Raw genomic sequence first — 72,089 nt, forward strand, 5'->3', positions numbered from 1 at the left:
GAGACAACCAAACACTCTCATTTGCTCATATTGAGGTGGCGTCCCAAACAGTACCTCATACGGAGTCTTTCTGCCAAGTACTGAAGAAGGTGTCCTGTTTATTAAGTATCCAGCGGTTAAGACACACTCTCCCCAAAAACAAATGGGCAAAGCTACTTGAAATCTCAATGCTCTCGCAACATTCAAGATATGCCTGTGTTTTCTCTCCACCCGACCATTTTGTTGAGGTGTCCCAACACATGAAGTTTGATGTAGAATGCATGAGTCTCAAAGTATGATCTCAAGCTTTTAAATTCTGTTCCATTATCACTTCGAACAGTCCTAACTTGCTTGCCAAATTGATGTTCTACCATGGCACAAAATTTCTCAATAATATGTGTTGCTTCACTTTTTTTCAAGTAACAAGTAAATCCACGCAACACGAGAATAATCATCAACAATGGTTAGAAAGTAAACAACACTACAAGAGGTTGGTACTTTATAAGCACCCCATGTATCACAATGGATTAGAGAAAAACAATCACCAGCTTTGTGTTTACTTTCAGGAAAATTTTCCCAAGTTTGTTTTGCTCTGTAACAAATATCACATGGTTTATTTCCTTCAGTTCTACTATTTAATTTATCTACTTTAGGAAGAAAAGATAATATCTGTTTAGACGGATGCCCTAATTTGCAATGCCATAACTCCCATTCATTCATACCACTTGTTCTATTTGCCTGAACCAGTGCTACTCCTCTAAAATGATAGACCCCATCACATTGCTCACCCGCTCCAATCAGAATCCTTGAGGTTTAGTCCTGTATCACACACAGCTTGTCAGTAAAAGTGACAGTACAATTTATCTCCTGCAATAATTTTGCTACAGAAATAAGGGTGCAGTTCATCCTTGGTACGAAAAGCACATGATGTAAATAAATATTTCCACCCAAATGTAAAGTCCCTTCCTTCACTGCAGTGGTTTGCTTCCCATTGGGAAGTCCCACCGGACACAATGTAATATTCCGAACATTAATCAATAAGTTAATTTCTCCAGTCATATGGTGCGACGCCCTGGAATCAATTATCCAATCAGTAGAATTTTTCTTACCAGAAAATCTTTCTACTCCACCAGATTTATGAGAATCCAGAATATTAAGAAGTGTTGTCCATTGATCTCCACTCAGCCAAGGAAATCCGCTACGATCATGATCATTCGTGGTTCCAACCTTTTGTCCTCCAGTCTCACTCGCTGCTGCTTGGGCAGCGTTTGCTCTTGCATTGTTCCCTCGTCCACGTCCGCCGGTACCCATGCTCGAACCACCTCGCTCACGACCTACTCCTTTCCTGATTGAGCGTGGTCTATCACCCCACAATTCCAGATGTCCGATGACCTGAAAGCAGTCATTTTCTTCATGTCCAGATTTTTCACAGTGTGTACAACTCAAGTTTTTATCCTTCGTACGTGCAGCAGCTGCTTTCGCACCAGCACCCATATGTACCGCAAATCCCACGGCATCACTTCGTTCTTCTTTGCTCTTGGCTATATTTTGATGCCTTTCCTCTTGAATGACAATTGCATAGACACGGTTCAAACTCGTCAACGGTTCCATGCTCAAAATATTCGAATGCATGGTGCCATACTTTGTATCGTCAAGTTCCATCAAGAACTGATGTACCCTCTCTTCTTCACGCTTCTTTTCAAGTACGGTCGCATTATTGCATTTGCAACCGCCACAACGACATGCGGGTACTGGATCATAATCTACCAGTTCGTCCCACATGAACTTCAGCTTCCCGTAGTAAGCCATCACTGCTTGTCCTTGTTGTTTACAAGTAGCCAAGTCAGCCTTCAATTGATGGACCCGAGGTCCATTCCCGATAGAAAATCTCTGTCGGAGATCCTCCCACAAGTCTTTCATGCTCTCCGTATATGATATAGTAGATCGCAAGGTTGGTTCGATAGTATTAAAAATCCATGCAACCAGCATTGAATTCACCATCCACCAATCTTCGATGTCAGTCGAGTTATCTGTTAGTTTACCCAACTTTCCGTCAACGAACCCGAGCTTTCTCTTTGCTCTGAGGGCGTTCCTCATAGATCTTGCCCATTCCTCATAATTCTCACCTTTCAATTAGACAAGTGAGATGATCATTCCAGGGTTGTTAGACGGATACAAGTAGTATGGCGAGAAGATGGCCATGTCCTTCCCTGCACCTTTTCTGTTGTCTTCATCTCCGCCGAACATGGTGAAAAATCTGTCGATACGCCTTCTGGTTCGTTGATCGACGGGCTATAGTTGCTCTGATACCAAGAGAAAATTTATGAAAAATTCTATGTCTCCAGATACATCGTATACATATACAACTCCTATGTCCGAATTTAAGAGATTCAGTTGTAGTGGGAAACTACTAATTAGAGCTGGCCAAAGAAATCTAGAGAACTCCTAATTACAACTAGCGAAAGAAACTAAATACATTCCTAAATACAACATTCCTAAAAATGCGCCTCCCAATAAAAAGAAACCAAAGATTGAGACCCTTAATCTCTCTCTAGCTTTGCCACATATCTCACTATCCCACAACACTTTGAACACAACTCGAAAAGCTGACCCTCCTGTTCATTTGAAGTCAGTGAGGAGCACTCAATCATTGGTGCCGTCATGCTTCGATGATTATACGGCGGCATCACGTTTGTACTCTTACTCCCTCCCCTTCTCTCACAACCCCAGCTGCTCACTTACGCGAAACTCGAGCGAGAATTATGAGTACTCGATGGGAAGCCACCGAAGAGAGACTGATTAGTTTTGGAATTGTGGGGAAGGGAATGATGGTTTAGTTCACAGTCACTTTAGGCCAGTTGGCAATAGAGTTGGTCTGTTGAACCATGGTGGGTGGTTTCAGCCACCCATTGATGCAGGGTGGCTGCCCGATCAATAAGGACTCTTGAAACAGTCTTTATAGAATTACAAGCTCCGATAACCATTCGTTCTTCCCGTCTGAACTACCTGCGGGGCCAAGAAAGGATACTTTATCAGCCAACTCGAGAGGAAGAGCTTCTGAGCAACAAATAGGTTTGGAGAACTCAGACGGAGGGAGAGCACGTAAATTGACAAGCCCTGAGAGGATTCTACAACAAATTGTTTCTGAGTCTATTCCTATAATGGCTCAAATACTTTACGAGCTACGTTCCTCATCTTCAAACGGTGGAGTTAAGGGATTCGAAAAGTAAAATGAGGTCAAAGGGAGATTTTTGGGTCAATTTTCAAATGGGGGTATAATGAGAATTTAAACTAAAATGAGAATTTAGAAAAAATTGATGCATCAGTTTAACGTTTTCTGTAACGGAAGGAGATTTTTATCAAATTCTTTAAAAGTATAAGGGAGATTTTTGTTAAAATCAAATTAAAGAAGAAGTTTTTATGCTTGTCAGAAACTTCAGGGAGATTTTTGTATTTTACCCTAAAAAATTTAAACAAGGGAATCAGAATCTTTTTCAAAATTAACTTAGGAAGCTATAACGGAAGAGGTATTTGTTGCAAGGTGAAAGTTTAATGGAACTTGTTTGAGGGGTAATTATCAGTAACCCAGATACAGGGGGTCTTTATAATTTATCCAAAAAAAAGCAAATTGGTCCCGGCTGGGAAGCTTGAGAGTCACTCCTCATACCCACCTCACATCACCTTGCAGTCGGACACATGATGGGGAACATGAATTGTACTTTGGTATGTTTTGATAGATTCATGGGAGTGGGAGACCGGAGACGTTCCCCATGCGCAGCTGCAACTGATACCACATGCCTACTGATATTAATTGTTAAATACAAACTAAAAAGGGGGCAAATTTGGGGTTTTGAAAAAATTTCAACCACACGTGATGCCACATGCAGATGCATCTAGATTCTTGACCGATTGTGGCCAATCGAGATCGAGGGAGATATTTGTGTGATTACGTAATTTGACGAATAACGTCTGTTTTTTTGGAAATGAAAGATTGAAAGGGGAGGTTTCGGTATTTAATTTGGAAGGTGGGGGAATCAGTAATTTACTGGATTTTCAGTCAGTCAGCTTTGATGCGCGCTTACTTTGTTGTTTGCGTCTAGAAATTCAGTCCTGTCGTCCAACGGTGTCTCTAGGCTTAGAAGTTTGGAACCTCTCAATATGGCATTAATAAAAACTGCAACTTTCGGGCTAACTTGTTCTCCATTCTCATTGGACGGTATATCAGTTTTTCAGCATTGGCCGCTGTTCTTTTTCTTCTACGCATGACAGGAACAACTTTGAATTATTCTTTTCTTTCTTAGATTATTATTATTATAGGATTTGTGCAGAGGAAAAGGAGGAAGGCGAGGCGAACCTCAAAGGCGCCAACGATGAAGTTCGAAGGCGTAGACAAGGAGCTGCAGAAGATTTTAGATGCCAACATGGATGATGTTTCTGCGAGGCGTCGTGCTCGTGAGGCATTCAAGGAAATTCAGCTTGGAATAGATCATTGTTTGTTTAAGGTATTCCTCTTTGCAGTGTTGGGTATCAGTATTTGATCTTTCTATGTTTGCTTATTTGTCAGTGCGAGTGCATATTCGTGTTTGTACTTCTGATTGATAGAATTGAAAACGTGGTGTTTGATTAATTGAGCACCGTTTCAATTTCTCTGTTTCAATTTAAGTTTGTACTGAACGTTGATTTCAGTTTGGACTCACTGCTGGACTGGTTCAATTTATGCAACAAGGCTACTGATTTAAATTGTCTATATAGATTAAGAGTCGCTTATTGTGCATTTTTTTTCTTGTTTTCCTACAAGGGCATTTGGATGCCTTGATTTAGACGCATTTTGACAAGTTCATTATATCATGTGCAAAACGCATTATCTTTTTGAGTTTTTAACCCAGTTTTGAGCAAATTTTTCGATGAATGCGTTCAGACTCAAAATGCAGAATTGCACATATAAGTAAAAGAAAACTGTTGGATTTACTTTTTGTCTGTTGCTAGTGACCCAGGCACTCCACGCCTTGTAAGGTTTAGGAAATACGAACAATATAACTATCTCAGCAAGGAAGTTTCTTAATTAGCAGGAATCTCCATTAACACTTTCCCTATGCTAAATACATCATGAAAGAATGTGCCTTCAAACACTCTCTTATGCCATAACTTATGTTCTTTGCACCTTACTAGAATGATGAGGATGTTTATTGGTTTGCTCGGTTGGCATTGATTTTTCATTTTCTTGCTGGCATTGCTCCATTGAATTCATTGAGTAGATTGATGGAACTGATGTTACTAGGAAACTCAAACCGACCTCTCCCATCTGTGAGCAAATCAAGGAAAAACCTAATAGAAAAACATGCAGCAATCATGATGTAAAGAAATGACATGTCAAACAATTCAATGAATCAAAAAGTAAGCAACTTCAAGATATGAGACACCTGGATTTTATACATGGAAAACCGTCCAATGCGGAGGGAAAACTCTAGTTACAACTAAAATGTTTCAAAATTAAGAGAATACACTCTTTGATATACAATGTAACCATTAACTATAAAAAAACATGTATTTCAATTAACAAGAATAAAGAAAAGATCTCACCAATTATGGACTGCATAAAACCTCTTCAAACCAGCCTGTCAAGAGCCAAGAAATCCACCAAAAAAATCTTGATAGAGAATACTTAAAACTGCAGCAGGAGATTGGTAGAAATAGCTTGCAAAACACCCAAAGAAAATGGATTGATTTCAAACTTTGTTTCTTTGTTCAAACAGGATGATAGATTTTTTCTTCTCTTTTACCAAAGATGTATGCCTTTCTCTTCTTTCTTCTCATTCTCAAAGAAGGAAAACTCAACTTGAGCAATATCTCAAGAAGTTCCTCCTTCAACATGTAGGAGTTTGTAGAGAAAGCCAAGAGATAGTTGAAACTAGGGCTGGTCATGGGCTAGGCCAGGCTTAGCTCCTATGTTAAGGGTTATAACCTAGGCTCGGGCCCAGGCCTAAAATATAAGCTTGGGCTTGGAGCTGTATGGGCCAGGGCCAAGCAAGTTTGGGCTCAAAATATTAAATAATGAAAATTTAATTATATTATGAAAATTTAAATTGCATGTTATGTAATACATAAAAAAATATTACATAGGCCCAAGTTGGGCCGGATTTGGCTTAGCTTTGGGCCTATCACCTATGACACAAATTATAGGGTTTGAGCTTCAATACATGGTTGTCTCCTTAGGGGGTAGAATGGAGGCCTTGCTTTCATCTATATAAGAAGACAACCATAACCAATAAGCTATCCTCTGTTATGTGAGTTGACTCATGAGTTGATACATGTGGCAGCTCATGGATATGTTTATTATATATTAAAATTTTTAATATATAATTTATTATATATGTTTGTGTTGATTTGTGGGCCGATTTTATTTGTTTTTATTTACATAACTTAGTTAGGTAGTTGTTGGGCCTTAGGCCCATTAGTTTATGTTTAAATTAAGTGTGACTTTTTAGCTTCTTACAAGTAGTTGACTTACCGATAGCATACTTGTACTTGTACACTCTTTATTTATGAGTATACAATCTAATGAAAGGGGTGGCCAGATCATATTTTTGGCTTTTCCTCCATTCTCTTTTATCTCTCTTCTCTTTCTTCTAGTAGAAACCTTTTCCTCTCTTCTTTCTCTTCTTTCTTTTACAGATTTTATATCAAAACAGGCTATCAAAACTTTTCTACTTGCATTTGCATATACAACATATATATATATATATATATATATATATATATATATATATATATATATATATATAATATATGATTTATTAAATGTAATGTATAATATAATATAATATTTTATGGGCCTGAAGTGTTGGGCCCAAGCCTTACCGGGAAAATTGTGGGCTGGGCCAGACCATGTTTCAGGGCCGAGCCAAGAATGATCACAAATCACCCTTAGTGGAAACTATCCACTAATTTGAATCAAGACATAACAAGTCAATTTGTAGGCTACTCGTTCTTCTTTTTAACTCAACAAAGAAAAGTGCAGCCCATCCATGAGGAGGAATAGCCAACAGATGTAACCATCACTGTTCTCATTAAACTGTTCTGTCTTGCAATACTAATTACACTCTATTCATGTTCATGCTGCAAATGTACAACTGAGCATTTGAAGGCAAATTGTTTCACTATCACACTCTCTTTTCCAGTATATGTAAACCTTCTTTTGAAAATGGATTGCTTGATACCGGATAAGATGCATTTGTATGTTTCCAAGACATTTTGAAAGTTCTTATATCTTAGTTTATTTTCTCTCTTGTTGTTGTTGTGATGCAGGTAGTGGTTTTTATTTTCCACCTAATAAAGAGTGGTTTGATATGAAAGAGGTGTATATGTGCATCAATTGCCTTCTTTGGGAAATTAATTGATAATAATCATTTTTTTTTTCTTACCATGTAACAGATTCCATATGATGGCTTGAAGATAAAGGAGGTAAACAGTTCAGACATTCATTGTATTTATGCAGTAGTTTTTCGATTTATTTATTTATTTGGTAAACACAGTAGTCTTTATAGGTTAAGTTCTTAAAGCATATATAAGTATCATGTTCATATTTAAAATGTCACCATGCTATTTGTTTTGACATCCCTAAATAAAAATGCTTGAAATGAAATTCTCTTCCCTCATCTCCCACAATATTTTTTCCTGATGAGTTAACTTTTTTCTTAAGACACAAACAAAGCAGGATAGATGCATCCAAATTCTTCAAAAAAAGCACGATTGCATTCAATAAGCAGTCTCATCCAAATTCTAGACAAAACACATATTTAATGGGAATTTGGTTTGTAGCATGCTTGCTTCTTCATGTATTTCGTGATTAGTGATCCAGTTCTATTAAGGCATTTTACAGAAGCTGCCAGATCATCATACAAGGAACTAGTAGTTCATAAATTCCATCACTTTCTTTTATGAGCTCTGTGAGGATATTGTTTTTTTTTTTTAATTTCCAAACAAGATAATCATTTTAGATCCTGTTTATGCAGTCATATGAGGTGAACTCTAGAGGGTTGGAAATTTTCTCTAAAAGTTGGCTTCCAGAGATTTCTCCATTAAAAGCTGTGGTTTGTTTCTGTCATGGTTATGGGGACACTTGCACATTTTTTGTTGAAGGCATGTGACCTTTTCAGAAAGAAATGATGAGTTTTGTTTCTTCTCTAGGTATCCTGGAAGAAACTAATTTTTTTTTTATATGCATTGTCTTCAGGAATAGCTAGAAAGTTGGCTTCATCTGGCTATGGAGTTTTTGCAATGGATTGCCCTGGCTTTGGTCTATCAGAAGGTCTTCATGGATATATTCCAAGCTTTGACAGGATTGTTGATGATGTAAATAAGCATTTCTCCAAGGTCAAAGGTGAGATATCACTTCCTTAATGGACTAAAATTAGCTTATCTTTTGATTCAGCAACTTTTTGTAAATGCTTACTAAAAATAGTGGTTTTCTTTATTTCTTTATCAGAAGTGGAAGAATTTGGTTCCTTAGTAGTAACTAGGAAAGGATAGAAACAAAATGAGGCATACAAGAGAAAGGATAGAAACAAAATGCTCAACCTTTGGGCTGGCAATAACATCCACAGTAGAATGAGTTCGTTTGTCCCCCACCCCCACCCCAAGCAAGCATCTCAGAGTTCACATTGGCCCACCTGGGATTGAATCTTAATAACAACCCTATTGAAGCCCATAGGAAAGGATAACTTAAGTCCATGGAAGAGAGAAGGTGTATTGCTCTCACTGAATCACCATCTCTTCTAGGACCCAAGTAGGCAATGCATCACCACAACTCTGCTATCCTTGAAAATTCTGCTTATCCCAGAATGTCCAGGATTTCTCAATGACAAGTTATCAAAACTAAGCTTAACAACATTTTCATTTTTTTTTTGGTGAGGGTGGAGGGGTGGACGGGGGGGGGGGTGGGGATTTTGGGGACACAATCACCATCCTGACTGGTTGAGAACATGCAATATCAGGCTAGGTTCTCATGGTGAATCAATCAACTGAAATGCTTCTGAAGGTCAATCTGCTGCAACCCACAGTAACTGATAGAAACTCCAGGACTCCACCTCCTCATGAGATTGCTCTAAGTTACAGAAAACTGGAACATGACTCCATGCAAACAAAAGCCTACTAATATCTGGATGGCTTGGGTTTTGGTGCTTCAAACATGAGTATGAAAGTTTTCAATCATTGTCTGATGATTGACAAGGAGATGTAGGATAGTTCAACAACGGATGGGGGTACTGCACATTAATGGTGGTTGCACACGAAAAGAGATAAGTGAAACAATACAGTGATGTGAAAGGGAATGGGTAGAGCTTACTACTCCAAGCCCCCTGGATTACTACCATATGCAGAAGAATTTCACCTCAGAAGAAAAACAGCCTTTTGAGAAGAAAGGATTGTTTAGAAAGTTGCAAAAATTCAAAAGGTGGCGGCAACTTGGGTTCAAAGAGAGAGACTTTCGAACATAATCCCTTCTCTTACTCCCTTAATTCTATTTCATTTAGTTAAACTTTAGTAATTTACAGAGAAGCCTCTAGTTGGGCAAAAAGTTAAAAAGACATAACATAAGAAAGAATAAATCCCAAATTTAAGGCTCATTACAGTAAAGAACATAAAAGATAAAAAAGGATAAATAGCCTATGGGCCATTCGACCCATCTTCTCTACACTCCCCCCCAAGTTGAGCATAGATGTCAATCATGCCAAGCTTGCCAGTATCATGCTGAAGTTTAGCCTTGGGAATGCCCTTGGTGAGGAAATCAATTAACTGTCCTTCAGAGGTGATGAAAGGTAGACACACTTCTCCAGAAGCCACTCTTTCTCGAATGAAGTGTCCGCCAACTTCAATATGCTTAGTTCTGTCATGTTGCACTGGGTTGTGAGCAATGTTGATGGAGGTCTGATTATCACAGTATAACATCATTGGCTTATCATGCTCAATACCCAGTTCCTCCATCAAGGATCTAAGCCACAATAGTTCAGAAACTCCATGAGCCATGCCTCTGTATTCTGCTTCGGCTGAAGATCGAGCAATAACTGATTGTTTTTTGCTTCTCCAAGAGACAATATTACCTGCCACCAAGCTATAGTACCCAGAGGTAGATCTTCGGTCATCAATGTTTCCGGTCCAGTCAGTATCTGTGTAGGCTTCAAGTTTCATATGGCCATGCTTAGCAAATAGAATTCCCTTTCCAGGGGAGCCCTTCAAATAACATAGAATCCGCTCTACTGCTGCCATGCGAGTATCCCTGGGAGCATGCATGAACTGACTGATGTAACTGATAACATATGCAATGTTTGGCCGAGTCATGCATAGATAAAGAAGTTTTTCAAGTAGTCTCTGGAAGACTCCCTTATCTTCTAACAATATTCCATATGAAGCAGAGAATTTATGGCTCATATCGATAGGAGTAGCAACTGGTCTAGCACCTATCTTCCCTGTTTCAGAGAGCAAATCAAGAACATACTTTCTCTGAGAGATAAGGATCCTATCCTTGGATCTAGCAACTTCTATGCCAAGAAAGTATCTTAATTCCCCTAGATCTTTGATCTCAAACTCTGTGTGAAGGGGAAAGATTTGAGATCATTAATCCCTGAGACATCATTACCAGTCACAACAATATCATCAACATACACAATCAAGTAAACGGCCAAGGATCCTCTCCTCTTCACAAAGGGGGTATGATCAAACTGTGTCTGTACATAGCTAAAGCTAACAAGGGCAGCCCTAAACCTTTTAAATCATGCTCTAGGAGATTGTTTGAGTCCATAAAGAGATTTCTTCAGCCTGCAGACCTTTCCTTTCATATCTGTTTCATACATCCCTGGAGGAAGAGATATATAGACCTCCTCATGTAACTCTCCATTCAGAAATGCATTCTTTACATCTAGTTGATAAAGTGGCCAGTCTAAGTGTGTAGCCAAAGATAGCAGAACTCTCACAGAAGTCATCTTGGCAACAGGGGCAAAGGTCTCTAGATAATTAATCCCATATATCTGTGTATAGCCTTTTGCAACCAGCCTAGCCTTGTACCTTTCAGTGGTGCCATTAGCATGATATTTGATAATAAAAACCCACTTACAGTCTACTGGATCCTTCCCTTCAGGCAAATCAACCACTTCCCAAGTGTCATTCTTGTGCAGGGCATCAATTTCTGTTCTCATAGCATCCCTCCATTCTGGAATACTAAGAGCTTCTAACACAAACCTAGGAATTGGGTTAGAAGCAACATAAGAAAGGTAGGCAAAATATGGAGAGAGCAAACTATAAGAAAGGTGTTTGGAAATGCAATGTGTAGTACACTTCCTTTTTCCTTTCTTAATAGCAATGGGGATATCAAGGTCTGGGAAGGATGGCTCCAAAGGGGCTGAAACAGTACCTTTTGTCTCATGTGTAACTGGAAGTGCATGAGGCTCAAGTGTTGTAGGGGAAACAATCTGCTCATTTTTTGTTCTCTGCCGTTGGTACAACCTGGGATTAAAAAGAGGGCGAGGAGGTAAAAGATGAGGAATATGAACACTGGAATGAGAGTGAAGTGATTGATCCTCCCTTGACTCATTTGAAGGAGGAAGAGACTTAGCAAAAGACTCAACTAGGACAGGAAGGGGAAGAGCAAACACCTATGACAAATCCTCCCCCTTTGGACAATGTCTCTCCAGAGAAGAACCATAAAAGGAAGAAAGCTCATCAAAGGTGACATCCATTGAGACATACTGAGTGTCAGTCTTCGGATCAAAACAACAGTAACCCTTCTGTGTGGGGGAATAACCAAGGAAGATACACTTGTGGGCTTTTGGTTCAAGTTTATGTCTCTGGACACTTGGGATATGTACATAACAAGTGCAGCCAAAGACATGAAGAGGAATAGAAGAAAAATCCTTGTTCGGATGAAGAAGACTGAAGGGAGACTTAAACCCTAAAACCCTGGATGGCATACTGTTTATAAGGTAGGTAGCAGTGAGAACAACATCACCCCAAAATTTTGTAGGGACATGTGAGGCAAATAGAATACTTCTTGCAACTTCAACAATATGTCTATTTTTTCTTTCAACAACTCCATTCTATTTTGGGGTCCTAACACAGGAGCTTTGATGAATAACCCCTAAATCAGTGAGATAGCAGGCCAGGTTTTTCTCAAAATATTCTTTTGCATTGTCGGATCTGAAAATTCTAATTCTGGTATCAAACTGGGTTAGGGAAAATTCATGGAATTGCCTCACAAGTTTGGGAACTTCATCACGGGACTTCATCAAAAATATCCAAGTGAATCGAAAAAAGTCATCAATGAACAAGATAAAATATTTGTAGCTACCCATAGAAGGTAAGTGGTAAGGCCCCCACACATCAGAGTGCACAATATTAAAAGGAGAAGATCTTTTATTATTCAGAGGATAACTGTTTCTACAATGTTTTGACAGTTCACAAAACTCACAATGAAGACTGGACAAATTAATTCCCTTAAACAGTTCTGGGAATAAATGACTTAATGCAGAAAAAGAAAGATGACCCAAACGAAAATGACATAACATGACTTGACTGATGGACTCTGTAGATGTAGACCCAAAAGCAGCTTTTCCAAGTTGTTCATGGCACTGTCCAAGAGTATCCAACAGATATTCCATTCGCCTCATGGCCACTCCCAATCACCTTCTAAGACTCCAGATCCTGAAAAACACAGTAGGAAGGGAAGAAGGTTACACAACAGTTTAATGGCTTAGTTAGGCTATTTATAGATAACAAGTTTGTATTTAGTTTGGGTACATGAAGAGCAGAAGGAAGAACCAAGGAGTTTGTAGCCTTGATGGTTCCCTTGCCGGAGATAGGGGAAAGAGAGCCATCGGCTAGGGTGATTTTGTCACGTCCAGGTAGTAAATCATATGAAACAAACAAAGTAGAAAGGCTGGCCATATGATTAGAAGCACCGGAATCAATAATCCAAGGGATCCTACGATTACTCGAAATGATTGCATGATTGGCAGAAGCCCGTATACCTGAATGAGCAAATGCAGAAGAGGTTGAATTTCCTGAAGGATTGGAAAAAGAGGTCACACCCTCTAGGTGACTGACCATCCTCCCAAACTTCTCATATTCTGCCTTCATAGCTGCTAACTGGTCACTAGCCGTCATCTCTTCAGTTTGGTATCTATCACTATCTGGACTAACAGCAACATTGGCACTCCTTGCCTTTATATTATCAAACTTCTTCTGAAACCAAATTGGTAGGAGCTCAGGATGCAATTTCCAGCACTTGTCTTTAGTGTGTTTTGGCTTTTTACAGTACTCACAGATAATCTTTTTCTTCCCTAAGCTACTTGGAGTCCCTGCAACCCCCTTGGGTTTCACTCCCATATTAGCAAAGTGATCATTTAGACCAGCCCCTTGGACCTGAACAAGTCTTCTACTTTCTTCACTACTTACCAAGGCATATGCTTGAGACAGTGAGACACTATCCTTAGATAAAATATTTTGCTTTGTAATGTTGTACTTTGGATTTAGCCCTGTTAAGAACTCAAACACCCTGTTTCTCTCAACCAGTTTTCTGTAGGTCTCAGCATCCTTAGCGGTGTCCTAGGCTACAACTTCTATCAAATCTATTTCTTGCCATAAAGACTCCAGTGTTGAGAAGTATACAACTAATGGTTTCTCCCCCTGTCTCAAATTCTTCACATCACTTCTCAACTTGTAAACCCTGGCCACATTTAATTTTTGGGAATATTTTTCAGCAACACTATCCCAAATTTCCTTTGTTGAATTCATCCACAAATAGTATTGACTAATTTGTGGTTGCATTGATTTCACAAGCCATCCAATAACAGTATAATTTTCTTGCATCCACTTTTCATATGATGGATAATCTTCCAGAGGAGCCTTTTTGCTCCCGGAGATAAAACCTCATTTGCCTCTACTACAAATATGAATTTTTACTGATTGTGACCAAGCTAGATAATTAGTTCCATCTAGCTTGATTGTGGTCACAACCAGTAGAGAGTCTACAAAGGCTCCCAGAACTTGTCCAGATTCAGCAACATGCTTGTTTTCAAAGTCTGAGGAGTTCATCTTCTTAAATACTTCAAAAATGACTTCAAACAACTTCGAATAACAACAAATGAAGACAAAACAAAAACTGTGTTGTGAGCCAACCTCTATGCAGCCGTACCAATAACTTGCGTCACACCTGGAAGCTGGGAGAAACAGAGAAAACTCAGCCGCTCCTTGTAAACTTCACAGAACACCAATCCACTTGATTCGATCTTCAAGACGAAGAATGAGAAGGCCTTCAGTCACTGAGCGCCCAGGTCAAACTCCCTGTGGGGTTCGCAATCAGATTTCTCCAGAAAATTAGGGTTTTGGGCAACACACTTGAATCTGTCAAGAGGACGACAAAACCAGTCCCCTTCTCTCCAGAAACCACTAACAATTGGGCTGAAATAGGTTTCTTTAACTATTCATACGATTCAGATCTCCATACACATTGTGTATGGGAAAAAAAGGTGAAAAAAAGGGAAAAACGAGCCTGCTCTGATACCAAGAAGAAAAACAGCCTTTTGAGAAGAAAGGACTGTTTAGAAAGTTGCAAAAATTCAAAAGAAAGTAGCAGAAATCAGAGTTCAAGAGGAGAGAAGAAGAAGAAGAAGGTGGTGGCAACTTGGGTTCAGAGAGAGAAATTTTTGAACATAATCCCTTCTCTTACTCCCTTAATTCTATTTCATTAAGTTAAACTTTAGTAATTTACAAAGAAGCCCCTAGTTGGGCAGAAAATTAAAAAGACATAACATAAGAAAGAATAAAGCCCAGATTAAGGCCCATTACAGCAAAGAACATAAAAGATAAAAAGGATAAATAGCCTATGGGCCATTCGGCCCATCTTCTCTACAACCTCTCAAGGCAAACATAGTAAAATAGAGTCATTAATAATCGTTTTAATGAGGACCCAGTTAGAAGCACTTAAACCTGGAAGGAGCTAATTTCTCTACTTCCAATGACCTAATCAGAGATAATTCTATTCCCAAATTGGGGAACCCAACCCTAATCCGACTCTACTCTTGCTATGGTACATGTTTATTATAGTCCTGTTACATACAATCATATCAATTTGTCTTAACTCTTAAGTCCCGACCCTAATGACAAGTTGTCATTAGTTATTTTCATTCTTTAAGTTTATGTTTTATTATTACTAATTTCATGATTTTCAATAGAATATCTATTACAATTCATAGTAGGCTCTGATCATTTAAAACATTCCATTTTTTTTCACTTTTGTACTAAATAAACCAATAAAAACGTCAAACAAACAAATACCAATAAAAAAATATGGTCAGTCTATGGTCATAGAAGTTCAATGTAGGTCTTTTAGTCAAAGATTAAGAAAATTTGGAACAGTATATGAGATTTTAAGAAGATGAGAGAAAGGCAGGTTGGACCCGGCCAAGGTCAATTTTGGGTTGGATTGGTTAGGGTTGAGGGATTTTAGATTAGGTTAAGGTTGACTAGGTTTGGTTGGTGGTTGGGGGGTTCAAAGCCTCAGGTTGGGCTACAATCCTACCTAACCCAGCCCAACTTGCACCACACTAGTCCCCTATCTCACACCAATTGGATTCCCAAAAAGGGATGTGATTCCCTTAACCAGGTGCAAATCTGATAAAATGAGAGAACAGATTGCTACCTTTCATAATGCCTTTCCAACTTCCCCAGCAGGGCTTGGTTCATATATGAGAGAGATTGTATGCCTAGGTCTCCTTGTTTCTTAGGATGGACACTTTGGACCAGACTACAAGGTGGAATGTTTTTCATCACTGAGACCTTCCCATAATAAATCTCTTCTCAATTTCTCCATTTGAGCTCACACTGAAGCTGGAGTTTTGAACAATGATAGACAGTATACTGGCAGATTTGATAAAGCACTTTAAATGAGTGCCACTCCCCCCCTTGACAAGTAACCTTACTTCCAACCTGCCAACTTCCTTCCCATCCTCTCTATGACAGGAACCAGCAATTATTTTGATCTGTAAGTTGCGCCTAAAGGTAGGCCCACAAGTATACTATAGAAGGCAAGTATCTGCCTCTACAGCCCAAGGTTGCTGTGAACTCCCCAATATTTGGCACCTCTCCAACAGGAAGCAGTTCACTTTTGTTCAAATTAATTTTCAACTGAGACTGCCTCAAAATAAATAAATAAATGATTTGTCTTAAGAAAATCATGTCCTCTTGCCTAGCCCTTGAAAACAGGATGGAATCATCTGCAAATTGGAGCACTGCAATAGATTGACTGCTTTCTCCAAAAATGAAACCTTCTACATATTCACCATCAACAGCTCTGTTTACCAATATTGAGAGGAACTCAGCCACTATAATGAAGAGAAGTGGTGAGAGAGGATCCCTTTGACACAATGCTCGTTCCCCCTGCAAAGTATGCTTTTGGGCTGCCATTTATTAGGATTTATAACACAACTGAAGATAAGGATGCTTCTATTCAATCCCTCCAACACCCCAAAAGCTATTTTTTGCAATAAGCAATCCACGTAAACCTTTTCCATGTCCAATTTTCAAATTACACCTTCCAAATCTTGGTGTTTCCTTTAATCGAATACATTCATTTGCTATCAAGAACATCCAAAATCTGCCTTCCATCCACAGAGGAGACTTGTGATGGAGACACAACGGATTTCAACATGTTTCTGAGTACATTTGCCAACACTTCAGACAACAACTTGTAAATGCTCCCAATTAAACTGATAGGACAATAGTCCCTGATGTCAGAGGTCCCTTGCATCTTTGGAGTCAATAATATAAATGCCACATTGGCTGCTTCCAAGATATTTGTTTGCATGAAAATCCTGCAACCAGCTCGTAAGTCTTTCCTCAAGATAGTCCAGCACCTCTTCTAGAATGCAATTGGTAATCCGTCCAGGCCAGGGGCTTTTTCCCCAATCAGCTCCTTCATTGCAGTCAGCACTTCATTTTCTTCAAAATGTCTTTCTAACCAATCCCTTTCAGCCGGTGAGGTTTGGCTAAACTCCAAACATTCAAGCTTTTCTTGAGATTGTATTACATCTTCATGCATTTGCTACTTTATGGAAGAAAGCCATATTGTTATTCCCTTCTTTAAGCCACAATGCGCTGGATTTCTGTCTCCATGAGATTTCCTCCATTTGAAATAGCCTATTATACTCCTAAGCCAAATTAGAAGTTGTTTATCCACATCAATTAAGATAGAGATCTCTTCTTTCATATCAATCTCTTGAATTTGTGTCAACCTTTTTAATTCCTTTTTTAGGGTAACTTGTTTTAAAGCCCTTAGTAAATTAATATTTATTTAAGTTATTCTAAGACCCAAGACCCACTTATAAACCTTATTAAGTTTATTGTCTATCATATATTCATATGTAGGTTAAGGAACAATTGTATGTCGGTTAGTTGACTTTTATGTCAACTAAATTATATCTACTTTCTAGCATGCAAGTGGTAACCTTCAGGTCTCCAAAGTGATGAAGACTGTGCGCCTGGCTGTATACTTTACATTTGACTAAATTACAATGACAAGGTGGGTGTCGATGCTTTTGTATTGATGCATGCATGATACATATGCCTTCATTCTTCCTCCAAAAAATCCAAGATGACTAGGCAATAAATACAGAGGTAATCATCAATGGTTAGAGAAAAGGCTCTTTTCCTAATTCCTATGGATTTTGATCGACAGAAAACCCGGAGTACCAAAGCCTTCCAAGCTTCTTGTTTGGACAGTCTATGGGTGGAGCAGTTGCTCTAAAGGTGCATCTCAAACAACCTAAAGCATGGAATGGTGCCATTCTTCTTGCACCAATGTGCAAAGTATGTTTTTGAACTGAACTTTTTGACGCTCTTTATCTATCAGTTTTCTACATTTAGTTTTCTTATTGGTACTTTGTACATTTAATTTGCAAAGTATGTTTTTGAACTGAACTTTTTTACACTCTTTATCTATCAGTTTTCTACATTTAGTTTTCTTATTGGTACTTTGTACATTTAATTTACTAAATATTTCATAAGCAGATTGCAGAGGATATGGTTCCACCTTGGTTAGTGAAGCAGATTCTAATTGGTGTAGCTAAAATTCTTCCCAAAGAGAAGCTAGTACCACAAAAAGACATGGCAGAGATGGCATTCAGAGACTTAAATAAAAGAAAGCTGGTAGGTCTCTATGCTTAACACATTTTTTCAAAATGAAAAAAGTTTTCGCATGCACTATTTTCCAGTTCTAGCACAAGATTTTTGAAGTAGGATACCTTGTTATGTATGCTTTCTGTTTGCATTCTCCTGATAGCTGTGCTCATTTGCATATTTGTTTTAGCTGCAATATGATGTTTACGCCATGTTTATTATGAGTTTTTGATGCTTAGTATTGTCAATATATGTCTATAAGTATTTCTTTTTTTTTGCCAAATACAGACATCCTACAATGTCATTGCTTACAAGGATAAGCCAAGATTGGGAACTGCAGTAGAGTTGCTTAAAACAACCCAAGAGATAGAATACCGTTTGGGAGAAGTATGTCTACTTCCTGTGCCTTTGCGTTTTTTTTTTTTGGGTTTTATGTTTCTTTCTCCTTCATCTTTCACATTGCAATTATTATGTTAACAAATTATCTGGGAATGCGTTTTTCTTCCTGAATAATTTGTCTGATCTAAACTCCTGGCAAATCACAAACTCATCATTTTTGGTAGAAGTCGTTACAGAGATTCCTATATGTGCTGAGATGAATTTTAATCTTTAACATTTGGAAGTTGCATATTTCTTCTTGAATATTTTGAGTGCATTGTAAGTTGGAAGCAGTTTGTCATTACTCTATCTGACATCAGTTACTGCCACTTCATCACAAGTTGAATGGCTAATGCACTCAGAGCACTGGTATACAAAGAAATGTTGGTTGGGATGGGTAGCATATCCAACATCCACTAGAACTTAGCTGTCTTAAGCAACATTTCCATGATGTAAAATACTTTCAGGTTCTCCTCATGTTCGGACATATTGCTATTTAATAGTTTATAAATGTCTATGTTGTTATAGTACTTTCTCATGGGCAACTTAGAACATCTATGGTACTTCACAGGTCTCTTTGCCACTATTAATCCTGCATGGAGAAGCTGATACAATAACTGATCCATCAGTCAGTAAGGCTTTGTATGACAAGGCAAGCAGTTCAGACAAGAAATTATGTCTTTACAAGGATGCTTTCCATGCTCTACTTGAAGGTGAACCAGATGATGCAATATTCCAAGTTTTTGATGATATTATATCCTGGCTTGATGAACGGAGCATCAGAAAGAATCCACATTGATCAGTGACACCTTGTTTATAACCAAGTAAGCTTGGGTGGTTATCAGAAGAGGCGTATTTTATTGTTATAGAGATTAGGGTAATGACAGATTATGCTTACATTTCCATTTTGATCAATCAGGATTATATTCTTTTGAATAATTAATTTAATATACGAATGGATTTTTTTAATTAGATACTGTGTAATTAGATCCTCTGGGAGATCAAATCGTAAAAGAACATAGTCAGGAGAATCTGGGAAATTTTCTTTTGCTTGAAAAAAAAGTTTTTCCTTTAAAATAATGAAGAAATCAAATTTTGATTGGCCAGTAGATCTTTCCGCTCAGTCACGTGACACAATGGGATGTGTGGATGGAAGAGATCACCCCACTGTTGATCCAATTGCGGAATTATTTTGCTTGTCTATGTTGGACAGCCTGTGCTGTCCACAGGTCTCTCCCTCCGTGACATTAATTCATGGAGAGAGCCTATAACAGCACGGGCTGTCGAACGTGGACAATCAAAGTTTTTCTCATATTTTCTAATGCTATAAAAAAATATTTTCTAATGCTATTGGTCAATGTCCACCGTAAGCAGAAAATAATGCTGCAAGTGTTGAGACTTTAATCTCTTCAGAGATTAGATTTCTTCGGATTTGATTGATCGATTACATACAACTTGACCCACATTATAAACTTACAAGACTTCTCTTATACTCATCAATAGGGAAAATTTATGATGCGGAAAAGATATGGTATACAATAAGTCTCTTCATATGCACAAGTCAAGACGATTTTAACACACAAATACAGAGTACTCTGCATTTGTCCCTCTCAATATGAATTATTGTTATTTTATAGGTTTCCTTGGAGAATTTTTAACTTTATTACTTGTTTTTCACCTGAGCTTTGTTGTATTTTGAGAATGGATTTACTTGTAATGTAATAATAAACTCAATTTATTGAATTGGGGCCAAATAATGTTCTTAAGACAAAGTTTTTAGATACTCTTAAGAGCTTCAATGCAATTTTTAGTAACTATATTCCTAACAACAAGATGTTGGTTTCTCTCTAGATTAAAGGCTTTATTCTCTGTACTTTCTTTACGCACCAAGGAAAATTTCTGTATCTGCTTGCAAATATACAAACATTTGTCCATTGTAGACGAAGGTGATACAGCACCAAACGTAGGAACAAAGAATAACAGGAGCAAAGTACCAGAGGATATGAGAAGAACTTTTATTTCAGATTGCAAGTGACTACACTGAAAAAAAAATGTGAATTAATGGCCTATTTATAATAGGTTAAACCCACATAAACTCCTATTCTTCTGCCATTACTAACAGAACCTAAAGACTAGGAGTACATGAAAATATCCCATTAAAATAGCTAGAAAGACTCAACTAACTTGACCTTGACTTATTCAAATTGTTAAACAAAATAGCAACAGAATCGGGATTACAAGCCAACATCCCCCCTTAATCCTGATTCGGAAAAACCATCATTCCGAGCATAAGCTTCATACTTCAACGGTTTGGTGAGAAAGCCCGCCACTTGGTCTTCGGACTTGCAATACACCAACTCAATTGCTTTCTTCCCAACTTGATCTCTCGAGAAATGATAACGTATGTCAATGTGCTTGCTTCTTCCATGTGTGACAGGATTCTTTGCCAAGTCGATTGCAGAAATATTGTCAATGAAGATCTTCATTGGCCCCTCAACTGGAGAATGGATTTGACTCATTACATTGAGCAACCCTATTGCTTGACATGCACTTGAAGCTGCAGCTACGTACTCTGCTTCACAAGTTGAAAGTGCAACTATGGGTTGCTTCATTGATGACCATGAACAAGCTGTAACACCAAAATTAAAACAATATCCAAAAGTGCTTTTACGGTCATCTAAATCTCCACCCCAATCACTATCCGAGTAACCTATGAGAGCACAATTCTTAGATGAAGAATAGAATAAACCATGATCATAAGTGCCCTTTAGGTACCACATGATTCTTTTGGCCACTTGCATATGAGACTGGCGAGGAGATTCCAAAAATCTGTTAATCAAACCAACACCGTAAGAGATGTCCGGCCTTGTGCATGTAAGGTATCTCAAGCTCCCAACATTTGCTTGAAATAGGTTGAATCAACAAGTGCCCCATCTCCATACTTCGATAACTTCGTACCAACCTTTACGGGAGTTCTCACGGAATTGCAATATTGCATACAGAACTTCTTCAAAAGTTCAGTAGCATACCTCTTTTGGGAGATGAAAATTTCATCATCTCTTTGAACTACTTCTATGCCAAGGAAATACGACATTAGGCCAAGGTCTGTCATCTCAAATTTACACATCATGGACTTCTTGAAATCTTCAATCATTCTGGGATTATTGCCTATAAAAATTAAATCATCAACATAAAGGCACAACAACAATATATCACCAGAATCATTAACCTTTACGTATAAAGCATGCTCGAAGGGGCATTTCTTGAAGTCGGTCTTATGGAAGAAAGAGTCAATACACCTATTCCAAGCTCTTGGTGCTTGTTTTAGGTCATACAAAGCTTTCTTCAATTTGTACACTTTATATTCACTTCCCTGTTTCATGAATCCTAGCGGTTGTTTGATAAAAACCTCTTCTTCAAGTGGGTCATTTCGAAAAGCCGACTTCAGATCCATTTGATGGATTTTCCACTGATTCTGTGCAGCCAAAGCAATTATAAGTTCGATAGTCTCAATTCAAACAACAGGAGAAAAAACTTCTCGATAAGCATAGCCAGGTCTCTGCTCAAACCCCTTATCTACCAATCTTGCTTTATGTCTTTCCACTTCGCCATTTGACTTCATCTTTGTCTTGAAAACCCACTTCACATCAATAGCTTTGTGACTTCGTGGGATATTAGTAAGTTCCCATGTATTGTTTCTTTCAATTGCGTTCATAGCATTCACCCATTCAGGATCACGGATTGCCTCCTCGAATGTCATAGGTTCACTATCCACAAAAAAAGCAAAATGCATTAATTCTCCTTCATCATCAACTTCATCATCAGGTGTTACCTCAAAATCTTGCAACTGCACAGATTGTTGGTGCTACTTGGTCTTCCTGATTCTACTGAAACTTGTGGAATAGAAATTTCTTGAGCAGAGCTTGATGGGGCTTCATTTGTGGCAGGAACTGTGGTGTCCTCTTCAAGGATACCGAATAGTTGTTTCTAGGAGTTTTTATGCGTATCAACATCCCATTTCCAAGCCTCTTCTTTGGCAAAGGTTACATCTCGAGTGACAATCACCTTTTTTGTCACGGGATTGAATAGCTTGTACCCCATGCTTGTATCCAGCAAAGATAGCCTTCTCTGCTCAATCATTTAGCTTTGTCCTTGTCTCCGCTGGAGCATGAGCATAAGCTATGCAGTCGAACACCTTGAGATGTTTCACACTTGACTTGAAACCACTCCACGCTTTGCAGGTGTGATATTCTGGACACTCTTTGTTGGAGACCTGTTTATAAAATAAAAGTTCTTCTCCTCATATCCTCTCGTACTTTGCTCCTGTTATTCTTTGTTCCTACGTTTGATACTGTATCAGTAGTATCAGAGCAGGTGCATCAGTAGTATCAGAGCAGGTGCAATGAACAGCTCTGATACTATTGATACAGTATCAAATGTAGGAACAAAGAATAACAGGAGCAAGTACGAGAGGATATGAGGAGAAGAACTTTTATTTCAAATTGCAAGTGACTACACTGAAAAAAAAACTGTGAACTAATGGCTTATTTATAATAGGCTAAACCCACCTAAACTCCTGTTGTTCTGCTATTACTAGAACCTAAAGACCAGGAGTACATGAAAATATCCCATTAAAATAGCTAGAAAGACTCAACTAACTTGATCATGACTTATTCAAATTGTTAAACAAAATAGCAACAGAATAGGGATTACTAGCAACAGAATCGGGACTACAAGCCAACAGAAGGGTCCTGAATATTTATCTATTCTATGCCTTCTCCAGCCTACAATCTTGCTTGAACCTGCGGGTATAAACAGAAATGGCAAAGAAAAGTCTCAAACTACCATTCTTGCATGCTTTCTTTGAATATCACCATTCACCATCAATTTAAGACGGCATTGCTATTAAAGGGTTGTAACTTACAGATTTGTAGAAGTTATTAATTCATGATTAGTAATTCCAAAGTTAGTTTTAGTTCTTTTTTTCCGCTACTGATCATATTTATTCAGATTTATAGAAGTTAGTTTTAGTTGGGTATACTAATAATCTGATCATATTTTTTTAATTTAATTTAATATAATATCTGAATCCAACGAGATAAGATTCAATTTAATCCAAAAATTATTTAATTTAATAAGATTCAACATAGCACTTCACACAAATTCAATACAAGGCAGGCTTTAATTAGCTTGCCATTTAAAGAATGTTGCCATGTGATCATGGAATGGCTCCAGTTCATTGTCTCGCTGTATATGACAACCGAAACCTCTTCGGGTTACTGGTTGAGTGGATGAAGCAGAGATGATGGGGTTCCTTCTTACCCTCCCAACCCCGAGGTTCCATCTACTCCTATAAGCGCCAAACACGACTTTACCTTGGGTCTTGACGTTTGAGATCATAGTGACACGGAGACTTCAGATCATGCATTGATTTCTCTTATTGAGCCCGGTCCAGTAGAAATTGGATAAAAAAAAAATAAATGAAATTCATAAAAATGATTAAGCAATTAATACAAATAGTGTGATTTTCATTCTTTTAGATGAAATAGTTTATTAATTGCAAACTAGATTTAACTTTTTTTGGAAGTGTAACCTAATTTAGCTTTTAAAAATAAATTTATCAAATAAATAGTAAATACCAATTAAAGTGGGTTGCTTCTTACAAATAAGACCTCATTTGATCTCTTAAATCATATTAAAAACAACATAAATTAATAGTGATTTTCAAACAAAGTAGGTCAGAATAGATTGTCAATTACAAAGATGTAAGACCCATGTTAATTTCCAAATTAATTTTTTATAGTTAAATAGTAAATTTTAAATTAAATGATACTGTAGTTTCTCCTTAGTATGGGGTCATTCTCTAGATAAAACATGGTAAGTCTCTTAAATCAAATAAAAAGCTAACCTAAGTGTCTAATATAAATAATTCAAAAAATTGAAATAATTCAGATTAATGGTCCGTACTTAATACGGGGTCATTCCTAGTAATTAATTGAACTGAAGCAAGCTGCCATTTTGGAATACCAGATTAGTTGCACTTTCAACTTTTCCATAGATACACTTTGAGCAAATTCTGACTTATCTCATCACATGGACCTCAATAGTCTGGTGATCCCACTGCAAGAATTTATTGGGACTCAAATTGGAGATCTCCTACCTTTTTTCTGTTGGATGGGAATTGGCCCTGGAATTTGTTCCTCGGGTTAAGGTTCATATTACAGAAATATAGATGGAGAATATAAACCCAGTTATCACTAAGTATATGCTTGTGTTTTTTTATTTTCTGTAAATATAGATGGATGATCATGGCCACTGATGCTGCTTCTTCTTCTTATACTGTGCATTTAAGTTAAAATGTTGTCAAGGCTCAGCTTGGGAGCAGTACAACTACAAGGTTTAGAAATATTGTCTATGGGAAGAGTGCAAATACAAGGTTTTGAGGTTTTGCACTGTACATATTTGTATTTGTACTCTTCCCAAACTGAGCCTAAATTGATGCCTCATGCACCTGAAAAGCAATTCATTTCGATAACAACATCTTGTTTAGTCACCCTTCTGTCTTGACAAACATGCTTAGATGCAATATGTTTCTTTATTCCCCTTTTCCTTGTTTTTTCAAATGGTTATAAATGGTCTCAAATGAACCAAAATCATATTTCTATGATAACAGTTAAGCATTGAATCATAAATCTCCATATTTCCTCTTTTGGGTTCTATCTGAAACAACATTTTGCAAGTCACAACTTTGAAACGAGTATTTTAAATTTATAATGTTTTTTTCCAAGTCCACTCACCAATGCCCAGCAATAATATAAAGAAAAAGATGTATTAAAAAATGGTAGAACAAAGTATTACAACACATCATGGAACCCGCAAATGGATCAAAAAGAAAAGCATCATTCTACTTGAGAGCACAACGTGAATCAAGCCATGAGATAATATCATCTAGGACCTTAAGAATCCTATCATCAGGCTCCCCTTCCAAAATGGAATGAAAACCTTCTTCATAGAGTTTTAATGTTTTATCCTTGCTAGAAGCTTTCTCATACAGAAACTTGCTTACAAGGTTTTGAGGTTTTGCACTGTACATATTTGTATTTGTACTCTTCCCAAACTGAGCCTAAATTGATGCCTCATGCACCTGAAAAGCAATTCATTTCGATAACAACATCTTGTTTAGTCACCCTTCTGTCTTGACAAACATGCTTAGATGCAATATGTTTCTTTATTCCCCTTTTCCTTGTTTTTTCAAATGGTTATAAATGGTCTCAAATGAACCAAAATCATATTTCTATGATAACAGTTAAGCATTGAATCATAAATCTCCATATTTCCTCTTTTGGGTTCTATCTGAAACAACATTTTGCAAGTCACAACTTTGAAACGAGTATTTTAAATTTATAATGTTTTTTTCCAAGTCCACTCACCAATGCCCAGCAATAATATAAAGAAAAAGATGTATTAAAAAATGGTAGAACAAAGTATTACAACACATCATGGAACCCGCAAATGGATCAAAAAGAAAAGCATCATTCTACTTGAGAGCACAACGTGAATCAAGCCATGAGATAATATCATCTAGGACCTTAAGAATCCTATCATCAGGCTCCCCTTCCAAAATGGAATGAAAACCTTCTTCATAGAGTTTTAATGTTTTATCCTTGCTAGAAGCTTTCTCATACAGAAACTTGCTTACTAAGGGATCTGTCACCTTGTCGGCAGCTCCATGAAGAACAAGCAGTGGAGATGAAACCTGAAAAAAAAATAAAACAAAGAAACACGCAAACCCAATCATAATGTTGTGTACTGGTACAATAATGAACGTCATCAAAATAAATTCCAGTTTGGTCAAATGAATGGAATGACACTTATCCATATAGCAATGATGATGTTAAGACAGTCATGTTTTGAAATTATTTTGTAGCAAATGATCAAGCATTCTGAAATTCTTTTGATCACTGTTGACTCAGAAAGAGCCCTACAACCATGTTCATAATTCTGGGGGGTTCCATGCTTTTCAAACACATAATTTCAAAATAAATAAAAAGAAAAAATCAGTAGTATGCATACTTGTACATCTCCTATTTCTGCCCCACTATATTGGACAAATGTATCTTGACTTAGACAGTTCAATGAAGAATCCTCACTTGAAGAGTGCATGCATAAATTTAAATATCAACGACATATGCCCAAGTAAAACCCACATAATCTGTTTATCTAGGATAAAAGGACAAGTGCTACAGAACAAGGTCCACTGATCCAAAATACAACATTCATCAACATAATCTTTCTTATGAATATTTTTGAGGGACAAGGATAATCCCTAGAGCTTTTGGCAGGTAGGGGGAAGACTGTTAGGGCAGGAAGAGTTCAAAGATGAGTGGTAATACTTTGGACATGCCCTGCTTTAAGAAAAGTCAAAAGACAGTTAATATGATATACCACATATGCTGAAGTGATTCCTAAGAGGAATAAAGAAATCATAAGCCATATATATAGATGCAGGATTTGAGGTTCATTCCTCAGCCTAGTAGAAATACTGGATTTATGCAAGTTTCAAAGTTTACTTGTACCATAAAGGCTAAACATGAAGACACATGCTTTGAAAGGAAACTGACCTTCTCCACTTGTGACTCAACATCTTTTGTGGCTTTCAAAAGCTCAACTGCAGTCTTTAGCCGCATTTGATCAGAGTATGCAATCACATTGTAGGCAGCCTAAAACATAAAGGCCAATTGGCTGAATAACTCAAATCTTTTCAAGGGGAGAAAGCTAGGTGTGATCATTTCTGGCTTGAAACAGCCACAATATATTATACATAAACATAATGTTTACATTTATATAAATTATAACAAATATCTATACATCTATTACATGTAATAAAAATTATTATTATTATACATTAAATATGATGTATTTAGTGGTATAGGCCCAAAGCCTGGCCTCATCATGGCCCATGATCACCCTTAGAAAAAGCTAAATAAGAAACAGGAAAAGAATGAGAATGATGAGTCTTCTTTTTCGGTTCAAGAGTTATATCACTTATATCAATCAATTCTGTCATGGTGTCAACATAGTATTTATTGCATCTCTTCAGAAACCAATGTTTAAGGTGGTTAATTGGCAGTGAAACGACAGTCTGATCATTTATTAAATGGTTCTTCAACAATGACAAATTCATTTTATTGGAACTGAAGTAAGGACTGGAATTCTAATGCAATTTTAGCTTCACATACATCTATACAAAAAATAAAAGTGAAAACCGACCATTTTCCTTTTTCTTGCATCTCTGAATGCCAGTTCTGCTAGATCTTTCTGTGGGAAGAGCTTTGCCTCAGGTATAACTTCAGATGCAAGAGTTAGAATCTTCAAAACTGCTGCTGGTGGTATCACATCCCCTGCAATCTTATTGGCAACAAAATGTCAGCAAATTTCTTTCGAGATAAATGACAAACTCATAGTGTCGTTTGGGTTTGGGCCTGCTGATGATTGAGTGACTGATTAGAAACAGAAAGGTATGCTCCATTACTCCTATTGAAGTTTTTTTTTTCCTTCTTTTCTTTTTTTCCCCAACTTTGTTATATCAAATGTTTTACATGTAGAAATCACCACTTCATCTACAGTGAAAAGTGATCTGGTGATGATCATGATTCAGAATAAACATACTCTATTTATCATAATAATCAATTAGTAATGAACTTTCTTTTATTCTATCAAGGTGAACAATTCTGGACTGGGAAGGATTAATCTAGACTGGTGACTGTAGATTAGGAAGACATTTCACTCCACCATCTGCAGGTCTGTAACCATTCTCCATTCTCATAGCAGAAATCTACAACTGGCCTTACAAAAAAGATAAGAGAAGGGGATCGTGGACACAAAGAACCATTCATAGCAACCTATGAGAAGAAAAATGAACATTTGCACCTTTTAATGGTTTAGCACTACGTTCTGCATCACTGTGCTAGTTTCTTCTATTTTGATTTGTAGCTTAAATCTAATGCCTGGTTAAAATAAGCAGTTTCCTTTCCTAGGTAATGAATACTTTGAAAAATTTTCCTTACTTTTTCTTTCCATATGATATTTTTGAGCCAACAGTCCAATCACGTAAATCTTACTCTGAATAAACTCTATATTCAGGTGGCCATTTGATTTAATTACATGGATTATATGTTCTCTTGTTCAACATACAATCCATGTTTGATGGATTTTATGAGCCTCTTTTCATCTTAACAAGGAAACCATCTCTTTCTGTTACTGTTTTTTCCATCTCCATTATTGGCCAGTCCTCTTAAAGATATCCATTGCCTGTCTGAAGTGGTACATGTATTAGGTTAGATATTCCCTTATCTACAAATTTGTTCCTCAAGTTGTAGTTCACTCATCACTGTAGAGACATAGTGACTCCTATATCATATTTTATGATTCTATAATGTAAGAACTAGTATAGTTGAAATCCACAGAAAAGCCTTTTTCTTTTTCTTTTTTGCATGCTAGTACATAAGGAAGAAAAAATAAACGTGATTGTGTGGATAAAATGGCACCATGAAAAAAGAGACAAAAAGAACCAAGCATACAGAATAGAAGGAATTTTATATGGCCTGACAAGGTGCCTACATCCATGGGTAAAAATGATCAAAATATTCCACTATATCAAAGAAAAAGGAGATTACAAGAATGCCAAACCTAACAAGAATGAATCCCCAAGAAATTCTCTTTCTAAAGAACCACACTTCCTCTCTAAATTTATATTATTCCTGAGAAATGCACCCTTTTGATATCATAGAAAAAAAGGATCTCTACACTAAAACATCAAAAACCTGAAACAAAGAATACAAATTGTTTAGAATCCCAAAACATGTAACCAGGGAACACCATGGAGAATATCTGGTAAGGATCAATCAACACTCCTAAGGCTTTATTTTAGAAGGAAGAAAGCCTTACAACATGTCAAGATATGGTAAAGATGGTACTTGGGATTTGGGCTGAATTTGACACCAGTTTTTTTTTTTAATATTTTCTTGGGTCCAATCACAAGGTCCAATTTGTCCAGTTAGAATTAATATATGTTCAATGTTTTAGAGTAATTACATTAGTATAGAATTTTTTAATTAAAGTAGGATAGTAGTATTTTGTTGTTTTTTGGTTTCTTAGTTCGATTAGGATTTATATTGTTCTACAGTCTAAAAACATGTATTGAATGGTTTATACATCAATAAATTGAGTTTATTTTAGATTTTATAACTTATTCTAATATTGGTGAGTAATTTTCATGCCTTAACCTCTCTCTCTTTCTCTCTCTCTCTGGTAAATGGTGACTATTAATGCTTGGAAGTTCATCAAAGGAGTTTGTTTAACATTTCTAAATGGTTAAAACTGATCTGAGTATTTTTTTTTATTTATTTTACATAAAAAAAAATTTCCCTGTTGCAGCCATTTTTATCCTCTTGAGCGAAACCATCTCCTATTGTTCTCTTATTTGGAAGCCCCTATAATTCGTCATCACCTTTTATCTTACCAAATTTCATCCCAAAACTCCATCTAAAGCCCTACTTTTTGGAAGTTTGACAGTTCGTTAAGTGGATTTTTCGTCCTTTTATGGAAAATCTGCTTAGAATGCTTTCAAATTAAACCATCTCATGTTATCTGTTATTTCAAATATCCTTAAATTTTCCGTAAGTGCACTTCCTTGGTTTATTACAAATAGAAGGGTTAACGCCTAAAATCCGTAACTGCTATCATGCTAAGGGGAAAAAAATAATCCCTTGTAAGTGTATAGGCATTGATGAATGTAGAAATAATTAGCAAAATGGCTGGCGTACACTTATCAAAACTCAATTTCATCCATAAACTAATAAAGGCGGAATAACTTGAAAGGATTTTCTTGTAGCTTTTGATGAAGCATGTAATAGTAGCACTAAAGGGCTTACTTTGCACATTGGCGCAACAAGAACAATTCCATCCCATTCATCTGGTTGCTTCAGATGAACCTTGAGAGTAACAGCTCCACCCATGGACTGTCCCAAAATGAAGCGAGGCAACCCATTCAATTCCGGCCTTCCTGCCAGTTGCAGAATAAAATAAAATGATTAAAATCAATATTAACCTTCAGTGACTGAAGTTTAACTATCAAAATAGTTCAACAATACTGACATCCATGAAAGCAACAACAAGAGGATAATTAAGATGAGTAATGATGAGAAATGTTCAGTAGCTTGGTTAGCATACCTTTGATGTTTCTGTACTGTTCAATAACGTCATCGACCAACTCATCAAAATTTGCAATATAACCATGCAATCCTTCAGAGAGGCCAAAGCCCGGGTAATCCATTGCATAAACTCCATACCCAGAAGCAGCAATTCTCTTTGCAATCCCTGAAACTCTAAATTGCTCACAAATCACATACAAAACTCCAGTTGTTTCCTTACGAATCACAAGGCAAGTTTCATTTCAAAATTTCTAAAGTTCTGATGGTCAAATACAGAGAAAATCACGAACCCTCGAAGAAGAATGTGCAAGTGTCACCATATCCATGGCAAAAACAAATATCACCCTTAATTGGAACACCCGCTTTCGGCAACCAGCTCTTGCAAAAAATCTCCAAGCCCCTTGAGTTCTGCTCATACCACTATACCAGCACAAAACAATCATCTCAATTGAAAATGTAGCATCCGAAGGTGTTACAGTTTAAGACAATTACCGTATGCTAGTCGTATAAGTTAGCATTTCTCACCTCCTCTGTTCTGATCCCAGGTGGAGCCGTCTACCCGCCAATTCATAAAAAGTTAATTTATAACATTTGTCAGTTCAACACAAGGAAAAATCTAACAAAATCCAACACCTTACAAGCATTAGGTCAGATGTCTAGGATCAAGACGCAAAACAAAAGCTGCCCACAATCAAACACTTCAGAGACTGCGATCAGATAAACCCACCTTGAATAAGACGTGGTCGAGCTTCTGTTGCACATCGCTAAAAGCTGATCGAACCCAACGACGAGCAGGTGCGAAGTCCAAGTTCTGTGAGGCAATTGAGTTCATCTCCTCACTCAAGCCTTCGATCTCTGATTTCTTCTTCGCAACGATCGGAGCCAAAACTGTTGATTGTCCACTCATTGGTCGTCGTAGAAAAATGGGCATTTGACGAATTCTTGCAGCTCCGATCAAATGATCGGAGTTCCGGCGAAACAGAGATAGCCTAGACGATTGGTAGAGGCTGAGAGAGAGCTCCATGACCGAGAACTGAGGAAAGTCAAAGGACACTTGGGCCGCCCTTTCACGCTTCCACAACTCCACTCATAATAGTTGGAGATTCAGATCAGACAGACAACCTTTACGGCTACTGGGTCTGTGTATCTTTTCCATGTGCGGCATTTCATGATTTTGATTTTGTTTGGAATTACGAAAACGCCCTCTTGTGCCAACGCCCAAGTGTATATCGTAGTAACTGTCGATATCCTAAAGTCTAACTCCTAATCCAAAAGCAAAAGCCAAAAGTCATGATCGCTGGGTCATCCGCGGCCGCGAGTGAGTCAGACGTGGGCCAACGTGTCTAAATTAATAGCCACGTGGTACATCGGACCCTCTCAAGCATGTGGTTTTTGAACTTCTGATACCTATGCACTGAAAACAGAAATTACAGGCATTTAGGCCTGTCCGTACTTTTCCGTTTTTACAAAATTTCAATAGACACAAACGTTGGGCGCCACGTGGCTGACAGGTAGGAACGGTTTTCCTGTTAAATTTTAAGGGAATATTCTATAATCTATCCTTGTCTCTTTTTTACACGTTCCCACTTTAACAAACGTCAAATCACCGTCCAAAAACCATGGTCCATTTATCTTCCTTGCTTTTGTCAAAAAATTTCGATAGACCCGGTCCCAAGGCCTGAACCCAACGTAGTGTAAAATGCAAACTCAGCCAACCCGAGTTACACCCACCTGTGACCTGCCACTCGAAGACTCAACTAGTTGGAAAAAGTATTTCGAAATTGGGATGGCACGAAAAACTCTGCAAATATGGCATCCAGCCCCACATTGGGAACATCTCCCATGAATGTCGTATTTGCAGAGTTTTTGCTTGTAGGAGATGTGGCTCAAATTGGGACATCGTCTTTTATTTTTGCTTGTAGGAGATGAGGCTCAATTTGGGACATTGTCTTCTATGTTATGAGTCCAGAGCTCCTACAAGTAAAAACTCTGCTCATGTAGCATCTATTCACACATTGGGAATATCTCCATACATTTATATTAAATTTATGGGTAGATGTTCCCAATGATGTGCAACAGGTTTTCCCTGCTTTTAGGGTGTTTACAGAGTTTTTGCTTGCAAAAAATCCTGTCACCCATTGCAAGAAATCTTTTCATGGAGCTAGCTACACAGCAGGGACAATCCATCCCCCAAACTCGAGATAGGATTAGCTGAATGCTTTTTAACAGGCTGTGGAACCGATAATAACAATCCACACTAATAAAATACACGGGATCCACAACCATTCAACCTCTCAGTGTGGGCCCCATGTATTTTATCACTGGCATAAAGCATTATTATTAGTTTTACAGATTAACAGCTAAAGCATTCAGCTAATCTGAATTCCCAAACCCTAATGCTGGCTGTGGGATTTGACCAATTCCCAAGTATCTTTCTACAACCAGCCGGAGACGTTATCAATCAACCAGTTGGCACCTAGGCAAGGGTGTATTACTGAAAATGTAATATGGCAGAACCACATATTACTGTAGGAAAGTATTACTGAATGTATTAATACCTCAAATGAGAATGTACATATCAAGGAACCATCATTTAAGGCTGCAATTTAACAAATTTGTGGCATACAGATAGAATATAAATGAACATTAGGTATATATGTCGGCCAAAAACACTCAGCTGCCATACATTTTCCTAGTTAGGGAAGGTGAACATTTGTATATTTCCCGACCAAACTCATTTATCTTATTAAGCAACAGAGTCTTCTCTGTCTCAAGCTGTAACAAGTACTCATGCTTCACGTCTTCAAGGTTTTCAACCTCACACAATGCCAGTGAGAGTCGTTCAAGGTCCCCCTCCTTAAGCAAGGCTTGTACCTTGGCCATTGTTTGCCTTATCTGTTTATAACAGGAAAATGCATTACAAAAAAACTAATCTCTTGGCAAGTAGGTATCATTACTGCAAAAGATAGATGACACAGATGACAGACTCAAATCACTAATGGATGATGAATGTAAACTACTAATTCATCCGAGTAGACTTGTGGGCCAGATACTAAGTCTAGATGTAGATATCCTATAATATACATTATGTGCATGCATGGTAATGGGATAGAACATTTTTAAAAAAATCAACCCCCTAAAAAAACAAGAAATAGGATCATATCAGCAATTTAGGAGGTCTCCTAGGTAGGCTATAAAATGTTTCATCAATGCTATACCTTTCAAGTTTCAACTCAACTTGCATGTTCATGTTATTTATTACTCTAGCTTAATTCAAGATGAAGCTCTAATTTTCTGTTTTATTTATTTTTGTGCTTGAAGTTTTGATTTCTCTTACAAATCCACCAATATAACACTTAGAAAAAGACCCTGTCCCTTTGCAGGTATGATTTAATCCAAACAAAAAAAAAAGGAATTTCTGAAAATTGAAAGGCACGTTATTCACCTGGGCAGAAATTTGATATGCTCTACTTAAGCTTGGATTCTCGGAATCCAAACTGGACTTTTTCTGTAGTTCTGGAATCCTTCTTGTTATTTGTATATGGATCTCTCCCCTCTTTACTCCCTGGAGAGGTATCCACTTGTCGGCCATCTGGTTTGGAGGCAACCCTTGATATTCTACAACACAATCACCTATACTTGATCTTGGCAGAACAGTATTATGATCTTTCACATGCAAAACTAAGGGACTACCATTGTCGGGGAACTTAAGGATCTGATTCCATTGAGGACTCAGTGTTTTATAAATAACCTGCATAGCATGGTACAAGAAGGAAGATTATGGTAAGAGTAAATTGGAAAGAGAGAAGATGCGACAAAAAGATCCACAGAACCTACTAAATTCTGATGGTCATTGTAGTTTCAAGTTACTATGAGAGCAATTGCATAATACTTTCCATCTCAGCATCTTCCATATTGGCTTATTAACCATTATTTGAGAAAAAAAGAAGATAAGTGGAAAAGTGGAAACAGAATAGATACATACATGTGTACATGTTTACTTATACATTCAAGACGATGTATACCAATGGTAATCTAGAACAAATGTGTTTGTGAAACATAATGAATTATGGAATAAAAATAACTAAAACATAAACGAATGCATCTAACCTTTGTTCTTTTCTTCAAGCTTCCATGTTGTATCTTCACATATGGATCACTTGTTCCCCTCAAATCAGCAGCAATGAGGTCTCTTGCTTCAATTAGAACTAGTTCAATCCAACCATTTCCTAACCCTGCCATTCCACTCTGCAAAGATCTTGGAAGAGTGAGATAGGCATCAAATGCTAATTCTATTCCCTAAAAAGAAGTTGCAGGGTGAAACAAGAAAAGCCAAGGCGAAATGATTGTATGAAATATAAGCATGAGGACAAATCATGGATTTCAGGATGACATATCTAATGATTAACTGCAAGCCAAGTGCTTATGAAGTCTTGTTTCTTTCCAGTCCTTTGACTATTTATCTATGTTTTTCTTCTTTTTTTTTTCCAATTAGTTTCATGGATAAGTTCTTGAATGGAAAGCATACCCTTGATCTGTCATAGTCATCATTTCTCACTGCTTCTATTTGTAGCCTCAATTCTCCAGATTTCGCTTTTTCAAGAGGGATCCATACATCCCTCAAAGAGCCTTCAACTAGTCCTTCTAAATTTACACGTGCAGTTCCAATGTTGTCATATCCAAAGGGGTCTTCAGAATAGCATTTTATCTTGAGATATTCACCATTTCCTATTTCGTCAAATTCAAACTTATGATTCCAGATAGGATTCATGGGATTTTGGATTGTCCTTGTTCTATGGAATACCTGGGAACAAAAGTATACAGAATTATCAGTTGTCTGTAAAAGGTCTGAACTGACACCACATACTGCTCAAATGTGTTCTGATGACATCGATAAAATTTTCTTGACTCTTATATGTAGCATACTAAAATGGTCAAATCGAGCAAAAGATGTTTACTATGAAGGAGAATGAAGATAATGACCTCCCCATATTGGAGTTTTACATAAGGGCTACATTTTCCAGACTTATCTTTCCCAATCAAATTCTTTCCTTCTACAACAATGATATTTAGCTTCCTTCCTGTCCTTGATTGAATGCCTGATGAGCCACATAAAGATTCTCGAGAGCTAGCATGGAGAGTGTTGTTCAAAATATTTGAACCATTAGAAAACTGCCATTCCTTCAACATTAGCTTCACCGTTAACTGCAAAACAAATTTCTTTTGTTAGTAAAATCCAGAAACGTGATTTTATAGTGATGAAAAACAATAGTATCACAGGGAAGGCAGTTGTCAGGAAAACCCAATAACAAGTATCCCTTATCATTATCTATTAATGGATGTTACAGTGCGCTGCTTTCTAAAACATACATACAGTCAATGCAAGGAAATACCAAATCTAATTTACACTAACCACTATCAACTCTGGTACCTATTCTGATATTCAACCATGTGATAGAAAGGACATAAAGCACCTCTTTTTTCATAGCATAAAATCTTATGCAGTTCAAGCATGCCATTTGTAAATGTTGACAATCGGAATTGCATGGAAAGGGATATGGCAATCAGAATTGGTTGTGAAGTTGAGAAGTCTACTCGACAAGATGAAAAGCCATGAACTTGGGGTCTCATGAAAAAGAGTATGAGCATCTAATGGATAAGATATCTTGTGAACTCCTACATTTATATAACATTTTCTGGTAAAGAGCAATCATATATCCACAGTAGTAAATGTTGACATACTTCTTTTATATTTAGGAACTTTTTATGTTAAAAACATGGAATTCATAATGCATCTTGGATACTAGTTTATACCAAATGAGCATGGAGAAGAAAAGAAAGAAATGCAGAAGTGTAGTGTAATTGAATAAGAAATAAATGGTTATAAGATATGTGAAGACCTCACCTCTCCTATGTTAGGTCCCTCAAATGGAAGGACCATTTCAACTTCTTTCCCGCAGCTCTCAACATGTCTAGCTAATACACTGGTTCCGGATCCTATTGCCCAGAATATCGTTGAGTCATCAGCAACATATTTCATCTGCTCACAGTATGGAGAACTGTCAACTTTGTTGGCATCTGGATGATATATTCCAAGAAAAGACAATAAATATTTTTTTCCAGGCAGAGTTGCCCCCAAATTAATCACAACCCTGGGCACTAGTCTTGAAGAAGATTAGTACCTCCAGTTAAAGTACCTTAATTTCACAGCTGCTTAGATAATCATACTTCAAACTCCTTGGGGTACATTCATAAAGAAGGAACCTAAGAGTTCCTGAATCTTCATGTAAAACCATGTTAAATGTTGCATCCCATCTAGGGCATGAACCTGGACTCTTATCTGTTCTCCTGGTTAATTGCTCAAGTTCAACCTCTACAAATGTTTGCAGAACCTTGTTATCAGGGTTCTCTTCTAAATTACCATTTCTCATAGAGTTCTGTTTGCTTCTGGAAGTGCTTGCTTTTATGTTATTTCCCACCAGTTTATTCACTGAAACAATCGTTACTGAAAGTAAACCTCCAACAGCCCTTTTCCACAAATCTACTGATGGTAAAGAATAACATCTTCGGCGAGGCTCAACCATTGTCTTGACTAACATTTTGGTAAAAAGATTAACCTGTGTGAAAAGAATCTTATTACTTAACGAACGGTAATCCATCCACAGGTGCAAGAAATGTTAGAATGTTATACAGAAGACGCATCATTTATGACAAGTGATATCACACAATTTTTTTCTGAGATTTTTCATGAATGCATACTAGTGGAGAAACACACCAGCCAAGATGAAACACCTGGAAGTTCTGTCCCTGAAAGTCTTTGGTTCCCACTGCCTCCAAAGGTAACACCGATTCTCACCTCAGGAGTTGATTCAAATGAATACAAAACCGCTTTTCCATCCAGCACTGGCATCAAGAGAAGCTGTATAGGATAAGAATAAACAGTTTTAAAGATTAAAATTCACAGTTTGACTAATTGAACTCTGTAATTAAAGCCTAAATGATCCGCAGAAATTCTATAAGAACTTAGAAACAAAGTTTCAAGGATTTCATTCCATGCACTTACATGAAAGAACAAATTCAAAATCATAAACTATTTTTCATTATTTTCTTTGAGACATGTATTTATTGTCCCCTTCTCCAAAACAAAAATTTTTGTATGAGAGAATAAAGTGTAGAAGACAAGTAAAGATACTTTACATACATCTCCCTTGATATGCATGCTGTTTACAACAATTCGGGTAGTTCCAAGAAATGGCCTTGCCAACTTAGCAAGCATCACGATGTTCATGTCACTTGTATCCCAGTCAAAGCTCATATGCATAATTTTCTGTTAACATATACAAACAAATACATGCTCATGATCTAGAATTTGTATGTTCTCTTTTATGATACTGATTGCTCCAACAAATGAAATAATCACTATACCAGAAGACTAAAATGAACAGAAGAAAGGAACTACAATTAATTGGAATATCAAATTGAATAGCAACTCAACATCTAATCACACAAACAAAGAAAATCAAAATGTATTTTTCACCATTGATAACATGTACATGTAATAGTTTTTTTTTTTTTTTTTTTTTCTGTTCATTCACAATTTTGTACATTATTATACATATTATTCTTTTTCCTAAAGAAAAAAAAAACCTCTTTTCTATTTATCTCTATTTAAGCTTTTTTGCTTTATTGTATTCTTCATTAACAAGAAAAAAAAAAAGAAAAATGAGAAGGATGATTTCAATGTCTTGTTGCGAATAATGAGAAAGGAGAAAGAAGAAAATAATAGAGATCGTTGGTTTAACAATATCACATTCCAATCTAATACTAAAACTATCCAAAATTTAAAAGAAAGCCACCATTGGAGCTTATATTACACTAAAGTCCCTGACTATTTTCTTCCTAAAATAGTCCTTACTCATGAATTGAATACTCCAATACTCCCCATCAAGCTAGCATTGGCTAGCTTACCTGGACATAAATAATGATATCTTAGTAGTAATACTCGAGCTTCTCTCAAGCAAGGAAACTTGAAGATTCCAGTATAGCAATAACTAGCTTTTTGCACCAATCCTACAAGTATTCAATTAACTCGATTGAACTCACAGCAGCACTTTTGGCTCTTACCCATGGCAAAATAAGTCTTCAATTAATTAGATGGTACACATGGTGGCTCATGGCTCTTACCCAAGACATGACCAATCACTAAGTTGACCTTTCAGGAAATTCCCCAGTAATAGTGATATACTACCAATTTAACAATTACCAACAAAAAATGTAACAATATGAGGAACACTCTACCAAAGACTTTAACATAAATAACACAAAAGAACTAAAAATATCACAAACCAATCTCTCTTTAATGAAGGATACTCTTGTATAATATTAGAGTTATCCAAAATTACAAGAGAAACTCCTAATGGGGCTGATATTATATTAAAGCCTCTGATTACATATTTCTTTACTAAAACAACTCTTCAGCATACAAATTCAATACTCCAATACAATAACATAAAATTTGTTAAGGACCTTAAGGTTTATTGAAGTGGCACATTATTGGTAAGTTACTACATACAAAAAATTGCATAAACACATGTTCATTTTATGTGTACAAAACTTTCCACTTAATTTGTGTTGTCTGATGATGATGATGAATCCTTAGACATGATTATACTTACCCAGCTTTCTTGACATATGCTTTGATTTTTTATTCTATGTTTAAACTAAAAAAAAAACAAAAACAAGAGATACAACACTCTAATCGCAGTGACAATGTAATTAAGTCAATACCTAAGGCTAATGAGTTTATTTAATTTTCCAATCCAGAAAATTATAACATTAAATGAAAGCAAAATTCTGGTCGAATATCTATTTGATGTGATTCTAAACCAAGAGAAGAGCAAAATTCTTCCATGTTTTGGTCATAACCACACAAGTGTGGATAGAGGCATCTTGCATAAACAAAGATAAGAGCAAATCCTTCATTTCCATCATGAGATATAGATGAACCTCTTCATAAGAACCACAGATCAATTAACTCGAATTCTCTTCTAAGGGAAATTTTAATGAAATCAAACATATAAAAGGACCAACTACACACCAAAACTGAACCTCTAATTCAATGAAACAAAATTAGTAGCATCATATGCTGTCCTAATAGGCATGTTTATATCAGGTACTAGAAAAGCATATGCATCGTGATATTCACACTAAACAATATAAACCACTGATACCAGTAACAATATCTATAATACATTAATAGAGTAACATAACGATATATATAAACAACATTAAGACAGATGTGAACATTCTTGAATCAGGACATTATCAATAGCCACCATGTAAAATCAATCATTTTTAGTGAAATATCAAAAAGTCACTAAATTTTAAAGGTAAATCAGAAAGCAAACCTCGTCACCTGAAGTTGACCAATGAGTCCCATGCAATCCAAAGCTGGGTGGAAGTAAACCTAATGAAAACTCCTTCAATTCAATTTTTTCCTACAGCACAACCAGCTTTTTTAATGACCATGTATTGCTTCATTTATCATTGATTCAAAATTTAGATACAGAAGACTTACAATAAGCCTTGGTCTTCGGTGTTTTAACTGCTTCTGCACAAATGATATTTTATTGAGTTACACTGAATAACATAAAATGATATTATAGAAAACATTGCGATGTTATAACCAGATATGAAGATTGACATTTATCTCCACAATAGTTACAGAACATGGCAGCTCCTTTACATGTATTAGTCTTGTAGAAGATTACTGAATGTTATATATTAGATGATCAAGAACAAGAAACCATTAATACTCAGAAAAATCACAATTCAGATTCATACAAATTAGCATCTGTATAAAGTTAGCTTAGTTCAAATTTTACACTGGAAAGAATGTAATGACATTAAAAAATAAAGAAATTTGAACCCATAAATAGCCATATGGATGAAAATTTTAACAAAATTCAGTTGTTTCAGTTTTACATTTGGAAGCATATGACTAAATTCATCTGAAACAACTTTGAGAACAAAAAGTTATTAAGTCAGAATTTAAATTGTCATGTTACTAATTTTCTGTGTTGTGATATATGTTGAACTAAATGGCATCAGTAATTAGTGTAATATTACCCCTTCAAAACGGTTATAGTATTTGGAAGGTGTTCTTATTAATTTCATTTTCCCGTTAAAGTATCAAATATTGATATTATCCATATAGAATGTTAAAAAGGGAAATTCCGGAAAAGGGAAAAAGGAGAAATGGATAGAGAAATTATATGCATTGGTATTCATCCAAATCATTCGTTGGTACTTTGGGTAATGAATAAATTGTATGTTTGAATAGGAGGGCTACATTGGATTTTTCCTTGGAGAGATATATATTCTGTACTTCAATATTTGTTGAGATTAGTTAGATATGATCCTCTATGAAAATCTAACATAAAATTATAGGAGGACCTCCGGTGGCATCATTCCATGTTAGCATTGCTGATAAAAATATCCATGTTAGCATTTACGTTCCTACTCTGTATGCATTATCCCAGTTTAAATATGTCCCAGTGCTTCTTTTATTACTTGGTTTGATTTAGTGTTACCTTAGATTTTCTAGGGGTTTAAGAGATCAAGAAGTGCAAGATACCATTAACATTCCAGATTGTCCTGTGCGTTTCTTCTCTTTTTGGGTCAGGATTGAAGAGTATATTTTATTGATTTTTCATGAGATTTTTTATGCATCTTTCTTTCATCTCTTGCTCCTCCAGCACCTATGGAGTTTTGTATTCAAACTGTTTGGTTAGGAACTACTCATTCCAAAATCAGAATTTTCTGTTGGAAGGCTTGGCAATATGAACATTACCAGCAATGAGCACCAGTGCAGATGGTATTCTTATTGTCTGTCCCCCCTTCCCCACTCATATGTTATTACACTTCTGATGACATGCATTTCGGCAACTCCTGGCTGGCAGGTGACTCGGATGCCTGGCTGAATAATCCCTACCTGGAGTGTGGCTTGGATACCTAGCTGAATGGTTCCTACTTGGAAGGTGGCTTGGTCGCCTAGCTGAATGGTGACGATCTGGAGAGGTGGCTCTAACGCCTAACTGAATGGTGACGAGCTGGAGAGGTGGCTTTGATGTCTAGCTGAGTGGTGACGAGCTGGAGAGGTGGCTCTGATGCGACCTGCAAGGACAGTGTCAGAGTGCCCAGGTTGCTTTACCCGGGGTGGGCACTCCGATGCTTAAGTTAAAGAATCAGAAATTTTAAGATAGCTAAATGTGAGAGAGTTGGAGAGCTGCGAGAAGTAAATTGTGCATCTCCCCCTGGAATTGGAGGTAAGGCCTTTATATAGGCATTGTTTGGCGTGAGCATCACGCAACACGTCTGGGACCTCCGGGAGGGCATGCCTAACTGCTCTGAAGTCCTCGGAGGTAGTCATGCATGCAGGTCAATCTTTGCGCCTTACTCGGTTTCTCCCAAAATATTCGGTGTGAGAGCTGACTTCCGAGAGACCTGGGAGTGATGGGATGCATGCAAAAATCAACAGCAAGCACGTCTCGTAGGTCGCCACCTGGACCTCAATCAGGTCAGCAAGCCCTCGAGGGAGGTCGCTCCCCACGTCGAGGTCGCTTCAGCCGATATTGACGAGGTACCATAGGTCGGCCTTGGACGAGGTGCTGCTAGCCACCCTGAGTCGTGGACAAGGTTGCTGGCTAGATTTCTACTAGGTTGGGGGTGGAGGCAGGTCGCCAGGTCGGCGCTAAAGACAAGTCGTCAAGTCAGCACCAGAGGCAGGTCGCCAAGTCAGCGCTAGAGGCAAGTCGCCAGGTCGGCACCAGGGGCAGGTCGCCAGGTCGGCGATAGTGCTAGGTCGCCAGGTCGGACACCATCATTTTGGCTAAGGCAAGTTGTCGCCTAGGTGGTTCTAGGTGTCACCCAGTTGTTCCGAGATGCCATGTGCCATGATGCTAGTGGAGGGCCAAATCTGCCCTCATCAATTGCCCTCCACTCCCGAGTTGAGATCAGCTCAGCGAAGGGAGTAGATTTGTGCTTCGTTGTAGGTCCTTAGGCCTGTCGCCAACATATTTTGAGGTCAGCTTAGGGGTCCTTGATGCTGAAGGCAGTTTGGCTTCCCCTTGTAATATGTGCGTCGATGTTGGAATTTAAATAGTGGTCGGTGCCATGGCTGCGTTGTATCAGTCCTTTAAGGTGCTGGTCGTCTACTCCTACGATAAGCCACAAGGAGCTCAATCTGCGGGGGCAGCTTTACAAACTTCAAGTTGCCAGCTCGCATGGGAACCTTGAAAGGCTCAACCCACAAGGGTGATTGTAGTCTGTTGGTCGTCGACTCCTACGGGAGCCACAAAGGGCTCGACCTGTAGGGACAACCTCGTGAACAGTAGGCTCGTCCAGGCTGATTACGTGTATCGCCAGGTCGGCGGAAGCAGGTCTCTAGGTTGCCAGGTCATCAAAATTTTGACAGTCTAGTTTTGCTCTCAACACCTCAGCATATAGACACCTCGTCACCTCGGCAGGACTGACCTGCGAGGGCGGCTCCACAACCTGTTGGCCATCAACTCCCACGTAAAGCATGGAGGGATCGATCTGCGGCGCGACCTCACAGTTTGTTGGCTATCAACTCCCACGGGAACAACAGAGGGCTCAACCTATGGGGTGGCCTCACATTCTATTGGCCGTCAACTCTTGCAGAGAGCACGTAGAGCTCGACATATGGGGGTGGCCTCATAGTTAGGGAGATTCTGTCAGGGCAAGACTGCGAGAACTCGTCTGGGCTAATCATTTTGCTTCTACCCCCCTAGGGGATTCTTTCGACCAAGCGTTGTTGTTGTTGCTTGAAGATGTTATTACTTGAGGCTCAGAGAATCAGGTGAGAAAATAGCCTTTTGTAGCATTTCCCACAGATGGCGCCAAATGATGATGCACATTTCGGTAGCTCTTGGCTGGCAGGTGATTCGGATGCCTGGTTGAATAATCCCTACTTGGAATGTTGCTTGGATGCCTAGCTGAATCGTTCCTACCTAGAAGGTGGCTTGGACGCCTAACTGAATGGTGACGAGCTGGAGAGGTGGCTCTAACGCCAAACTGAATGGTGACGAGCTGAAGAGGTGGATCTGATGTCTAGTTGAGTGGTGACGAGTTGGAGAGGTGGCTCTGATGCGACTTGCAAGGACACTGTGTCAGAGTGCCCAGGTTGCTTTACCCGGGGTGGGCACTCCGATGCTTAAGTTAGCGAATCAGAGATTTTAAAATAGCTAAATGTGAGAGATTTGGAGAGCTGTGAGAACTAAATTGCGCATCTCCCCCCTGGAGTTGGAGGTAAGGCCTTTATATTGGCATTGTTTGGCGTGAGCATCACGCAACACGTTCGGAATCTCTGGGAGGACATGTCTAACTGCTCCGAAGTCCTCGGAGGTAGTCATGCATGTAGGCCAATCTTTGTGCCTTACTCGATTTCTCCCAAAACATTCGGTGTGAGAGTTGACTTCCGTGAGACTCGGGAGTGATGGGATGCATGCAGAAATCGACAGTGAGCATGTCTCGTAGGTCGCCACCTGGACCACAACCAGGTCAGCAAGCCCTCGAGGGAGGTCGCCCCCCACGTCGAGGTCGCTTCAGCCGATACTGACGAGGTACCATAGGTCGGCCCTGGACAAGGTGCTGCTAGCCACCCTAAGTCGTGGACGAGGTCGCTGGCTAGATTTCTACTAGGTTGGGGGTGGAGGCAGGTCGCCAGGTCGGCGCTAGAGGCAGGTCGCCAAGTTGGCGGTGGAGGCAAGTCGCAAAGTTGGCAAAAGGGGCAGGTCGCCAGGTCGGTGCTAGAGGCAGGTCGCCAGGTCGGTGCTAGAGGCAGGTCGCCAGGTCGGCACCAGAGGCAGGTGGCCAGGTCGACACCAGAGGCAAGTCGCCAGGTCGGCGCTAGAGGCAGGTCACCAGGTCGGCGCCAGAGGCAAGTGGCCAGGTCGGCGACAGTGCCAGGTCGCTAGCTGGGACTCCATCATTTTGGCTAAGGCAAGTTGCCGCCTAGGTGGTTCTGGGAGTCACCCAGTTGTTCCGAGATGCCATGTGTCATGATGTTAATGGAGGGCCAGATCTACCCTCATCAACTTCTATAATTTGGGATTACTTTTTGTCCCTTTTAGACTGTGGTATGTTCTAGGTGATATTCCAACATTTTTGCTTCAACATGTTTCACCCAATCTACAAAAAACAGGAAAACCATGGCAAAACTTATCAGAGCATATCTTCTTTGGTTTATTAATTTGGGAGGAGAGGAATGCTAAAATTTTCTAAACGAAGAATCATATAGAAACAATGATGAAATATTAAACTATTATTCAAATGAAAGTGGCATGATCTAGGGTTTCTAGAGCCTTCACTAGACGACAACCTCATGTTCAGATCTGGTCCCCTCATTATCTGTCAATTTATTATTTTTTTGGTTAAGCCGGATTAAATTTTGATGTTTTCTTTTTGGGAGATTTAATGAATTGAGTAGTAGGGGTATTTTTAGATACTCAAATGGAGGAATACTTTGTGTTTGTTCAGGATCAGCTGGTTTTGGGACAGCAATTAAAGCTAAGTCCTAGCCTTATTACAAAGGTTGATATTTTCATGTATCCATTGCATTTCCAAAGAAATAGAAGAAGATTTTCAGGTGGTTATTGGCTGGATGAACAATGAGGCAGAAGAACCTTGGAAAATGTGACACTGTATTAGATAAGCTAGAGCTCTTGCTTCTAGGATGAATGGAAGAGAACTGTATTGAGGAGTTTTTATTTCCTAGAGAAGAAAGAATGATGCAGATGAGGGTTTGGTATGCTGGGATAGTCTTCTTTGAATTAGGGATCCTCTTTGGACTCTCTTGTGTTGTTCTTATAGTGCACATGTACAATTCCCATATTCTAAGATGCTTAATAAATAGTTACACTACTGATCAGAAAGAGAGAGAGAAAGATGCAGTAGAAGAAAATGTTTTGCCCTTCAGACCATGCATTATTTTACAGATGTTTTATTTTTGGTATTTTACAGATGTTAGTTGTATGTGTAATGATACAAAACAAGCTATCATATGAGGGTAAAACTTGAGGACCTTATTGTTATTTATCCATATACAGCCATTGCAAAAAGCATGAGAATGTTTCCAATAAACAAGACAATAAACTATGTAAACCATTCAGAAAAGTAAATTATATAAAAAGGCAAATATTTTTAAATATCCCTTTGTCAGTATTTGTAAAGGAAATACTTTAAACCAGGGGTGGAATGGGAAAGAGGATATACTTTCTTTTAAACCCTATAGATGTTTCCTTTTCCCTTTTTCTTTTTCTTTGAGGAGGTATGGTAATTGACAGAGCCCAGAAAAAAAGAGAGTGAAATACATTCATCCATGCACAAAATACTAAAGAAATATATGAACTTTGGAAAATATAGATGACGTTTTTCAGACTTCATTGTCTTTTGACCAGCAATAATATATGACCATGCATGTACTAAAAGGTTCCCCAGAGATAAAAAAAAAAAAAAAAAAAAGAAATATGTTTACATGAGAATGTTAAAAAGGTAGGATGAGAAACTCCAACCAAATATTACATTTGTTCAGTACAAAAACTGACTAAATTGACTAAATGTTTACATGAGATGTTTACATCAGATGTCTGAAGAACTACAAAAACTGACTAAAGCATTTTAATCATCATAATAAAACAAAAATATAATTCTACATTTACCAGACATCTGAAATTTAGATTGTGAAATTTGCAAGCATTTACATCAGCAAAACAGATCAATGTTATTGTTAGATGCAGTAAGCCAGTAACATGCTTGAATGATGAAACAATGCTTCATCCATCCTAGTACTACTCTCGCCCAAGCACGCTTAACTTCGGAATTCTGATGGGATCTGGTGCATTAGTGCTGGTATGACCAAGCAGGTTTAACAATGCTTCACGTTTGTGGGGTGTTATCTTAACACCTGTTTCGGATGTAATCCTTTATTGTTTTCTCTTTAATAAAATATTTCTTTTACTTATCAAAAAAAAAAAAAAAAAAAAGAAACAATGCTTCACACAGGAAAGTTATATTTATTTCTACTTAATTTATTTCCAAACCATAATTCATCCAAATCCTTGGAACTGGAATGCACTTTAAACATCTACTTTCAGTTTCAGCATGTACTGTCACACTGAGCTAAGACTGAGAATATATCTTTAATAAAAATGAGGAATAAAAAGGAAAAAAATCAGTCCTAAAAACTTATTGAAACTAACCTCAACAACAGAAGAGAACATTTTAGAAAGTTTTGGGTTAATAAAATTTGACCAAATTTCCATCAAAAGCTTGTTCAGCCACTCACAGTGCTCTAATGGTGTCATGGGCTGTAAATTTGTGAAAAAGAAAAAATAAGTAAGATTCATGTGAACAGAAGAAGGAACATACTTTAAAGATTATAATCCTATAAAAAGGTACCAATGTTTTCAATATGGTTTGCTTCCATCTTTTGTTCAGGTCTTCTACAAAAAGCCACTTTTGATAGCTCCTATACTGCAAGCAATGAAACTTACATCTTACATTTTGCTCCATGTAAACTAAATTTCTATTTTCTCTCTTTACTAAACTTGAAAATTCGGAAAATGAGATGCAGTAAGCAGGAAAATAAATTAGAAGACTCGCCATAACTCCTATAACATATCAGAGGCAACCGAGGAAATTTAAAATAGGTATACACACACTTATTACTTTAAGAGGTTGAAATGTCTAAAACCCCTAGTTTATCTACCACTTGAGAAGATTCTTAAACCCCTAAATATGTCTATGCAGCAATGGTTTGTTTACCTTGTTAAACACCCATCATCAAAAGGGTATGAAAAAGGATCTCATAACTCTTGGGAAGAAGGGAGTGCATGTGGCAGATGAAGGTTCTGAATCATTGAGGACATATAACTCATATAGTTTGTCTAATTGATCAGGAGGTTCCTGACCTCTTCTTTCCCTCAGTCACCACATTCTTATTGTGACTATTGCTACAATAAGGAAGATGGTTCTTGTAGGGCCTGGGTTCAAAAGAAGGTAGTCAAGGAGGTTCTGAATGCTAGCAAGAAATTAGGGGTTTTTGAGGGAATAGGACAGGTCATTACCCAATGCTGGTCTCTGCTATCCAGGGTCTTGAGAGGGGTGAACTGGTTATCTCTGGCAATGGACAAGCTGCTCTGGTGCTCTCACATGCAAACCGTAGTTCTCACACTTGGCAGCCCAGGATGTTACCATTGGACCAAGCAATGTCGCCTTTTGAGGGAATTCAGAATTCTCTAATTGTGATATTGTACCCTTCTGTGCATTGGGATAAGCTCATGAGAAGTCAGAAGCATATAGTATTCTTGTCCCAAGTAATTTTTTTGAGGTTTTATTTTGGAACGGTATCAGTGCTTTTATAGTTTATTCTAAAGTGGTGCTGGTCTTGGTGATTAGGGTTTTGCAGGATTAATTGCTTCAGTTTCTTTCTCTTTCTTGGACTTATTTTGCACATCTCAAGTCTTTGTTGCCCTTCTTATCTTGTTTCAACCTCTGCATCTACTTTTGCCTGTGAAATATACAACATATTGGTTTCAGAGGACCAAAATACTCAATCTGTCAACCAAGTTTGTTATAACTAATCATATGGAAATACATACCTGTCTGAGCGGGTCAAGCTCTCATTACAAGGGGCAGTTTTGAGTTTTAATATATTGATCTTTCTTTTTGGGTTCAAATTGGTTGGCATAATGAATAGAAACCACAAGATTGTAGGTTTTCTTCCAGATTATACACCAACATGATATAGAGAGTCAGAGAAACCACAATTCTTTTGGTAGGTATACTTTAGGGAAGAGATTGGAACTTGATACCCTATAGTGATTTTTGGAATCAATTAAAAAACCCTCCCCATATTAGGGCATGATCCTTATGTTCAATTTATGAAGGATTTAAGATTACCATTGAAAAAATGATGAAATAGTCTGAGGTTACCAAGAGGTAGAATCAACTAGGAGCTACCTCAGAGAAGCATTGAGCCAAAACAGGCTTCTTTATCTGTTCAAAATTTTCATTCTTGCAATCCACAGCAAAGAATGTGCCCAGGTTTATGACCAAAGCTGAAGAAAAGCTGTTAGTTAAGCAATAATTTTATCGTAGAATTTTGTTGAGCCAGTACCAGTCAAATGAAGAAACATATACACAACATAATGCATTATGTATCTTCCATAAAGCATGGCCAACAAATTAATTACAGGTTTTGATTTTTAAGATGATACTATAGTTGGTTTCTCAATTCTCTCCCATAGATACAATTGATTACACGCACAGGATATATTCTGTATATGACTACTTATTCAATCTTGTCATCTTCAACCTCAAGCAGATTTGCATGGTCTCTCCTAAATGGAAAATGTGTCCTTGCCAGATCATGTCTTAGGTTCCAATACTCAACGGATTCTTTTTTTGATAAATAATACTCCATGGATTCTTGAGGGACAGTTCTATGCAATATTTCCTTTTCTTCTCCTAGCTTACTTGAAATAAATGAACAGCTAATGTATGAGACGAGTGCCATTTTTCTAATAAAATGTTACTTGGTAACAAGGCAACATTTAGACCCCTCTTTTATATATATATATATATATATATATATATATAATGTTAGAGTTCAGAAAATATGAAATATTTTAGGGTTTTGGCTATGATATTGGAAAAACTTATAACCAATTGACTGGTATCATAAAAGTGGCAACTAATAAAGTGGTTTTCAACAAAATCCATGGAGGTTTTGATTGGTCAAAGCTCTTCCAGTATCATACCTTTCTGGCATCATAGATTTACCCAATATTTTACTAGTATTATACTTCTATCTAGATGTGCCTGTAAGTCCATGTTTTCTTGTTTTTCCGTGTCAGACTCTTGGTTATGTACCAGATTCTGAATTCAGTGTCTGCGTCCATGGAACACTGGGCTGAAGAAGTTCCAGAAAATTGCTTTTAATCTAAGTCTTCATTCATTCTTATTAGTTATTTCTGTAAAACCTTTAGTGTCACATCATATATGAAGCATTTACAACTTTACGTGAGAAAGGATACTAGAATTGAACCTTTGAAATTTAGTTCAATCTTGTTTTTTTTTTATAAATAATTTATTTCAATCGTGTTTCCCTCCAAGGCTACTCATATAAGTAGACAATTGAATACTGGTTGGGTTCCAGAACACTTCAAATAAACAGTAATAAAAAGATGTCTGTATGTGCGATAATAAGAGGGTGACCTGAAAATCTAAACCATTTATTATTTTTCTTTTGCAAAATTACAGACTGTGAGCCAAGTTTTAAACTTTTGATAAAAAAACATTAGACTCAGTACATACCAATCAGACTGAATGCTTGACAACTTCCTGGGGGTAGGGTTTTCAGGCGGCAAAGTTATATGGCTATACCTAGGTTAATAATCCAAAGAACTCCTACAGGAGAATAAAGGAGAGAACATCCGCACAACTCCATTGTAGTTGCATTGCCCTTTTAGAATGGGCATCGTTCTAGAAGCCTTAGATATGCAAATTCAAAACTCTTAGGAGCCTAGAAGCATTGAAATGATAAGTTATAACCATGCAGGTTATACGAGATTCTGAATCTGAAAGGCCGACTAGAAGGCAATAATAACTGTTAGCACCAGCTTTAGGAAATTCAGGAGCACAGTGCAAGAAAAAAAGCACAAAAACCAGTCAGTGATTAGGAGAAAGAATCAACTAGACTCTAATTGAATAAGAGTTAGAACTGTGATGAAACCAGAATAGCAACTAAACCAGAGGCACCTAAGGTACATATGAAAGTATGAAAGAGTAATAAGAGATAGGAAAGTTGAAACCGACAATCTAAATTAAACAGTAGAATTCCAATAATAAAATGCACATTCCAGCCAATAAGTAGAAACTGTTTGGACTCGAAAACCATAGAAGCTGATAAATTTCCCCAGAACAAAATAGAAAGCTCAATACCTTGTTCTCTAATATCAACTAAGTATACGGGGAGAAACAAAAACACAATTAATGCAACTGAAAACATCGAACAGCAACTCATTTCGGTACAGAAACAAATAAATCCACAGAAGAACAGACCTGAAGCGTTGCCCAGATAGTGACAGCTATAGTGGCCCAATTCGAGAACGGTAAGACCCATCTTTCAACAGCCCATGCAAGTAGCACCGAGAGAAGAAGAAAAGGAAAGAGAGGCCTTTCACCCATCAAATGGTTGAAGAACTCCACAACCTCTGTAACATAGAAATCCCTCTTCCAGTTTCTTGCCATTTTTTAATAAACCCACATTGAAAGTTGAAACCAGTCTCTTTCTCTATTCACACCCTGAGCAACAACTCCTCAACAATGTGTTGAGTTTTCAAGCAAAACAAGGTCAGTTTAGGAACGAGAAACAGAGCATAGACGAATTTTCAAGAAGTCTATGCTCGGTAAAGGAATAGTTCGAGCATTCAAAATCTAGAAGGAGAATTATTAGTCAGTACCACATCACATGAAGCCCAATCAAAGCACGAGAAGCGGAGAAGTTTCACTTCATGGAGACGTCGGTGTCTAATTCAGACAGGTCTAGTTAAAACTTACAACTTACGATGATCTACCTCTACTACTGTCTACTGGCCTCTAGGCTCTAACCGTTTGGTTGTCCATAAACCGTAACTTCCTAGAACGTTACCTACATTAATTAGATGGGCCCCGTCCCCGTGTTAATGTTTTCCTGTTCAGAGAAAGATAAGGCGATTACGGCCGTCCGTCTGATCATTCCATGTTCCACGGATCCGTCTTCTATGGTCTCATGATCATCCACGAAATTTGGAGTCCATGTGTGTCGAGTGATGAGTCCATGAGGTATTCCAGTCTAGTCAAGTCCACAAACCTCCTGCTGGGGAATTTAAATCAAACCCGACCCGATTCATTGATTGTGGGCATAAAAAAGAACATTTTTCCCCATTGTTGGTGGGACCCGGTGGTGGTCCATATTTTTGGGGAACTGGAAAGTGGAAAGGCGTGACGTGAAGAAATAAATAAAAGAAAATCTCTTCAGAGTTCAGACTTCAACTCTCTGCTCGTGAAGTCGTGGACTCATGGATAGATAAGTCTGGCTCGGGGAAGCCCGCCAATTGAGACCCTTTTCTTCTCTTCTGCTACACTGATTTTTACCAGGGTTGCAATTTGACATTTGGGCGGGGTTGAGCTTTCTTAAAATTTTAAATGGGCCCGGCCCAGGCCCAATACAGTATAAAATGTTCAACTCGGTAACTGATATTGCCTTTACATCATAGTTGATCTCATATCAGCTTTTGCTGATTTGGAAGTCGTTTCTGTTTTTATAAATAAAGCAAAACCAATAATACTTTTTAGCCCCTAACTTTACTCCCATCTTAAATTTTATTAAAAAAATAGTATTTCTATTTAAGTACTTAAATGTTATCATAAACAGAATTAGAATAAATAAGTACTTATAAAAAATGTATTTATTTAAATGTTACATTCGAAATTTTGCTTATGAAGTTTCAGATTTTTTTTTATAATTTATCAAGATAACTTTGGATATTTAAAAATAGAAAAATTAGGTTTTTCAAATTTTAAACTTTAAAATGAAATTTCTACTTATTTATTTATTGGTCCTCGTTCAATCTAAACCATGTATAGGAGGTCCTCTACATGTCCATTTTTTTCCTTTTTCTTTTTTCTGTGGTATGACATATTTCACATGAGACATGACAGGAGGGGGGATTAAGGAAGTGGGCACATGAAGTCCATGACCTTATTACAGAGAGCCTGCGTTCACTCATGTTTGATCCCACGCCTCCATGTTCGGAGGGGTTGTTAGTTGAATGGTTGAGATTAGTGCATTGCTCTTAAAAGCTTAGTTTGGAAGGAGTGCAAATACAAATATGTACAATATAAATTCATACAAAATATAAGATTTTGCGCTTTATATTTGTACTCGCTTGGATTCTCATGTTTGATTTATCTTGAGACTTGAGTTGAATGGTCAAGATCTTTGCCTAGAAGATCATTCATTATCAGAACATCTCTTTTAGGTCCTGTTCGTTTTTGGGATTTTGAAAGGGAGGGACGAGGGGGGAGGGGTGAAGTTGGTCAATGTGATTGTGGTTCCCATTGACTAATTTACCCATGTTCTTATACAAGAAACATGTGAGATTCAAGATAAAATTGATTTTTTCAGATGCCATTTACTTAGGTAAGTGATATCCTTCTCAGTTTCCCAAGTAGATGATAGATGAAAAAAAGAAATTGAAATGGTAAAAAATGTCCATACAAAATATATTTACCCGAGTAAATTAAACAAAAAAAGCATGGATAAGTGCACTTACCTAAGAAAATAGGTTCTTAAAAAACAAACAAGGCCTTAGTGATATTAACTTGGTATAAAAGGGATAAATGATAAAATTGTCCCCTAAATCAAGATAAAGGCATTTTAGGTATTTATAAGTATGACAATGCACATAATGTGCACACTGGTATATGCTGCGCACACCAAAAGGTGAAGACATGCTCAACTCGTAAGCCCAGCCCGGCCCACATCAGTTGATTTTCTCCGTTATGAGATGTAGATATAAGTGAAAAAAACATATTGAACTTGAAAAGTGCTTCTGAAAATTATTAGGGGTAACAAATGGCAGCCCAGCTGGCTCGGCCTAGTTGGGCTGGGCCTAAGCTTTGACGGCACAGAAGAATCCAACTTAGCTTGGCTTCAAACCCACTCAAGTCACGTCCAATTTGGGCTGGGCTACAGACGTAAAGGCCCTTGGTGTTGGGTACAGATCTTCTGTCCACACAAACTCTGCTTACGTGTACCCACATAACATCACAGTCATACATGGAGAATATCTCATCCTCCTACATAATATTATGCAAGGGGAGATGTTCCCAATTCACAGGAATAATGTGTTATGGGTAGACATGGGCAGAATTATCGTGGGCAGGAGATCCGGAGTCCTCGGTGTCCCTCCCACAATCTGGCTTTGCATGTATTTTATGTCTGTAATTGAATTTATGATTCAGTTCAGTTGTTGCATATGATCTAGGGAGTGGGCTTTCAGTCCAGTGGTCCAATTGGGCCCCTTCTTGGAACCATGTCGGGCTTGTATATCAAACCCATTGGTTGGGTTATACTGGGCCTAGTCCAGCCCAGTTATCTGCGATAGGCTAGGTTTGAGTTCAGAAATGAATTGTTAGGTTCTGAGGAAATGGGGAAAGGTTCTATAGCTAATAGATTATAGAGGTGGACCCCATTTCATGCCTCTCCTTCCCAAGGTATTATCCCTAGACCCAAGGATTACGTTGTTTGCTTTCTCAAATGGGAGGTGACATAACTGCCTTCTGATCCAAAGCAACATGCAAACTTGGAGAATTGCAGCTTAAGACGTCCACTTCCGCCAAAAGTTGGCCGGGGCTCTGCGAAGGCTGTAAGGCTCAACGTGTTTCACTGCCCGGTATGAGCAGAGAAGCTCTGCAATCTGCATGGGTCATGGGCCGTCAAGGGTCGTCGAGCCAGCGTTCAGAGAAGTGTCTATTATACGACTATAAATCCATACCGGATTTAGCGACCTGGTTTTGCGCAATCACGTTACGTGGGGTTGGGATTTGGGAATCTATAAAAAAGGCCCAATCAGATGACAGTGAAACTATTAGGTTTTAGGTAGGCCATGGGCCCATGGCTGACGTGTTGATAAAAATCGTGAATGGGTTGTCAATGGAAAATGGGTTTTTAACTCCAACTCATGCTGACCATATGTAGGGTCCGCTTGGGAGAGCATTGATTGAGTTTGAGCTGCACTGGGTGGCCGGTGGCATACTGGCACCGAAGAAGCTAAAATTAGCTTCACTGAAAAGTTGATTTCTAGCTTAATGTAAATGATTTGGGGCTTTCACCTAGCTTCATGGATTTTTCAAGGGAGTGAGAAGCGTACATTGCATTGTGAGAAGCCGCTGCAGGAAAATCCTACCAAATGGACACCTAGTCTTTAACATTATCCTTAAGATTAGGGATGAGCTAATGGGTAGGTTCTACTTGGAACTGATCTCGAAATGACCTTGGACCAATTCTATCTAATCTGTTAAAGGGTAGAGTCTGATTCCAAACTTTTGAAACCAACCCCCATCTAGGTCAATTTCAAGGTCTAGAGGTTTATTCTATCACAACCGACTTGATGAACCAGTCTTGGTGGAACTGGTCTTGGAACTAAATTTATCGTGAAATAAACCCTAGAATATTTTAAAGATGTGATGATTTGAACTCAAACGCTCATGATTATAAAAAGCCATGGTCTCACTTGACCATTGAGTTACTTAAATGATTTGATCATTTGTTTTCATTTTGATCAAGCTTTTAAAGGACATGTTTCATTTTTTAAGAAGGGGAAAGAACAGGTTTCATGGATAGACCTTAGAACCAACCCCAAAACCGCTAAGACCAAAACCGACCATGAAACCAACCTTTACAGTATAGATTTCAATTCCAAAATCATAGACCCAAGTTCTTCCATGAAACCAAACTGAACTGAACCATACTCACCCCTACTAAGACTTAAATTGGTTTAGGAGAAAGACCCCATCCATCTTAGAACACCGATTTTTATATAACGTTTCTTCCCATCAACACCAGCGGCAGCACTACGGCCACTACTACTACTATCAAGTAACACAAAGAATAGTAAGAATAAGGATGTCATTGATGAGAAGGATGATGGCAATTATCACGCTGGAGTACTAAAAGTGAAGTGATAGCGACAAAGTTAGTCTGAAAATGATAAATTAATTATGAGATGGTGGTTTTTGTGATGACTACAATTTGAAGTTGCTTATATGTCTGTCAGGACCGGTAAGGTTTCCTATCATTTTGTATGCTTGTGTCGCGTTTCACCAATCTCCGAATATCACACACCTTTTCATTATGCGTGGTAAAGGTTTTATTCTTCTTATGCATCGATCCATGGAGAGTGGAGGTAGTTTTGTTTTGTCTGAGTAGGAAGGCAAATGGACAAGGCTTTATTCAATCTGAATTCAAATTTGATTTGTTTATGTCGGATTGAATCAGATCTCAAAACATGATTTATTTATATATATAGATAAGTTGGATTAGGATTTAATAAATTTATTTTTTTATTTATATCTTTCATATTTATTATTATTTTTTTATAAATTTAAATATGCTAGATTCATATAGATTTACTAATTATGCTTTAAATCTTTAATCTGATCAGGTATCCTAATATGTAAACCAATTAGCTTCAAATCTATGTTTTGGGTAAGATTCGGAAATACCCCATCCCAAGTTCAATTTGATCCATTTGCAGCTCTATTGTCTCACTTGGGTTGGACTGATAAAATAGTCTTACACTTATTAGCTGTATATATTCTTCTTATGTTTTCATTTGAATAAAAGGGTATAGATTCATTTTGACCCAAAAAACGTTGAGTTGTTTACTCTCCATCAAACAATAAAATAACTTTATTTTTGGGCTGGTTTTAAATTATATTTTATTTTTATTATTAATAAAAATAATTATTTTTTATTATTAATAAAAATAATTATTTTTTATTACACTTAATATAATTTTTTTAATATGGTTAATTAATATAGGGTTCAATGAAATAATGGGAGTTGATATGCTAAATATAAGACTTAATGAGAGGGAATTAAATGAGGAAAAATGTAGTAGTTCAAATTACATTTTGCGCTCTCAAGAAGAACCAAATTAAAAAAAAAGGGGGTATTCTAGTCAAGAATAAGAATAATGAATGTTAATAGAAGTTAATACCTTAAATATAAAGATTTAATAAAAAATATTTAAATGAAGATAAAAAGAATTGTTCAAATTAGATTTCTCTTCTTATTAAAGAAGAATCAAATTAAAAAATTGGAATACCTTAGTTATAGAAAAGTTCCACACTTATTCAAGTTCAATCTAAATACTTCAAACTGGAGTGCATAAAGTCAATGTTCTCAGTAGGCCAGTTGAAACAGGCATCAAAATCTCTTCCAAGACATCTGATAAAGAATATGGAAGGACATGGTGGGGAAGACATATGCCTAGAGGTTCTATATTAATAGTGGACAAAAAAAAATATGAGATATTTTTATGCATGTTTTAGCAAAAGTGAGGTATTTTATTTAACTATTCACTTTAAATAAGCTAGTGGAAGGGCATGTGCCTCCACCCACGTGTGCAAATAAAAATAAAAAGATACAGAGATAATATGATATTTAGATTTTGAAAGTTTTTTTTAATATTTTTAAATGCTTTATTTAACTTATTGATTGGATTAAAATATTTGAACAACCAGTCAGCATTGACATCATATGATGCTATTAAAATATTGTGATTTAATTTTTATGGCCTCGATGGAAAGATGCTGATTGGGGAATACCGAATACCCAATTTAATTTGAATAATGATTATATTGTATCAATGGTGATAAATATTAGATTGGGCTACTGATTTGGATGCATCTTCACAATTAAAAAAGACATCATACCACATTTGGTAGAGATGAACATGGTTTTTAAAAACGAATCGGTGATCGAATTGGTAAGGGATTCGGTTATTGGTTCGAACAGTTTGACCGTTCGATCCGAATGGCTAGCTCATTTTGACAAAAAAAATTAAAAAAATTGAAAAACGGTCAAAACCGTTCAAACGATTTAAACGATTAATCAGCCGATTCAACGGTTTACTGACCAAAATCAACGGTTTTAGGGAAAAACAGAACCAATCAAGTTTTCCAGTTTTTTCAGTCCGACCATCCGATTTTGAAAACCATGGAGATGAAAGCTAGTACGTACTTTTATATTTTTTCTATAATGTTATTCTCTACTAAAGAAGTAAAGAGTTCCCCACTTGTAAAAAATGGTATGTGCTCAAATCAATGAGATGGAACAGCTTGTTAGCTGGTGCTGGTTGAAGTTGTATCTTTGAATATTTTTGTATTTGATTATCTTATCTACTAAAAGCAAAGCAATTAGTTAGTCAGTCCAGCAACTAACTATCTGGAGCTATATTAATTAACATTAATTTATCAAAGTGTTTATGCCGACTCAGATCTTAATCTTATCCCCCTTCTTAATTTATTTGGGTTATATTTAATGCTTTTAGCTATCAAATTTCTGGTCGAGGAACAGGCTGAGATGTGGGCTTTGAGATGCTTGTGTTTGGCATGCTTTTACCTATAAAATTTTTGTGAGGAAAGAGACTGAGATGTGGGCCTTGACATGCTTCTTTTGGCAAAATTTCAGCCGCTCCTAAGGTCAATGTGGACCAGCCTACGCCACAATAGGCTTACGCTAGCGTTAAGCTGGATTGGATAGTGGGCTAGAGAAGTATATCTTGCTACCAGCCTATCACAGTCATTAAGCCCATTACAGGATTTTGGCAATGGATAACAAAAAATGAGAAATCGCAATTAAATCGGCAACTGGTTATGTTTGGTCTTGAGTCTGCAGATTTGTTCTTCACACGAGCCAAGATTTAGTAAATACAACATTATGAGCACTTAACAAATATTTTTTGCAATTATATCGAAAATTATTTTAATTTTTTTTCTAGCGTAGGCTGAGGGTATTTTTAGGACAGATGTCAATATTTTTTAAATATACAATTACTTGTGCATTTATCTAACTGAAAAAAGTATCCAAAATATCGATACTTTGAACCATGTTTTCACAATGAAAAGACAATAGTATTCCATTCTCTTTATGGTGCCTACCGTAACAGGTTAACAGCTCTTAAACGAAAAACCTAGGTCGGTAGTAAATATTTATTAATTTATTCTCTTAAACTAACTCCTCCTCTAATATTTAACCTTCTCCTCTTCTAACTAAAGCAGACAACAAATTCAGCATGACAAGTGCATGTCTAGAATATGAGCCATATAATAAAGCTTAAATTAATTATACGTGGAGTACATGCTAAGGGGTCGTGCTATATAATATAGCCCTCTCCTTGTGTAGCACAATCTCTGATTTTACCCAAAGAAAACTCTTTATGGATGTTATTGGCTTCTTAATCTCACTTTAAGTATCCCAGTTTGTAATTAAGGGGATGTTTGGAACCGTGGCCCTTTTACAAAAAAAAAAACAGTGTTATGCAATTTCATTGTTTGGTTCAGCTGGTTATTAAAAAATCGGGTTAAATTATCAATTTTATTTTTATATCTTAATCTCACTTCCAAACACCATGTAAAAAAAAAAAAAAAAAGAATGTATCATTTTCAAAGGGTTAAATTATCAATTTTATTTTTATATCTTAGTCAGTGACATTCAACATGGTGAGTCTAATAACCCCGATAGCATTCTAAGCACGTTCACTGAGCATTTGGAAAATGTTTTGTGGCATGTCCCTTAAAGTATCCCCAGTCTACCCTTGAAAAAGATTAAAAACAACTTATTGACAGTTGTCAGAATATTTATTAAGTGCTCATTGAACATAATTATTATGCTGTGTCTACTAGATTATGTGCCCCCAATAACTGTGCATTGAGAACATCTCTCCATGAATGACTATGTGTCTACTACAGCATCATCTTGTGGGTAGTAGATTTGGATTTATCAGAATTTATATTTGTAGATTTTTTAATGTTATTATGCCACCTTTCATAGAAGTTTGATGAATATTTCATTCGTTGTAAATATTTAGTATATTGTATATTCGTAAAGAGTTATGATAAGCCTAATTCGAGGTTTTATTTAAGAAAATACATTACTTCAAAGTCTTCTCCTAACATAGAACAGCAACATCACAACAATATGGAAAATTAAGTCATAGGATTCGGAATGTGTAACACACTGTCAGCTCCAACCTAAGCACAACCTGAATGTCACCCGAACAGTTGTCCATAGGGTCAGGTCAAATGTCACTGTGGATTTACTACTTAATCTTACCCATTCACAATATATAAAAGAAAGAAGAAATATTAATGGAGAATAGAAATCTATTAAACTTTTAGGTTGAACGGTTTCTTAACGTGGGTATCAGAAAGAAAAGTTCGCTTCTGATTGAAATAGCAAACCCGATGATCAGATGCATATATAGATCATTTTCTCCAAAGAAAATCATCATATATATCCCCAATCCTTTTTCGACTGGAAAATTATTTGTTCCTTTTAAAATTCTTCTATGCTAATTAACAAAACCATGCATTTCACGCATGTTGAAGAGAAGAGAATCGTAAACTTTGAGATTATATAATGGGCGACATAGCTGAAAGGGACTCTTGCTTATTTCATCGCCACCACCACTAATACAACTACTACTACTAAATACCATCTTCCACGAACAATAACAATGACATTGACCGACATTGATGATGAGGACGAAGAATCGAAGATGGCAATTATCATGCTGGAGTAGTGAGAACGACAATGATCGATCGATGGATATCAAATTGGTCTTGGTCTGAAAATAATGCCATATTGATGTCATGTCATTACAGATTCATATTCATATGGTCATATAATTGGATTTGATTTTTTTTTAAACCTTAAACTTTATTTTAGGTGGAGACATCTTAGTAAGTGTTGGGAATCGGTGCTGGAAACATAACAGTGTTTTCTCTCTCTCTCTCTTTCTTTTTTTTGTTTAGAACCGGTGCTGCCATATAGGCCTTTTTTGAGAAAACAACACTGATTTTGTTTGGTACCAGTTTTGGCGGCAATGTTTTTAACATTAATCTTATTATACAACGTTCAAGATGATGCCATGTCATTGCATCATTGGCAGCAATACACCGTTTTCCCAAAAAAAATTAAATTTGGCATTGTTCCAGACCACACTTTTCCGATTTCCAAGGCATGGTCTGGAGCAATGTTTTTTTTTTTTTTTTTTTTTGAGAAAACAATACCAAACAAAAGGGCATTACTTCCAGCACTATTTTCTCAGAAAACGGCACTAATGCCAAGCACAGCCTTAGAAAACATGATTTATTTATTAGTCAGATCAGATTCAGATCTCTTGGATTCTTATTAGATATGATTCAGATGCCCCATCTGAATTCAATCCGATTCATTTGCAGCTCTATATCTAAGCTTCAGCAAGGGGTAAAATGTATAGCCTAGTGGTTTTGTATTTTTGTTTTCAAGTAGGAGCAAAATGTTTTCAGTGTAGTTTTGAGGTTATTGTTTAAGTTGATTGCTGTCAGATTTAGATTGTAGTTCTATGAGTGTTCACAGTTTGATTTGGTGCGGTTTAGAGAAAGTTTTAGACCAAATTAGTAAAATATGGTTTAATTTGAGAATTTTTTAAATCATATGAAATTGTTTTTATTACAGTTTAGTATGGTTTTTAATATGGTTTGCACTATTTTATTGGGCTTAACCCAATTAAAAAGCCCAAACAAAAATACGTATTGCCTTTTAACCACCATAAAATCATTGGATCACTGTAATTGGTTTACCATGTAAGCATAGATTTAATTAAAATAAGAGTATTTGGAGGAATTTATTATAATATGCTATATATATATATATTAATATTTAATTTAATTTCTAAAATTCAGAAAACTGAACCAAACTAAATTACAAATTATGATTTGGCGGTTTGAACTGTATAACGAACACCTTGAACTCGATAAAATATTTTATTAATGGTTTGTATATATCCCATTTTATGTTCTCACTTGAACAGCAATGGGTCTAGCCGTCTAGGTTCATTACTAGATTGGTTTATTAATATTGCACCACCATTAAATTATGAATGTTGAAAGTCTAATACTCTAATGTCAATAATGTATAAGACCTTGTTATTGAACTAAATAGTTAAACCCGGTGTCCATAAAGAAAGTCAGTGTTGTCGGTACTCGGTAGGCCATTTGAAACGGGTGTTATGGTTTATGGACTTGTTAATTATCGTTACAGTGCAGAATCCTCTTATAAGGCTCAGTTCAGAAAGAGTACAAATGTACAGTATAAATAAATATAAAATAATATAAAATATAAGATTTTACACTCTATATATTTGTATTTGTATTTCCTTCTAAACTCAGCCTAAGGGACATCTTATAAGATTTGCATCAATACAGTGGGGAAGGCATGTGCCTAGCACGTGGTGTCAATAGTAGACAAAAAAATACATACATACATACACACACACATATATATATATATATATATATAAAGAGATTTTCTATGTGTGCTTTAATTTAGCAGAAGTGAGGTAATTTTTTCTTTGACTTTCTCTCATCTCCCCCTTCTCATCACTCCTAATTTCCCATTTCAGCACCCTCTCTCTTTACTCCTCTCCCTTCCCATTGGATTCTTTCTCTCCCCCAATAACTCACGTCCCTTACTTTCTATAATTAGCTCAATGTATGTTTTATCTTCTCCTTCACTTCTCTAATTCCCCTCTATTCTCTCCACTTTAGTTTTCCAAATCAAACAATATGTACATTTATACATATAAACATGATTTCAAGCAAAGAGAGGGGAATAAAGGGGAATTCCATGTTTCTTATATATTCATGACATCTTCCACTATTGTTAAATAATCCATTAGTTATGAAAATTATTAAAATTTCTGGAAAACATTCTACCAAAAATTATGAAATAATTATTTTAGAAATAATCCATTGTTTAATAATAATAAATAATTTAATATTTTACTAAAAATTAAGAACCAATCCATTATTTAATAATTTTTGGTTATTAATAAATGTTCAAAATTTCAATGTTTAGCGTAATTTACATTAAGCATTGTAATTTAATAAACTTTCATTAAATTTTTACAATAATAATTTACTAATAAAAGATATTGCTAATTATCAAAATTTACTAATTTCTATAAAATCAATAATTGTAGTTAACAATTATCAAATAATTTAGGGAACCTCTTAACTAATAATCCATAATTATTTTTAAATAAGTAACTATAAAATTAAGAAATTAATCTACGCAAAAATATTCTTCAAAACTATTTAAATAATAATTCATTATTATTATTATTATTCAACTAAATAATTATTAAAAATTTAGGAAAATTAAATTAGAAAATTAATCTATTAGAAATTGTTTCATAATTATTTAAATAACAATCCATTAATTAACTCTATCCACATCAATTTATACCACTTGGTTGATTTCAATCATACCTAGTTTTACATTAGTTAACAACAAATGATTTACTTTTAATTAAAAATAATATAATTTACTATAATTATATTTACTTTGATTAGTAGTAAATAATTTCCATTAATTTAGTTTTACTGCAAATAATTAATTTACTATATACATTACAACTAATCAATAGAAATTTCAATATTTTTTTTTTGGAAATTATCATAAAATATTATAATTTATTGTTATTTAATTTACTATTAGTTAACTAGTTATAGAAATTTATTAGAAATGTAGGGATGACAATTTTCCCTATAAAACTGGGCCCCTACCTTGCCCCACCCTAAACAGGGTAAGTTTTCTCAAATCTTAAACCGAGACGGGGCAAAGACGAGGTGGGGACAAGGAAAATATTTTTGCCCCAAATTAGGGATGGGGTTTGCATATAATTCCCTAAACCCAATGGTAAATTAGTAAAATATCTGTAAATGTAATATTGATTTTTAAAATAACTCTAAGTTTTCCTCGTATTCTTATAATCTTATGATTTCATGATTTTATTTATAAAATACCCCCAAATTTTCATAGTACAATTCCTAAAATACCCCCAAATTCCTATAATCCTATTTGTAAAATATCCATAAATTAGATTTTTTTAGGTGGTTGCCTTAGGGTAGGAAAAATACCATCCTGACAGGGAATGGGTGCCTTGCCTTGAACCCGCCCTGCCACTTGGGTTAGGGTGGGGATGGAGTAAAGTGTCTTGAAGCATTTTGAAAATTTAATGAATAGTTAAGGGAAAAAGCAATGTTTTAAAAACCTACCTAGAACCAGAACTGCTTTGGCCACCAGCTTTTGGGTCAATGATTTGATTGACCGATCTGAATGGATTGGCCCATGACAATTAAAAAATAAAAAATAAATAAAAATAATTGAAATAAAAGACTACCAAAAACAATTGTCCCGGTTGAATAGGTTGGCAGTTCAAACACCCGGGCTTGTAGGTCACTAACCAAATTAATAGTTTTGGGGCAAAAAGTGGTTTCAGGTAAAAATAGAATTGATCTCCTAACCAGTTTTGCAGGTTGAATGGTTCAACCATTTGAGTCAATGATGGTTTGAAAACAATAGATAAAAGATTTTTTTAGGTTTGAGTATGACACCATGATACCCGAAAAACTTCTGGCCAATCAATTGGTATCATAAAACATGATAAAACCAAAATCTTACCTTCCATTTGACACTCTCACCGGTGGGGAAAGACAACCGGAAAGTAGTCGCCAGAGAAGATAGCGGGACAGAGGATGACAGTGAGGAAGATGGTGATGATGGCCATCGAATGACTGATGGCGGCAGGTGGGAGTGGGGCAGTGACGACTACAGCAGTAGTCAATTCGGAAATCAAAGCCAGGCTGAAGTGGATTGCTACCTGACAAGAGAAGCTAAGCAAATTAAGAAAGGAAAAGGTATCAAATATGCCAGCAAGCAAGCTTACGTGGCTTTCCAATTGGTAGTGGAGAAAAAAAGGAAAATTTCAGGAATAATTATCAAGGAATTACATTACGAGGAGCAATCTGACAAAATGGTTTCTAGACCACAAGGAAAATGGGCCAAATTAACCCATTTGGTTAGCCCAAGTCAATGTGCTGAAGACCGATACCAGAACCGACAAATGATGAGTCCCCTACTAGATTTCAACCTTCAACAAGAACACATCAGCTTGGAAAGCATTCTCAAGCAGAAAGGAAGCAAGACAGAAACATAACAACTTGTAATAGGAGAGGAGACATTTACTAAGAACAATCAAGATAAAGTAGAAATGCGAGAAGATCAAAGTACAGGAACCCTGAGCCATATCTCTCATCAAGCCAAGAAGAAGAGGTATGTCTAACTCAACTTTCCGTGAATCCAATTATTAGTCTTCCTACAGTTCCTTTCAATTCATCATCTTTTTTGAACATGTTGGTTCCTTGGTATGATGTTAACATGATTAGAAAATACATACTAAATCATATCAGGAGAAGAAAAAGAAGAAACCTGGTTCTTCAGAAGGGGAAAAAAATTAGAAAAAAGAAATTTTTGGGAGTCAGGAGAAAAAAGCCAAAAGACCACATTGTGCCTAGGATAGAAAAGAAGAACAAAGGAATATACTATCCAATTTGCGAGGGGTTCAGTCGTTGCCATCAAAGTTGGGTTCTGTACTCGAGAACCTTAATCAAAATAGTGGAAGGAGAGACACCACCTTCAAAGAAAATATTTACACCTCTCTGCAAAATAAATAAGTGGGTTTGGGGATCTATCTCGGAACAGACCCCAGGTACCAAATGAGGATTATTAACTAGAATTGTCAGGGAATTGGGTCTCCACTGACAATTTAGGCTTTGAAGGAGACCAAGAATAAAATAAACCCGGATATCATATTTCTAATGGAAACAAAACAATCCCTCTTGAATTGCAAAAAAAAAAAAAAAACTCAGTTTTCTAAAAAATTGGACTTACTGGGGAAGTGATTCTGAAGGCCTGAAAGGTGGCCTGACCCTCTTCTAGAAGGAAGATACCATAAGCACAGTCCTATTTGCAAATAACAATTTCATGCATGTCAAATGTAACAATGACAGAGGACCAATCTAGTTTTGTACTTTCATCTATGGGGAGCCAAAGAAGCACAAAAAGGAAAGGGTTCCTAGAAAAGTGGAACTTCTTAGCCACTCTTGTTAAAGGCCCTTGGATGTGCTGTGGAGATCTTAATATGATCTTCAACAAAGAGGAAAAGAAATGAGGAAGTCCTTGCAATTCCACCACTTTAGCCTATAATAAAGATTTCTTCAGAAAGTGTGGACTCTGTGAAATCCAAAGTCATGACCTTAATTTTACTTGGTCCAATAAGAGAGAGGGTGAAGAGAAAATAGAGGTAAAGCTAGATAGGGTTGTCTGTAACTGTTATTAGAGAAATATTTTCAAAGAAGCCCAAGTCAAAGCCCTGATCTCCCTAGGTTCAGATCATTACCCAATTTTGATTAACACTGAGGTGAATTTGAGAAATAGGGTTAGGCCTTTCAGAATGGAACACATGTGGCTCTCCCATGAAAATTTCAAGGAAGCTGGTGTGATTACTCCTCGGGATCCCCCTAGAGTAATCTCTAGAAAATCTCCAACATAGGCTAATGATCTAGAACAAAGTGGTTTTTGGAAATGTGAAGCATAACATTGGAAGGATAAAAAAACTCTAGAAACAGAGCTGAATAGGGAGAGGAAAAATGAAGACAAAGTAAAGATTCTAGAATCTGAATTGGAGATTTGGCTCTCTAGGGGGGAACAAATGTGGGCTCAGAAATCTAGAATAAACTGTCTCTAGCATGGGGATAGGAACACAAAATTCTTCCATGCCCAAACTTTGAAAAGGAAGAGTAGAATCATAAGTTTGGAAAATGAACCAGGGATTTGGGTAGAAGGGGAGAACCAAGTAGAAGAAGTTCTAAACAGCCATTTTGAAAATATTTTCACTTCTTCAGGTTCTCAGAACTCATAAGATTTGTTAGAGGTTTTAACCAGGAAAATTACAGAGGAAGAAGCAGATGGCTTGAGAGGGATTTAGAAGATGAGGAAATTAAAGAAGCCATGTTTCAGACGGCCCCTCTTAAAGCTCTAGGACCTGATGGGTTCCAGAATATTTTTTTTTCTAGAAAAACTAGGAGGTTGTAGGTCCTGATCTTTGTAAAGCCATCTTTGAGTTTTTCAGATCCAATCACCTAAATAGATAAATAAACAAAACCTTCATAGCCCTAATTTCCAAAGTCAAGCAAGCCATTTCAGAGTGCCTTCATCCCAGGTAGATTGAAACCTCAACTCCCAAAAATTATAAGTGAGAATCAGAGTGCCTTCATCCCAGGTAGACAAATTCATGACAACATTCTCATTGCCCATGAAGTAATTGATTACATGAGAAAAAGTAGGGGGAAAAAGGCCAGGATGGCAATTAAACTTGACATGAGTAAGGCTTATGACTGAGTGAAATGGGGTTTCTTAGAGAAAGTGCTATTGGACCCTAAAATGCATTTCAACAGTGTCATACCAGATTCTTGTAAATGGAGTACCTAGTAAACCTTTCCATCCAGAAAGGGGACTCAGACAAGGAGACCCCTTGTCCCCATATTTGTTCCTTTTCGTGTCTGAAGAACCTTTTGCTTATCTTCATCACCTTGTTTTGCAGAAGAAAATTTCCGGAGTGAAGCTAAATAGGGAATGCCCAATAATATCCTACATCTTTTTTGTAGATGACAGCTACCTCTTCACGAGGGCAAAACCATCTGAAAGCCAATATCTGGTGGAAGTAATTTAGTTGTATGAAATGTCTTTTGGCCAATAGGTAAATTACCCAAAATTTGAGGTTTTCTTTAGTAGGAATTTTCACCCAATATTGCAAAAGATAATGACTAGAAGACAAAACATAAAAAAGATAGAGCATCCAAGTATTTACCTAGGCCTACCTACAACTATTGGTAGATAAAAAAGGGTCATATTTGACTACTTGCTAGGAAGAACCAAATCCAAAACATCCAAATGGCATGAACTCCTCCTTTCAAATGGAGGAAAGGAAGTCCTGTTAAAATCAGTGGTTGTGGCCATCCCAAACTACACCATGTCATGCTTCCTGATTCCAAAGATTGTCTGTGAAGACATGGCAAAAATCCAAAGGAAATTATGGTGGGGCTCTCAGAAGAAAAAGAAAGTCAGTTGGGTCAGCTGAGAAACTATCAGCAGAAATAAAAATGATGGAGGGTTGGGCTTTAAAGATCCATAATGTTTCAACAAAGCTCTCCTAACCAAACAGGCTTGGAGGATTTGCACAGAAGAAAATAACCTATGGTGTCAAGTCATCAAGGCAAAATACATCAAAGAAAAAAAATTCCTAAATGATGAATTCCCGCATAGAGGTTCTTGGGGATGGCAAAGCATTCTAGCAAGAAAGGAAATTTCAAAACAATGAGCTTTCTGAGAGGTAAATTCATGAGAGCATATTAGAATTTGGAGTGATCCTTGGTTAAAGGATCTACCAGATTTTTTACCAATAGGACCAAACCTAGGAAACAATGGGCCGATATGGGTCAAAGACCTAATAGACCATGAAAGAAGGTGGTGGAACTTGTCTATCTTGGAAGCTTCTTCCACAAAAGAAATAGTAAGCCATATAAAAAAATTCCTCTAGCTTCAGGAAACTCGGAGGACAGGCTAATTTGGAAAGGAACTCCTCCGGGAAATTCTCTATCAAGTCAACATACATTTTAGCAAGTAGAGAAAGATTTCAACTCCGACCCCCTCCTTCTAGCCATCTGGGTAATACTAGCAATAACCAAAATAGAGATCCATGTAAGGAGCTTTGGAAATTAAAAACTGATCCAAAAATTAAACACTTCATATGGAGATGTTTTTGGAATTCGATTGTAGTCAGTGTGAACCTAGCTAGTAGAAAGTTATCTTAGGCCAATCTTCGCCCCATCTGCACCAAAGAACCTAAATCAATTATGCATGCCCTGTTTAAATGTCACCATTCCGAGTTCCTGTGGTTCGGATCAACTTTGAACCTCAAAACAAAGAATGTTCCAAATGACTTCACCAACTGGTTTCTAGAGTGGATCAGTCTATGTAGTAGAGAAAGGACAGAAAAGAAGAACTTTTAAGCTATACATCTCTTATTCTTTGGACTATTTGGAAAAGTAGGAATAAATTTGTTTTTGACAAAGAATTACCTAACCCCCTTAAAAATCTTCTTTGTCTTAACAGAGCCTGGAAGGAGAGGAAGATGACTTTGCAGAAAAGATGGCTAGGTACTTTGCAAGTACCTAAAACTGTCGTTTCAACCTTTTTGTGGCAACCTTCAACTCAGAATTTTTTGAAGATAAATGTGGATGGTAGTTTTTTGTGTGATAAAAAAGCAGGTTTTGGTGCAATAGCTAGAGACCACTTGGGCCTCATAGAAGGCATCTCTTTTGGCCAGTCAATTTCAGTCTCATCCATCGAAGAAGTTGTTGCATGCCTTTTAGAAGTGAAATTAGGGAAGTTGTTAAACAAAGGTCCTTTTGTGATTGAGAGCTCTGTTGTAAAGATATTTTGGAAGTTTGTAAAAATTTGAATGTTTCTTTATCCTTTACAAGGAGGGAGGCCAATATACTAGCCCACAACCTTGCAAAAAAGGGCCTCACAGAATCTGGCATTTACACAAAAGCCCTTCCTCTGTGGATAGCAAATTGGTCAACTCCCCCTCTCTCTTTGTAATTTGTTTGATGCTAGTTGAAGTTTCTTCTTTTTCGACCAAAAAATAAAATAAAATAAAATAGAATATATATATATATATATATATTCTACTTTCCATGAGCCGAGATCGAGCAACTTGTGAAAATCTCAGCTTGTTGCCACCCCTAATTCCGGCCAATTTTGTTTTCATTTCTAATTTCTAGTCTGAACCAAATAGGTGAGGGGAATAACCATTCTGATTCCAATTCCAAAGTATTATGATTCTGATATCAACTATGAACCCAACGAACTCTTAGGCCATGTTTGGTTTGAAGGAAAAAGTGGGGAAAGGAAGGGAAATGTTTGATTCATGGCAATAAGGGTCTAGAATTGGAATCAGAATGGGGCTATTTTGATTTCAACTGTTTGGTTGGACAGAATCGGAATCTCATTCCTATTTTTGCTAGAATGGCATTCCCCAATTTGAGAAAATGGCCATTCCCTGCCCTTTCCTTAGGAATGAAATCCTCCTATTCCTGTTTATTCCAATTCCTATTCCCATTCCTGTTTGAACCAAACAGACTATGGCAATGAACCATTCTGATTCCAATTCCAAAGGATTGTGATTCCAATTGCGACTGTGAACCAAATAGATCCTTAGTTCTTTTAGCTACCCTCTCCATTCACTCATCGTAAAAAAAAATAATAATAAATAAATAAGATAAAATAAAAAGAAAGAAAGAAAGAAAAGAAAGTGGCCCTTTAATTTAAGTAATAGCTGAAGACTGAAGCAGCTGAAGTGAATGATTTATTGCTTTATTTTTTAAACAAGTCATTAAGGTTTTGAGTTCTATGGTCACTAAAAAAATAAGTACTTTGATTCAGCCACTTCAACAAATTATCAGATGGCCCCTAAGAGCCCAACTGATCACATAAATCATGTCTCATTAGAAACCTCTGCAATTTATTGCTTTTTCTTTAAAACACAAAATCATTCAGATTGACGAACACCCTTAATTAAAAGAAAGATTAATATTAAATTTAATCACCTAACTTTTGGATTATGTTGTACATTGAACATTATCGCTTCCGCAATCCACAGCAAACCCACTGAAAGAAGAAGCAACGCCGTGGTTTGAGATGCTTGAAACTCTTTGTGGTAGAGGTAGCCTCGTGGCAACATTGCTCATTTTAGTTATTGACGGTTTTATTTCATACTCAATAGCTTAGACTACCAAGTATATTAAACAATGAGATTTACCTTATATATTTAATCAACTTGATTATTTTTTAAACTTTTGCACAAGTGAAGTATAAGTCAAAAGTCAAAATTCAACGGAGTCAAAACTTCAAATAAACAATGGTGAATTTAATTTTAAACAAAAGAGACAAACAAATTAATTAATTAATTAAACTTCAATTCATAGGAAAATGTGAAAAGCATCCTTACGTTTCCTCAAATTTGCCCGCACTCGCAATGAATTGGGGCGCCCCTTGTTTTCATCAATCGGGCATCTTCTCTTGTTTGTAAGTACCTAATTTAGGTGGGGTTTCCTTCTCTGTTTGATAGTTTAAAGTAACTGTCGCCATTTAAAACATGGTATTATAATGTCGAACTTTGTTTTTCATTCTTTTATTTTTTTTGGTAAACACCGAATTGATTAATTTTAAATTCAATTTCATATTCTATTTTGGGCATTGTGAACTCCCAATTAATTTACTTCAGATGCAATTCTCAGTTGGACTTATCTTGTCTGCATTGAGAAAGGAAACGATGTTCTTTCTTGATTGTTTCTTCTAAACAAAACATAATTAGTTTGAATGAATGACTTGACGGGCATTGTTGAATTCATGCTTCTATTAATTAATTGGGTGTCGACCAAAGGAGCCCAAGACCCATATGTGAAAGTAATTATGTTTTATTTATCTATTATTCATTATAATTATTATTTATTGCATTTTGCAACAAAATTCAGATGTATTTCGCCCAATATAATAATTGGGCAAATTTGACTTTACACTAACTCCACGTCTGAAAACGTGAATTGCCCAAATCTATGCACAATAAGCCAAATGAGCAAGTTGAGCACATTTAATGGTGTAACATAATGGGTTCTAGCTTCCAAATGTGTTCCCCAACAGGGGATTTTAGGGTCATCTATCTCCCACTCACGACCAGAAATGGACATAAATGCACTAATCTCTGAGGGTTGGTGAGACACAAATAGAGGGGGCCCATGCCCATCACAAAGTGCATTATGAAATTAATGGACCATGTGAGGATCCACTTCCTTATGTCAAAAAGTCAGCCAACCCCCATTTAGGTAAGGTCAAGCCCATATATCTCCATTCTCGAGTGCAATCTGAATGGCCCCATACTTCATGTCCTCGTCTATGTAGGGAGGGAGTCATGGAGAACATGAATGCAACAGAGAATGAAGGCATGCAGGAAAGAAAACGAGATTCATCAACTTAAAACTAGATTTTCTTTGTTGCGAACTGATCCTTGTTCTTTTGTATATATATATATATATATATATATATATATATATAAGGAAGATTTCAGTAAAACTCTGTAGAACATTGGGCAATTCACCAAGATAGGGGACAGGTGATGACTCAGTTCAGTGGTGATTCAAAAAGGAAAAAGAGAAAAAAAAAATCACTGCTCTCTACGCATAAGTGTGATGTACATTATAGTGAATGGATCCACACTAATAAAAATTTGCAATTGATTTTGTCTTAAAAGAAAAAAAAAAAAAACTTCCTACTTGTATCTCTTGAAAGCGCTATATCATCCTGGATGTGATGTTGTCAATCTTTTGAGTATGTGATCAATCCTGCCTGGATAGCTTACGTTGGAGTACTGAATCCAAGTTAATAGAATTAACAACCTCCCCACTATAGGAATGTCAATTAATTGGTTTAAATAGTAGACCTGTTTTGACCCTGTCCGGTTAGGGTCATGCTCTGATGTAGGGTCAGGTTAGGGT

At 36.8% G+C, this 72,089-nt stretch overlaps 4 protein-coding genes across 15 annotated transcripts; 1 reads left to right on the plus strand and 3 right to left on the minus strand.

Annotated features, from left to right (window-relative positions):
- Positions 1-792: 792 nt before the first annotated feature.
- LOC148863645 (uncharacterized) lies at positions 793-2,076 on the minus strand. Its single transcript, XM_088976273.1, has one exon. The coding sequence runs from the start codon at positions 2,074-2,076 to the stop codon at positions 793-795; it is 1,284 nt and encodes a 427-aa protein (XP_088832399.1).
- A 1,947-nt stretch (positions 2,077-4,023) lies between these two features.
- On the plus strand, positions 4,024-19,491 carry LOC148863646 (alpha/beta-Hydrolases superfamily protein). 2 transcript variants are annotated; one of them, XM_088978324.1, is made up of 9 exons: positions 4,024-4,195; positions 4,297-4,481; positions 7,411-7,440; positions 7,992-8,118; positions 8,213-8,359; positions 17,702-17,832; positions 18,034-18,171; positions 18,430-18,528; positions 19,091-19,491. In XM_088978324.1, the coding sequence occupies exons 1-9, from the start codon at positions 4,138-4,140 to the stop codon at positions 19,316-19,318; spliced, it is 1,143 nt and encodes a 380-aa protein (XP_088834450.1). In that variant the 5' UTR covers positions 4,024-4,137; the 3' UTR covers positions 19,319-19,491. The 2 variants fall into 2 exon arrangements, with proteins under 2 accessions (XP_088834450.1, XP_088834451.1); XM_088978325.1 differs by having other exon boundaries at positions 4,049-4,195; positions 4,308-4,481.
- A 6,392-nt stretch (positions 19,492-25,883) lies between these two features.
- LOC148863647 (caffeoylshikimate esterase-like) lies at positions 25,884-31,873 on the minus strand. Its single transcript, XM_088979206.1, has 8 exons — positions 31,459-31,873; positions 31,257-31,286; positions 31,022-31,151; positions 30,751-30,897; positions 30,453-30,583; positions 27,790-27,927; positions 27,141-27,239; positions 25,884-26,275 (listed from the first exon to the last, which is right to left on the minus strand). Exons 1-8 carry the CDS (start codon positions 31,753-31,755, stop codon positions 26,057-26,059), a joined length of 1,191 nt encoding a protein of 396 aa, XP_088835332.1. The 5' UTR covers positions 31,756-31,873; the 3' UTR covers positions 25,884-26,056.
- A 1,381-nt stretch (positions 31,874-33,254) lies between these two features.
- LOC148863648 (uncharacterized) lies at positions 33,255-51,694 on the minus strand. 11 transcript variants are annotated; one of them, XM_088974848.1, is made up of 15 exons: positions 51,278-51,694; positions 50,877-51,119; positions 47,211-47,285; positions 47,012-47,119; positions 40,309-40,341; positions 40,139-40,228; positions 37,933-38,058; positions 37,507-37,650; positions 36,929-37,348; positions 36,637-36,771; positions 35,715-35,936; positions 35,260-35,535; positions 34,842-34,979; positions 34,177-34,482; positions 33,255-33,626 (listed from the first exon to the last, which is right to left on the minus strand). In XM_088974848.1, exons 2-15 carry the CDS (start codon positions 51,063-51,065, stop codon positions 33,405-33,407), a joined length of 2,484 nt encoding a protein of 827 aa, XP_088830974.1. In that variant the 5' UTR covers positions 51,066-51,119; positions 51,278-51,694; the 3' UTR covers positions 33,255-33,404. The 11 variants fall into 11 exon arrangements, with proteins under 11 accessions (XP_088830974.1, XP_088830975.1, XP_088830973.1 ...); XM_088974849.1 differs by having other exon boundaries at positions 50,877-51,133; positions 51,278-51,396; XM_088974847.1 differs by lacking the exon at positions 51,278-51,694 and having other exon boundaries at positions 50,877-51,272.
- Positions 51,695-72,089: the final 20,395 nt, after the last annotated feature.

Source organism: Nelumbo lutea, chromosome 3 (genome assembly GCF_056320005.1).
Source record: "Nelumbo lutea isolate HS-2025 chromosome 3, American lotus-T2T, whole genome shotgun sequence".
Taxonomy (NCBI): domain Eukaryota; kingdom Viridiplantae; phylum Streptophyta; class Magnoliopsida; order Proteales; family Nelumbonaceae; genus Nelumbo; species Nelumbo lutea.

Coding starts and splice junctions, on each gene's coding strand:
- LOC148863646 (XM_088978324.1), top strand. CDS start 4,138: ATGGCATTAATAAAAACTGCAACTTTCGGGCTAACTTGTTCTCCATTC. Junction 4,196..4,296: donor TTCTCCATTCTCATTGGACG/GTATATCAGTTT, acceptor TTATTATTATAG/GATTTGTGCAGAGGAAAAGG. Junction 8,119..8,212: donor TTGCACATTTTTTGTTGAAG/GCATGTGACCTT, acceptor CATTGTCTTCAG/GAATAGCTAGAAAGTTGGCT.
- LOC148863645 (XM_088976273.1), bottom strand. CDS start 2,076: ATGAGGAACGCCCTCAGAGCAAAGAGAAAGCTCGGGTTCGTTGACGGA.
- LOC148863647 (XM_088979206.1), bottom strand. CDS start 31,755: ATGGAGCTCTCTCTCAGCCTCTACCAATCGTCTAGGCTATCTCTGTTT. Junction 30,898..31,021: donor TTGCACATTCTTCTTCGAGG/GTTCGTGATTTT, acceptor TTAGAGTTTCAG/GGATTGCAAAGAGAATTGCT. Junction 26,276..27,140: donor TTGAGTCACAAGTGGAGAAG/GTCAGTTTCCTT, acceptor TTTTTTTTTCAG/GTTTCATCTCCACTGCTTGT.
- LOC148863648 (XM_088974848.1), bottom strand. CDS start 51,065: ATGGCAAGAAACTGGAAGAGGGATTTCTATGTTACAGAGGTTGTGGAG. Junction 37,651..37,932: donor GCATGCATATCAAGGGAGAT/GTATGTAAAGTA, acceptor TATCCTATACAG/CTTCTCTTGATGCCAGTGCT. Junction 33,627..34,176: donor CATATCAAATTTCTGCCCAG/GTGAATAACGTG, acceptor TGTTATAAACAG/ATAAGGCAAACAATGGCCAA.